Genomic DNA, 72,089 nt, shown 5'->3' with positions numbered 1-72,089 from the left:
TCAACAGGTGTGCCAAAAGAATTTTTAAAACATGCAGTACCTGACTATTTAGTCAGGGCACTGACCTCTTTTCCCTTAGACTGTCAAATTAAAAATAACAGCCAATACCATAGCCATCTAGTATGAATGTCCTGTCTTGAACCATAAATATATAGGTCTTGTAATAGATATGTTATTGGTCATGTTGCATAATAAGATTGTGTCTGATTAATTGTTGGTACCAGAAATCCTTATATACAACTATAGGTACCTGATTTTTTAAAAAAGGTAGGTAATTACTATTATTATTTTTTGTATATCAATCAATATTATACCTATTTTTTTGGTCAGATTGGCAAACAATATATTTCTTGGTGGGTAGCATAATGTTGGTAATTAGTTTATCTGTGCCATGAGATGAAAAAGGTTGAAAATCACTGATGCAGATCAACACATAGTTGCAATAACCATCCTCAAGAGAGCACATAATCTTGTTAATTATGCTGTAATTCAATTCCTGCTTTGCTTCCCCCCACCTCCACATAATTTTCCTTAGTTCCCTCCTTAATTTCTTGTTTTTATAAAGATTTTATTTATTTTTCAGAGAGGGGAAAGGAGGAAGAAAGATAGGAAGAGAGAAACATCTATGTGTGAGAGAAACATCAATTGGTTGCTTCTCGCTTGTCCCTGACTGGGGACCCGCAATGCAATCAAACCAGTAACCTTTTGGTTTGCAGGCAGGTGCTCAATCCACTGAGCTACACCAGCCAGGGCCCCCTTCTTAATTTCAAATGCATAAAAGAAACTGCAGAACTGCTCTTTTCTAGAGTATCTGAGATCTTGCTCTCTGGCATGTGCTGTCAGTTTGGTTCAAATAAACTGAGAAACATTCTCTACAGATTTGGATGTTTTCTTATATTGACAGATGATACTGAAGACACTTGGCGTCACCTTTAACCGCTTCACTCACCAAGCTTTACTTTGTCTTTATCTCTATTAAATAGTATCGTATTCCTGAGCTCAAAATCTCAGCCATATTTTTCCCTATTAAGCTCTGACTCATGTCAAGAGTCTAGCTTCATGTTTTTTAAGTCTATTTCTTGCTCTAGCTGAGTGGCTCAGTTAGTTGGAGGGTCATCCTACGCACAAAAAAGTTGTGGGGTCAGCGAGCTTAAGGTAGGCAACCTATTGCTGTTTCTCTCTCACATTGATGTATTTTCCTCTCTCTAAAAAAAATCAATGAACATAACCTTGGGTGAGGATTTAAAAATATAACTTAATTAAAAAGAAATCTCTCTCTTCATTTTTCAATTCCTGTAACACCACTTAGTTCAAGTTCTCCATGCCTTTGAGCTTTATTAAATGTTATCACTATTAATTAGTTTGTCTTCAAGGTATCATGGTGGTGTGGGACAGAACAGGAAAAAAGATGATTATTATTGACTACTGTATGCCAAACAAGAGATAATTCTTTCCATCTTGTACCTCTGCAAGGTAACTGGAATTTCCTATATTTTGAAGATTAAGACATCAGGATTCAAAGAAAATAGCTTGCCATGTGTGTTAAATGATAGGGATAGATCTTAAACTTTGGTTTATCTTGACTCTTTCCATTATATATACATGGCTGTTTCACATATCAGGAATTACAAATAAGAGAACAAGACAATTCGTAATATCAAAGAATTTACAATTTTGTAAAAATGATATGCAAAGAACTATAATGCAGGACAAAAATGTCCGTAAGACATAGGAAGGTTCCTCTTGCTGAGGGATTTGGGAAAGGCTTTGTGGAGAATGGACTTGGACTGACCCTGAGGAGATGGATAAAATTTAAAGAAACCATGAGTAAAGAAAAGGTATTCTGGAGGACAGAAGGACATTAGAAAAGGCTTATCTGCTTTAGCTAAAATATAATATGCATGAAGATAGTGAAAGACTGCTGTACAGGTAGAATGGGGCCCGATCCTATTAGGTTTCACTTGGGCACTTGAATTTAATTTTGCAGTCAATAGGGGAACAAAGGAGACTCAAAATGGGGATAATGGTAAGGAGGGCGTTGCAGGCAAGAGATTATTGGGCTGAACCATAATTGTGGTAGTGAGAACAGAAAAGGGAAGAATTTGAGACATTCTACAGGTTAAATCAAAGGAATTTTTGATAGCTGGTGACAGAGAAGGTAGAAGAGTGGAGAAGCGTAATTCTAAGGCTTTCATCCCAGTGAATTCAGAATAACAGAGGAAGAAAAGTTATTATTGCTTTTGTAATTATTCCCCAGAAGAATGGAAGCAGGGAGTACAGAAGCATAGCATTCAAAAAGATGAGTCTGATTTTGAAATAAACTCGATTTATCAATATTGTTAACATCTGTCCTTCCTTTTCCTGTGTTCCATTCCTCCATGTGTTCAATTCCTCTATGTTTAAGTGTTTAAATAGCTTGCAGGTGTTCTATATACCCTGGAATTCCTTACAAATTAACATAGTTGGGCATTTGAACTAACTGTATATGTACCAAACTTCTGTGAACATGGTGGGTGATAGGAGCCATTAGAAGAAAAAGAGAAGGCATACTAGTAAATTCTGAGTGTTGCAGAAATCTTTCCTCAGAATATTTTGATGCTACCGCTTTTTTTTTTTATAGTACTCTGCATAGTTTTATTTACTCATTACAAAGATTGTAGCATTCTACAGTTTGAAGAACAGTGATTATTGTGGACACTATTTTCATTACCATTTCATTTAACTTCGCTTGCTTTTTTTTTTTTTAGATCTCACATTTAGATTTCTTTGATCTTTGTAATTGCTATAATCCTGAAAGAATCTTCTAACAGAGAATGTGTGGTTTTTTTTAATCCTCACCCGAGGACATTTTTTCATTGCTTTCAGAGAGAGAGGGAGACACAAAAGCATCTAGGCAAGAGAGAGAAGCATCGATTGGTTGCCTTCCGTATGTGCCTGGACTGGGGATTGAACGCTCAACCTAAGAATGGAACCTGCAATCTTTTGGTTACTTGCTTGTTCATGTACTCTTAATGAGCAATTATTTAAGGCTTTTATAAATATCTAAACTAAAAATAAATTTAGTCTCACTAGTGTTTTAAGCAGTATATCAAATATTTATCATTTGTTAAGTAACAGTTACCAGTTACTGAAATAAATTATATTTTTTCAAATCCTTGTGAAGAGTCTCAATCCTATGTCAACAGAGGTTTCACTACTCTCTAAATGTCATTGGATGGCCATTCTAGGTCAAAGTTTCATGTTTTATGAATTGCCATTCTAGTATACAGCCAATACGTGGAATGATTATCAACACAAAACTGTAAATCAGCCCACAATTTTAAAGTTGTCCAGGACCTCAGAATTTGGTTAAGTGCAGAGTTCCTCAACCTCAATACTTCTGACATTCTGGGTAGAAGAATCCTGGTGTGTGCGCGCGCGTGTGTGTCTATCCTGTGCATTTTAGGATGTTCACAGCATCTCTGGCCTATACCAAACAGACGCCAGCAGACCCTGCTCTCACTGTGCCCTTCCTTGACAGGAGGTGAAAAACCAAAAATGTCTCTAGAGGTTGCCAAATGTCCTCAGGGGTCGGGGTTGGGGGCAAACTTACCCCTAGTTGAAAATTACTCAATTGGGTTAATCCAGTTACACACTCCTCCCCACCCCCCCAACCCTTTTGACAAAATTCAAAGAGAAGTTTGAGACTTTGAAAGTTTAAGAAAAGTTTGGGACTTAGGGTCATAGAGCTAGTGGAGACCAGAACTAGAACCTATTACTAATCAAGATTCCTATTCCAGTATTCTCATTATACCACCCAGAAGTGGCAAAAATTGTGTGAACTGACATCATGAAGTCTTTAGTAATTTTGTACACATTCAATCATCACAAAAATCCCAGAAAGTGCCAAGTCAGGCAAAAAGCTTCCCCGAGAAACTGTTTGCAAATCTTCCTGTGATCTGGTTATGACAGCTAAATACAACTATAGTCTTGACACCTAAACTGCTCAGGCTTACTTGTTGGTGAGAGGCAGGATGTTTGTTAGAAAACAAAAAACCCAGATTTTGCTTTTTTATCTCAGAAAATGATACTAACACAGGCTGACTTAAGACACTAAATCTAGTCTTCCAAATTACCCTCACTGACTTAATGGAACTTCATCTAGTTGCAATGAATTTCTAATTTCCACTTTTAGTGAATGAAATTTATATAAAGTGCTTACAAAATGTTTTAAGAAATTTGTATTTTATTACTTTGCTATTCCTCCAAAGTGAAAGGTGTAAAAGATTATGGAAAAACACACAGAATTAGACCCATGAAAGAATTTTTACCCATGGAAGAGGGTAAAAACAAAATTGTTTTTATGAGCTGCTTCTATTTATTGGTGTCCCTCCAGAAGAAAGGAATTATTTTAAGATATTCTGGCTTCCAGCATCTTTCACTCTGGAGACAAAAAGCAACATAAGGCAGTGCAGTAAATACTCTAAGTTAATTATTAAAATGAAGCTGGCGAAATGTTTTACTGAGATCTTCTGCAGTGGGATCAAACTCCATCTAAAATCATTTGCAAACTGCCTTATATCCTCATCTCAATTTGGAAAAAGTGGGCTGTTTGCAGATATAATCTTACAAGAATTTAAAAATCTCTTAGATTGAAACGATCAAGAAATAGCTTTTTGTGTTAGGGGAAATGTGTTGGTGAGAACTGTAAAACTTTTGGCAGGGTCCCTCCTTCCAAAGCCCTCCGTAAAGAAACTTGACCAAATTTTAACCATGGCCTCTAGCAGCCTAAGGATGAAATCCCTGCGATGACCTTTTGAGCCCGTTAGGGTAAGCTCAGGGCTGTCCAAAGAAATTTACGGTTTGTTCCAGCCAACACCTGACGATAGGTTTCTTATCTCTTTTTAGGAGTACTTACTAAAAAGGGCCTTCAATTATGAATCCTTCCTCTGACCCTGGAAGATGTACGGTTTCTCCTGTAGCTCAGGGTTGTTTTTCCTGAGGACCCGAGAGTCATTCCTTTGAACTGCAACCACCCGGGAGTACAGGCCCCAGTCCCCCAGTCACGGTAGGAGGAAGGCATCCTCGTTTCCCAATGCCAGCAAGCACACACAGCTAGCCGCATTCGCACTGACGAACCCTTTGTCACTGTCGCTTCCCTGAGTGTGCTTGAACCCCACTCGGCCCCCATCCCTTCCTTTTCCCTTTCACACGCCCAGTCACGTCTGCGCAAACGGAAAGGAGCTCGGCGCTTTCCCCCGTCAGTCGCTGAATAAAATGTTTTCACCGCTCTAATGTCCGGCTTTGCTTTATTTGACATTGGTAGGTGCACACTACAGCTCTTAAGCTTTAGGTAGGCCTGTAATCTTAGAAGCTTGTTTTAACAGGGTGTTATCCTCAAAAAGCCAAGGAAACCTCTCCAAAGTGATCCCTCAAAAACCTCAGGCCCTTTCCCTCTCCCAGATGCTACTTCCTACTCTCCCCAAATTCCTAACTACACTTCTCCCTAATTATCCTACTGTGAAGTTTCTATTTTCCCGGGGTTGGATTCCACCCAACGGAGGTGTGCTCCCTTCCACGTCTCGGGCCGCTCATCTCCTTCTCTCTGTCCCCTCAATCTTGAGTTTCCTCACCAATGCCCCTTCCTCCCTGACACTCCAGATCGAGCGGCCTCTGCCTGGCCGCCTCTTTCCCACTCACACCTCGGCTTCCTCAGCACGCTGAGGCGTCCCTTTTGCCTCCACACTCCACTTGGGGGCCCAGGCACCCCTTTCGGGGGCGGCGGGTGACGAGGACAGCGAAGGAAGTCCGGCCACGACCGGGTCGGCCATTTTGCACACTCGGGGCGCGGCAGGCGGGCTAGATGCGCAGGGCCTTCTACTCGGCCGCGGGGTGGAGGGGCTGAAGGCGGGGCCGCCCCCGCCGCCGGGGCGGGAACTCACCTTCTTTGAGGCAAGGGCGGGCGTCTACAACTACTGTCCCCCTCCCCGCCAACGCCGCCGGCCGGGGGATAGGCCGAGGTGGAGATGGCGGAGAGGCAAGGACAACCGCTGCCGCCACCGCCGCCTCCGCCGCTGAGCAGGCGGGGTGTGAGGAGGAGGCGGAGACCGGGACTCCTGAGGGGAAGTCGCCGCCACCACCGGCGGCTGAGTGGCCGGCGCTAGCGCCATGACGGAAAGGCGGCCTAATGCGCGTGCGCTGGTCGCCGCCCCCGAAAGCTGCCTTAGCTCCGCCTTCCTTCTTGCTCCGCCCCTTCGCCCGCCATTGCCGGGGCTCCCCTCGAATCTGGCTCTCCTCTCTCTTTCCCTAGCTCACTCCCCGCCCACCTATTGGAGGGAAGGAAAAGCACGTGGGGGCCTTTCACCTTTCTGAGAGTGAATCTGAAGCCAACTAAGAAAAAAGAGAAGTATGAAATCTACAGATTTTACCTCCACAGCATCTGAAAAATACTTTGTCTTCTGCTTTATCTTTCTTTCCTTTGGTAGAACTTTTAGTACACAGAGTAGATTAAACAAAATTCTTGGGCATGATAACGCTGTCATCATTGGTCCATAAATGACCTCCCTTTCTGCTCTGGACCTCCCGGTCCTTCCTCCTCTCCCTCTTTCTCTTCCTCTCTGTTAAATAATGTGTATATATCCATGTATGCACATATACACACAAATCTCATCATCTTATTCTCTACCGCCCCCCAAAATCACTACCCTGGTTTGTAGTCATCATTTCCTTATGTATATATATACATATACATGTATCTTTAAAAAGTTTAGATTGTTTTTGAATTAAATAAGATTTATATCTTCCCCTATGCGGTTCTGGGACTTGCTTCACTCAACATTTTGAGGTTCATTCCATCTGTAGTATATGAGTGTTATTCGTTTCATTTCTCTACAATATTCTGCTCATTTTCTTGTTTAGAGGCCTGTCTGCTGGTGCACTGTGCAACTTACTCTTACGTATCGTTTCCTGTCACACTGCCACTGTCTAATTTCAGCTCCTCTTTTGTTAGAACCATGGCAGTGGCTGCCTAATATCTGGCCTCAGACTTCACCACTCCAATCTACTGCCCATATTGTTGCCAAAGGATTATACCTAGGAGTCACTACTGGCTCCCATTCTCTGTAGAAAAGTCAAAAGTGAATACTGCCAGGCTTCTGTGCACCTTCCTGATCTCATTACCTTCCTATAGCCTTTACTTCCCCACCCTGCTTTCACTTTATGATCCAGCGACGTTAAACCTTTATTGATTCCTGTAAATACCAAGCTATTGCACAGACTCAACGTATTGTACGTCCTGGTCCTTCTTCCTGGAGTGTTCTTTTCCTACCTTTTTTTCTTAATTAATTTTTTGAGAGGAGAGAGAGAGGCAGGGGGTAGGGGGCGGAGGAAGAAATATAAAATTGTTGTTCCCCTTATTTATGAGTCCATTGGTCTGATCGGGGCCTCTTCCTTGCTTTCTAATGAACTCCGTCCCTCAGAAGTAAATACTATCCTGAATTTAGCATTTCTCATTCCCATACATCTCTTTAAACTTTTACTACATATCCCTAAGTAAAATGAAGTATTGCTTTGCATGATTTAAAACCTTACATAAATGTTATTATACATACTGTTTATTCCTTTGCAATTTGCTTTTATCACTTTTTTTATATTAATGTATGCTGAGATGTGAGTTTCTAATTCATTCACTTTTACAGCTCTATAACATTCCACTGTATGAATACAATGAGCTATCCACTTTTGTATCAATAGACTTAGCTTGTTTCCCATTTTTGCTTTTACAGACAGTGCTACTCTAATGATCTTGTGGCGTCTCCTTGCACATGTATGTGAAAGTTTTTCTGGGGTTTATAGTTATGAGATTTTTTTTTTTTTTTAATTAGGAGGGCTTGATAATACCTACATCAAAGGGTGTTGTGAAAACATATAAAATATTGCAAGGAAAGGACAATTTTAAGCATTCAAATGGTAATTGTTGCTGTTGGAATAGCTTTAAGATGTATATGAAACACTAAGACATAAAAGGCCCAGAATGGTAAACAGAAGTATAATATGTGTGCTTCTGTAGCTCCATCCATACCTAATAGATTATAGTTGTCTGCACATGTCGTTCTGTTTCTTTACCTCCACATTTCTCCTCATGCTGCTGTATCCTTGAACCTGAAATAGTCTCCTCTGGTTCTGGTTCTCCCCTCCCTACTTACCTTTGTTGGCCTCTTCTTGAAACCTTCCCTGGATACACTTTCCTCTTTGCCTCCGATATCTCTCATTATCTTTATGCTCTTCCACAATCCTCTCTAAATGGTCGATGTCTTGAAGACAGGGGCTTCAATTTATTCCTCTTTGTATCAAGGCATTCACTGAGCATAGTGCTTAATATGTGTGTGGGATGAATGAATTTAGGAATTCATGGGAGGAAAGCAATTGGTAGCTAAGAATTTCTTGGAGCCAAAGGAAGAAAGATGGAAGCAAGCACAGTATTTTAGTAAGAACACAGAGACCAGAGAGAGTGTAAAGTTTTGTGAATGATGTAATTATACAAATAACAGTGGACCATTAAGGAGGGAACCTTCCCCTGTCATCTTGGAATGTGAGTGCTAGATGATGAGCAGTACTTTTTCTTTGATCTTGTTACTCACAGTGATTTTGAAATGAATGGATGAATCAGCCAGTCGATGCACTTGGAGCAGTGGGCTACTCCTGGCCTATTTAACACTGTCAGGCATTAAGCTATTATTATTATTATTATAAAGCAGGGTTTGGCAAATATTTTCTGTAAAAGGCCAGATAGTAAATATTTACATATTTGTGGGCCCTATGGTCTTTGTTGCAAATATTTAAATCTGCTGTTGTATTGTGAAGGAAGCCATAGAAAATATATAAACAAGTGATTATGGCCATTTTCTAATAACATTTTATTCATGGTAATTGAATTTTTAATTTCATATAATTTTTCATGTGTCACAAAATAATCTCTTGATTCCCCTCCCCCCCATAATCATTAAAGAAGGTACAAACCATATTTAGTTCATGGGTCCAAAGGAAACTTGTTGACTCCTGGCATAAATGAACCTGCTCCAGGTACAAATGTGGTCATAAGCAGTGATAAAGGGCAGTTCTTTTACTAAGTCAGGCCTTAGAAAATAATTAAAATCTTGCAGCTCCCTTGATAAGTCACTTGATGGTGGTGCCTGCAGGTGTGGGGATCACAGTGGGCCTTTCAAGAGAGGGGGTGATTGGACTTTTTTCCAGGATATGATAGATCAGCTGCCACCACAGCATTAATAGGCACACAAATGGTCCTAGTGATGCAAAATTTATCACAAACCATTACTCTGGACTTCATTTATGTTTATACCTTCACATTTATTTGTGCATATTCCCTGAATTGCAACATATCCAACTGAAGAGAATGCAATCACTCTCTCAAGCCCCCTGAGATGATTTTTTTCCATAGGCTCAGGACAATAATAATATGAATACAGTTATGGTTAAAGATGTGGAAGCATATTGTGAGAGGACACTTGAAGCCCATGTCTAATCCTGTGATGACAACTCTCTCTGAACAGCCCCAGTCTTGGTCTTTTTATGTCATTTCCTTTTACCCTTGAGGTGCATGACTGGGGACCTAGAATTACTCTTGCATGTCCTGCAACAGTTGCCTCACACCTTCTTTAGGATGTGGGAGTACTCAGTAGCCTCAGTAACTTTCTTGGCAGGTGTGTACGGGCTCAGGTGGGAGGAAAGTTCAGCTGAAATAGAGGTAGTTAGAACCATAATGGTCATTCTTGTCATCTCCTTGCTTGGAATCTCCCAGGTCAGCCTTCTTTCCTGGACCAGGGGTCCATTGGCTTGAGCAATCTCATTTCTCCCCTTTCTCACTACCCTTCCTTATTCAGACATGCAAAAGAAGGAGATGGGATGGCTATTAGAACCATTAATAATGGAAAAAGTTCCCATTTTCCTGGAGAGAAAAAGGGCTTAACAGAAACACGTTATGGAGGTCTGTGAAGCTCAAGTCTACGTCACAAGGTTATGTCTATTCTGGCAACCTACTTTCATCTCTTAGGAAATGCAAAATAAACCTATTTCTTGCCTACTTCAATGTGACATTGAAGAAAGTGCTCATGTTTTTCCCACATCTTTTCTTCTCTGGTTAAACATCTCCAGTAGTGCAGTAAGAAATCCTTTCAAAACTCTAGATGTGCTTTTCCTGCTGACCAAGATCAGCAATTCTCAATGGAGGCAAGCTGTACCACTTATGGGGCATTTTAGAAATGTGAAGGGCCCTGGCTGAGTAGCCCAGTTGGTTAGAGCTTCATCCCAATACACCAAGGCTGCAGCTGCAACTCTTGGTCAGGGCATGTACAAAAATCAACCAATGAATGCGTAATTATGTGGAACCACAAATTGATGTTTCCTCCTCTCTCCCTCTCTAACATTAATAAAAATAAATAAATGAGATGCTACAAATGATGTTACCATTCGAAAAACATGAGAGAAACTTTTGCTTGTCACAATCATTGCAAAGTGTGACTGGAATATTGTGGGGAGGGCCAGGGCCACTAAGAAAGGTTTGGATTTCTGTGAGGTGAAAAACTGGAGTGGAGGGACAAAGAGGGCAGATGGACAAAAAAGGCCTTATATAGGATTTGTGTTAACATGCAACGTAGGAGGACCCTGTGTCCCCTTCCCTACTGCCAGTTAACATCCTGATGACTAGTGCCAACACACTTTGTCTCATTGATCTTGGGCAAACATGCTAGGTTCTTGGGAATCAAGGGACACTCTAAGATAGTAGAAAATCTTTGCCCACCCTGAACAACCTCAAAGATCCAGGTGCTCATTTCAGGTAGGCGAAAACCCTGTTTATAATTATCTCAGTCTAGGACTTTATTTTATATTTAATTATAGAGTAGCTTTTGTAAAGTTTTAAAATACACAAAATTTTTCAGGAATGCACCTTCTTGTTAACTAAAGGAAGATTATGGTTTTGTTTTTTTTTTTCATCCAGAACTTGACTAAGAGTGATTTGCCATTCAGAAAATCACATCACACACAACTATCACAGTGATTCTATTCAGGAGTAAACATCTGACTTTATCATGTTTTCCAGTGTAGTTGTACCCAAGCATATGAGTGCATTGACATTTTAATTTGTAATGAATCTATATTATTTTATTATAAGATAACTTTCATTATGTTTCTCCCTCATTAGGTTATGTTAGGGTCTTTGTTCATTTGCGTGACAATATTAAGTTATCACAGACTGGGTGGTATAAACGACAGAAAGTTATTTCTCACACTTCTGGAAGCCGGATGCCCTAGATCAGGGTGCCATCGTGGTCTGGTGAGGGCCGCTCTAGTGAAAGAAGATTAGTTTCTTTGGAGCCTCTTTTATAAGACACTGATCCATTTCACAAGAGTTCCTCATAGTTGGAGCACCTTCCAAAGGCCTCACCTACTAAACTTTGGAGGGGAGGATTTCAACATATGAACTCAGGGGTCCCAAATATTCAGATCATTTGAGTTAGTAATTTGTGGTTTTTAGCTATAAGCTAGTAAATTATATTATGTATGAATTTCATTTGGGAGTAGCAAAAGAGATGCTATGTAATATTTACTATAATGAGAGATACATATAATACTTTATGTGTTAATGTCCTGCCGTGGCTGTAACACACTACTACAAACTTCGTGGCTTAAAATAACACAAATTTATTATCTTACAGCTGGTTGCTTCCTCCATCTTCAAAGTCAGCAATTTAGCATCTTCAAATGTCTCTGCCTCTGACCCTCTTGCTTCCATTGCTACATCTCTTTCTCTGACTCCAACATCCCTGCCTCCCTCTAATACAGATTCTTGTGATTCCAGGGCCCACTAAAATAATCCAGGATAACTCCCCTCTCTCAATATTTATAAATTAATCACATTTGCAAAGTCTCTTTTGCCTTGTAAGGTAGCATATTCACTGATCCGGGGATTTGGACCGACACGTCCTTGGGGGGCCATTATCCTGTCTACCACACTTTAATAATATAATACTTGTTCTGACAAGGTTGAGACTCACAGATATAACTAAAGCACTGGGCTTGATGCTCCCTTTCTTTCTCTTTAAAAAATTTTTAAATTGACTTTATTGGGGACGACATTGGTTAATATCTCTCTGTTTTTAGAGCAGTTGTGTATGTCCGTGACCTTGGCTTGGGCTGAACCTGTTCTGGGGAACAACTGGATCCTGCCAAGCTGAGGGAAGGCTCTGGTTTTTGCAGGGCCCTGAGTTGCCAGCTAATGGGTGCAGGCATTCATTTAAAGCTAACCTGAATCGAAGAGCTCCTTTTCAACTTTTTTTTTTTTCCTTGAAAGCATTTGCTGTTTACTTTTTGAGGTACCCGGCTTTAAATGTCTTAAGTTGTTTTGCTCCTCTGGGTACATCAAAAGTCACTGAGGTATTCTCTGGCTCCCAGGGCTATGTGTTCTGACCTATAAATAAGAATATATGGTCTGTCAAAAGATTTTTGACCTGCTTCCAAGAGTCAAAGAAGTTTCAAGGTATGCAATTTGGTTGAAGACACATTAGAATTTTTAGTACATCTTGATAGTTTTGGGAAGATAACGTGACAGAAAATATAAAATATCACTTAGTGAGTTCTTTATTAAGTACCAAGTGCTGTTATATCCATTATCCACATTTAACATTCATAACAATCCAGAGAGATAGAAATTATTATTCTTGTTCTATGGGTTCTATCTCAAAGTCACAGTAGTAAGTTCAGAATTCAAATGCAAATCTGACTCAGAAGCTAGTGCTTGAGAATTACCACACTCACTGAGATTTACCACAGACAAAGACCAGGGTTCCCAGAAATAGATGCATCCCAGAAACTAAAAATATTACATGGGAGATGAACCTTAGCTCTAGATCTGCAAGTGTCTTTCTTTTCAACCTGAGTGGGAGTTGGTATTTATTTCACCGCAAATTTTAGAATTTTCTCTCCAGTGTCTTCAGTGCTGGGTAAGAAGCACAGAGCACATTGCTATTTTCCTGGCAGTAAACACCTGTTAAAAAAGATTTGCTAGAAAGATAAAAATAAAGGTTTTTATTTTCAAGACTTGCCTCCTTTCCTATAGCCTAAGCACATCTGCATTATCAGGGAGTTTCCAGACTTCTGTGCCCTGCTGGGGCTACTGTGACACCTCCAAGTAATATTGGAGAAGAGGGAAGCCCCTTGGAGCCTAAATAGTACCGTTAGGTGTATGCCAGAGGGGTGACTGCCACCCATCTTTAGTCTTCTGAAAACAGTCCACCATCGGGGAGGGAATAGGAGGATAAAGGGACACCTCTCTTGAGGAAGTGTAAGCCTGACTGATGACGAGTCCCAGAGCAGCAGGCATCGCTTCTTCTCGTGGACCATTTCAGCTGTCTACTTTGGATTGACAGAGGCATCTGGATGCTAAAAATACCTCACTGAACAAGTGTTCCCAATTCCAACTGAAGCTGAACATGATTGCTAACCAAGACAGCCTTTTCTCGCAAAGGAACTTTCTAAGGTTACATACTCAGTTCCAGAGCCACACCAGCCCAAGGTCATTCTCTGCTCTATCAGCTTTGCTGGCGAATGAATGAGACCCTTCCCACACCACTGTCCTCTTGTCTGCCTCATCCCTGCCTCCAGGAAAAGTGGCAGAGGGGGAGGTGAGGGCCCAGTGACCAGAGGGGGTGGGGAAAGGGAGGTGGCTTGTCCATTTATAGGCCTGCTCTTTGGGATGCTGAAGGTGCTAAAATAGCAGCAACGACAAGAGCCTTGGCTCAGCGTTGAATATCTGTGGTTCTGCCTGAAAGACCGTGAGATGACAATAGAGAAAATGGAGAACGTGGAGGTCTTCACTTCTGAAGGCAAAGGCAGGGGTCTGAAGGCTGCTAAGGAGTTCTGGGCTGCGGATGTCATCTTTGCTGAGAGGGCTTATTCTGCAGTGGTTTTTGACAGGTATGAAATGTGGGGAGGTGTCTTATTTTCTCCAGCTGGGCTGGTGCCAAACTCCAAAATACTTTGCTCTTAAAATCATCAGGAAAAGGATAACATTCACGGGATCATTTTGAAGAAAATGACATTTCCACCGCCTGTGTTCTGATATAACTTTTTCTGTGAAGACTCATTCATTGTTGATGTGATTTGCTCTGGGCCCTAGGAGAGTTGTAAAAGTGAGCAACGGCTTTGGGGCGCTTTCTCCCAACACCGGTGAATTTGGCTGAGTGGGTGTCCTGGGTGTGGTGAGTGTGGAGGGAAAGGGGTGGAAAGGCGGGTGTGGTGCTGCAGGAGACACTTTCTTACTGAAGGATCCTAATTGATGAGACTTTTGAAAAGGAGTTGTATATATACAAGTAACACTGGAAGGCATTTACCTTTGAAAAATTAGAATATCCCTAACAAGCTGGAATCTCTTTTTACCTTTCCCACTCTAATCCCAGTCTCATCTATCTTCCCCAGAGGTAATCCCTGTTATGATTTTAAAGTGTTACCTTTTAGAATGTTCTTGTACAATTACATACGTATATCTGCACTTACCAAAATGCACAGCTGTAGTTTGTCTATTATTTATTTAATTAGTTTATTTTTAATGCTCACTTGAGAATATGTTTAGAGAAAGTGGAAGAGTGGAAGGGAGGGGGGTAGGGGGGAGAGAGAGGGAAACATTGATTGGTTGTCTTTTGTATGCACTGTGGGATTGAACCCGCATCCTAGGTTTGTGCCCTGACCAGGGACTGAACTGCAACCTTTGGTGTATGCGATGATGCTCCAATCAACTGAACTACCAGGCCAGGGCTATTGTTAATATTATTTACAGAAATGGTATCATTCTTCAGATGTCATTCTAAAACTCGCTCTTTTCCCTAAACGTGTTTTTGATATTTATTCTTATGGGAACTATAAGTCTATAGATACTTCTTTTAAATCCTCAAAGATCTATTTCTTATATCCACATGTAGCTATATCCATGTTGACTCATGTGCTATCTGGATCACCAGTTTTACAGCAGTTTAACTGCTGTAAAAATTCCACCCTATAAACTTTATTCATTCCCCCATCGAAAGATATTTGTGGTTTCCAATTTCACATAAAAACTAACCTTTCTGTAATTAAAATCCTTGAATGTCTACTTGTACATGTGTGATGATTCTCAGGATATATGACTAGAACAGGAATCCCTGTGCTATCGGTGTGCTGTTGTCAGGTGTAGTGAACCCTCCACAGTGGCTCTGTTGAATTTACATTCCCATTTCCCCACAATCCTGTCGATGTTCAATTACCACACTTCCGAGTCTCATGCTCTACCAACTGAGCTTGCCAGGTGACACCTCATTTTTAAAGTTGTACTAAATCTTTATTTTTGAAAAAACTACACTGTGATTAAATGTGACAAAATTCTCAAAGCCCAAAGATGGGGTGACCTGCCTGACTTTCACGTGGTCCGAGTCATGATGACATCTGATTATCTAGGCTTTGTGGTTGGCTTCACTGTAGTGGTCATCCTGAGAATGGGCATTGCTTTCAGAGATAATTTGATTATGAAGAAATTCTCCTTTCTTCCCACCTACCAAGAGCTTCAGGGAAAAGGCAGTGAATAGTGCATACAGTTGATTACTGTTGAAGAATATAAGGGAGTTTAGGTAACAGTAACAGCTCTTTAGAGAAAGTTTGTCTGACTTCATTAATTTATGTGTGTGTGTGTGTGTGTGTATTGGGGTGGGGGTGAGTGCAGTTAAAGAGTTAGCTGGATTCAGAGTTAAGATACAAAAATCTAGAAACACAAAAACTCTGAGCAATGATTTAGGTCTTGTACAGAGCACATTTTGCCTTGTACAGAACACCTCCATTGGTGCCTCCAATTTCCCAAAGGAAATATAACCAATCAGTTTCCCTTTCAAGAATGTTTGGAGTTGAGTGAGTTTTCCTTCCAGTAAAAGTAAAACTTAGGACGAAAACATATATCTTCACATGAAGATAACTATTCTCAACATTGTTGTCTATTTCCTTTCAGCTTATTTTAAAACAGAGGTTTCATTTGTTTGTATGTCACAGCTGGAATCTTACTTCACAAAATATGTTTTTTCCCCACATAATAATTTAATTATCTTCTGTATTACTATACACTCTTCATAAACATAGTATTTAATGGCTGCATATTACAATTCTTTTATGACTGGTCATTTACATTGTTTACATGTTTCTGTTACCATAAATAACATCATTCATTTGAAGTAATAACTACAAAAACAACCTTGGTATACATTACAGATAAATTGCTACATAAAATATTATTATTATAAGAGTAATAAAAATGAGAATGATTAGGGTAGATGATCTTTAAAATGATTTTAAAAAATATCTAAAAGAGATACTTTTTATCAGCGATCTGGCCAAATTTATCTCTGCAAAGATGAGAGTATGCTCTTTCTTTAAGTACAAAGACAGCCTGGAGAGGAGTCAAAGGATAACTGTGTTCATCCTGTCTTCCTTCTCATTTTGGGCTCCAGGTGGGACTCTGTTCCAGTAGATGAGAAACCTGACTTAGTCACCAACAAAAGTCATTCTATAAAAGAGGCATGCTCTAATTCATGTGTTAACCTAAAAATAAAAGGCCAAAGTTAGAAGCAACAAGCATTTATTTAAGATTTTAAAAAATGCTGTTTGGGACACACTGATTCATACAGAAGCCCAAACAGTGTTCCAGTTGGGAGACAAAAGCAACGGAATTTATGAGAAAGGGAAGGGGAACAATTACATAAATAGAAGGAAGTCATTTGTATTGGTGTAGATAAACTAACATAGTGACACTAATTCTAAAGAATGTTTTTAATTTTCAGTTTGGTAGTCATATCTGCTTTCTTGTCATCTCGGCAAACAGTTTTTCAAGATATATTGTTGCTATTGGCCCAGTCCATATGTTATTTCACCCTCTTTCCAAAAGTTTGAGACATAAGATGTGCAAGGCAGTTTCTCTGAGATGTCAGCACTGACTCCATTTTAGAGTGGCCCCATTTATATTATTTTTTACGCATGTTATTGCAAGCCAGGCATGTTTAGTTCATCCTATGTCAAATGGAATGAGAAGATAAATGGTTTTAGTCTAAAGAGTGCAAGGACTTTAGCAAGGATATTAAATCTTTATCTTTTCTCTTCTTGGTCTTAGAAGGGCCCTTCTAGCCTTCTGAAGTAGAACCTCCATCTTTCCCAAGCTGTAAAATCAATTAGTTGGTTAACATTGTTGACCCACAGACTAAGACCTATGGGGCAAAATTTTTCATTTTTCACCATATAAATAAAATCACATCATCACCATCACCATAATTGTCATTATCTTCAAACAATAGCTACAACCAATAGGTACATGGCCAAACTGGAATAGATTCACTGACCAGGTGAAGGAATTTGCAGCATGTTTTACAGTAACATCAGATAACTGCTCCTAATAGCCATCTACAAATAATAACTGTCATTTGTAAGAAAGAGGGTTCCCCTCAATTTTTTTAATTGACAAAAGGGTAAGTGAGAACTAGGCATCTTAGGCATAAGTTAGAGAGTCATATTTCAGGTGAAAATGGGGGTGGGACGGCGGGGGGAATGCTGGTCAGAGCTCAAGCCATTTTAGAATTAAGCGGATCCTGGAGCCCTGGCTGGTGTGACTCAGTGGGTCAAATGCCAGCCTGCAAACCAAAGGGTGGCTGTTTCAATTCCCAGTCAGGGCACATGCCTGGGTTGCGGGCCAAGTCCCCAGTTGGGGGTGTGCGAGAGGTAAACCGATCGATGTGTCCCTCACACGTCAATGTTTCTCTCCTTTCCTTCCTCCTTCCCTTCTCCTCTCTTTAAAAATAAATAAATAAAATCTAAAAAAAAAGAATTCAGTAGACCCTGGACACCCTTACCTTTAGAAGAATCACCTCAATAAATCAAAATGTAGTTTCTGTTTATCACTTCTGAATGGGTTTTTACAACTTTGTTTTTAAATGAGTTATTTCCATTTTGAACTTTTGGTTTTTGTCTTAAAAATTTTTTTTTGGAACCATTGAAATGTATCAGTCTTAAACTTTTTTCCTGGATTACTTACAAGCTTTTAGTACCTTGACACTGAGCCCCTATTGGCTAAAGACCAAAACGAGTCTGTTAGTGCTCTCTGGAGATGGAACAGTTTATTTCTAAGGTTGTGCATTTCCTCATGACAACTGGCAAAGGTGATGTATGCAGAGAGTCAGACAATATAGAGGACTTGGATCATATGATTCTTAAGATTTCTTCCAGCCTGAGGTGCTATAGGTTGCAAGATATCCTCTATGTGCAAAGGATTCCAGTGCAGCAAGAGGAGTGCTAGGCTAAAAATAGGAATGGAGCTTGTTCTGATTACATTATTTTATTTTAGCATTAAATACAAGAAATGGCATAGGTATGGTGCTTGTGAGCTGTTCTAGGAGCCAAAATTACTGTTTGATTATTCTTTTTAACAGTCCCAGATGTCTTGAATTTTGAGGGTATCTAGCCTGTATGTTCCTAAGCTGGGTCCATGGATCCTTAGTTAGAGAAACACCTATAATTGGAGGATCAAAATTTTATGTAGATATGCATGCATGTTTTTTGTTTTTGTGGAAAAAGTCCATAGCTTTCATCAGTTTCATTTTATTTTATTTTTCTATCCTCATCTGAGGACTTTTTTTCCATTGCTTTCAGAGACAGAGGAAGGGAGAGAGAGAGAGAAGTGTTGATGTGAGAGAGAAACATCAATTGGTTGCCTTCTTGCATGCGTCCGGACCATGGACTGAACCCACAGTCTGGGTGTATGCTGACTGAGAATCAAACCCACAACCATTTGGTCCATGGGATGACGTTCTAACCAACTGAGGCACACCAACTTTCAGGCACTTTCATCACTTTCAAAATCACTTTTGACCCAGAAGAAGGTTGAGCCCCACTGAATTTATTTGATATTTTCTTACAGATGGGAAACTGAGGCTTAGTGAGGTGAAGGGTCTTCCCCAGGTCACACAGGGGTGAGTTATAAGGCAAGACTGAGTTTTCTGGGATCTCATCCCGGCATCATCTCTCAGTACTCATCTCCTGCAAATGGACTCAGAGCTGCCTACTCATTTTTCTTTTGTTCTTGTCAGTCCAATTAAGAATATTTAAGCTTAATAAAAGAGAGAGTATCTATGCATCAATTTCAAAAGAATCAAAATCTGGGGCCTGAGAATGGTTATATCCAGAAATTCACAGGTAAACAACAGGAATATACATATGATTACATAGCAAAAAAGGTGCTTATAATAACAAACCAATGTATTGGTTTCCTGCTGTTGCTTTAAAAATTACCACAAATTTTAGGCTTAAACAACAAATTTTATTACCTTAGACTTCTAGAGGTCAGAGATCTAAAATGGGTCCACAAGGCTAGGTTTCCTTGACTTTTCTAGCTTCTATGGACTGCCTGCTCTGATATTGTGATGTATCTAAAAATATATATGTATATGTAGATGTGTTGCTTGAAGTTGGAGGAGCTTGAGAGGGTAGACTTATGGGACTAAGACCTTAATCTGCAGGAGCTGATGCTATCTCCAGGTAGACAGCATAAGAACTGAGTTGAACTATAAGATGCCCAGCTGGTGTCAGAAAATTGTTTGGGTGGTTAAGAAACCACTCTCACACACATTGGAATTGGGTGCAGAATTGAATCTGCATTCCTGGGCTCCATCTTCAAAGTCAGCTGGCTTCACCACCTCTGAGCTCCTGCCCACTTCTTATAAGGACCATTGTGATTACATTAGGCCATCCGATGATTCAAGATTATCTCCCCATCTCAAGGATCTTAACCTTAATTGCATCTTCAAAGTTCCCTGTGCCATAGAAGGTAATATATCACAGTTTCCGGGGGTAAGGACGCTGACATTTTGGGGAGGGCTATTCGGCCTATCCCAGCCAATAATATTAATTTCCTATTAATCCAATTCATCACAAAAGATGTCACAAAGTAAAGAAGGAGCAAGAACAGTAAATTCCTAAAAAAGTTTTTTAGATAAAAATTAACCACTTACTGAATAACCTGTTTAAGGAGTTGAAAGTGCCCAAAGATTATGTAAATGTGTACATGTGTAGAGAAAAACAAAGATGAGAACATGAAAAAAAAGTAGAGTAGTTTAAAAGAAAGTACTGCCAACAGGCTTTTTCTGAAAAGCAAGCAGTTATGAGCTTCTTCAGGGCCAGTGAAGACAGCTGGGTTTTTAGCCAGTGTAATTCTATGCGGGCCTGTGGGAACAGCAGGGTTAGCCGTGGCATATGCACAAACACTCCTGTTGCCTTTAATCTGGCAACAGCTGGTGGATGGGTGGTAGGGGATAAATGATGCTGTAAATGGAAATAATTTAATAAAGGATTAGAGAAATTCCTGAACAGTTAGTTCAGACAATGGATGAATAACTGTTAAAGTATTTAAGTTATAATATTAAACGTTTGTACCTAATGATGAGGATAGCCACAGTAGATTTAGAACTATGCCCTTAATTTTGCACTTGAAGCTGTGAAGGTAAGACATATATCACATGATATATCACATGACCTGTTATGAGCTGTATTGCTGAAGTTTACTAAATAATCCTTAAAAGCAGAAGTTTGGGAATAATTTCCTTTTAAACATACATTAGATCAAATGGCTGCTTGTCCCCATAACATTGTCACCCTACTCAGTTGCATTTGAACATGTGTTTTAAGCATGAGAAGTGGGATTTGGTTGCAGCTAAGCTGTGGGAAATGCATGCAGGTTTGAGTACGTTGTGTGAACCCAGTCATGAGTTGTGGCAGGGACACTTTAAGACTTGCTATTTTAATAAAAGAGATTTTAAAAATAAATAGGCAACTTTTCAGAACTAGAACAAATGACACTAAATTTATATAAAACCACGAAGGACCCTGAGTAATCAAATCAATCTTGAGGGGAAAAACTCCTGAAATTGGAAATATCATGCTTCCTGATTTCAAACTATAGTACAAGGCATAACGATAAAAAAGGAGCCAAGAATATACAATGGAGAAATGATAGGGTGGTCAAAAAGTTGGAAAAATTGGTCAGATACATGTGAAAAAAATGAAACTAGACCACTTTCTTACACCATATACAAGAATAAACTCAAAATGAATTAAAGACTTAAATGTAAGGCCTGAAAACATTACACTTCTAAAAGAAAACATTGGCAGTAAACTCTCTGACACTGTTCTTAGTAATTTTTTTTTTAAATATTTTTCCTTGGTCAAAGGAAACAAAAGCAAAAATGAACAAATGAGACTGTATCAAACTAAGAAACTTCTGTACAGCAAAGGTAACCATCAACAAAACAAAAAGACAATCTACTGAATGGAGTAAGATATTCACCAATGATAAGGGGTTAATATTCAAGATATATAAAGAATTCATACAACTTAACACCAAAAAAAATGAACAATTCAATTAAAAAATAGGCGAAGGACCTGAATAGATGGCCAATAGACATATGAAAAGATGCTCAACATCACTAATCATCAGAGAAATGCAAATTAAAACCACAGTAAGTTATTACCTCACACCTCTCAGAATGGCTATCATCAAGAAATCAACAAAGAGTGCTGGCAAGGATGTGGAGAAAAGAGAACCCTCATGCACTGTTGGTGGGACTGTAAATTGGTGCAGCCACTGTGGAAAACAGTATGGGGTTCCTCACAAAATTAAAAATAGAACTATTATATGACCCAGCAATTCTCCTTTTGGGTACTTATCTGAAGAAATCCAAAGCACTAATTGTAAAAGACATATGCACCCCCCTACATTTTTGCAACATTATTTACAATAGTCAAGATATGGAAGCAACCTCGGTGTCCACTGATAGATGAATGAATAAAGAAAATGTGGTGCATGTATACAGTGGAATATTACTCAGTAATAAAAAAGAATGAATCTTGCTACTTGTGACAACTTGGCTGGACCTAGAGAGCGTTATGCTAAGTGAAATGTTATACAGAGAAAGACAAATACCATAAGATTTCACTTATATGTGAAATCTAAAAAAACCCCAACAAAACAAATCAACAAAAAACAGAAAAAAAACCCTCATAGCTACAGAGAACATTTTGATGGTTGTCAGATGGTAGGAGGGTTGTGGGAATGGGTGGAAAAGTGGGGGTGGGATTTAGAGGTACAAATTTCCAGTTATAAAAGCAGTCACAGGAATGTGAGGTACAGCATGGAGAATACGGTCAATAATACTGTAGTAACTATGTACGCTGTCAGATGGGTACTAGACTTATTAGGGTGATCATTTCATAAGTTATATAAATGTCTGATCACTACGTTGCACACCTGAACCTATATAATGTTGTATATAAATGATAATTAAAAAATTTTTTAAATGTTTAAAAAGTGGTAATTATATGCAATGGACTATTACTTGGTCATACAACGAGTGAAACCTTACCATTTGTGACAACATGGGTGGACCTGGAATGTGTTATGCTAAGTGAAATAAGTCATACACGGAAAGACATACCGTATGATTTCACTTGTGTGGAATCTAAAAAACAAAATAAGTCAACGGACAAAACAGGAACAAACTCATAGATGCAGAGAACAAACTGATGGTTGGTTGCCAGATGGGAGTGAGTTTGCAGGGCTTGATGACAAAGGTGAAGGGATTTAGAAGTACAAACTGGCAGTTACAAAATAGTCCTGGGGGATGGGAAGGACAGCACAGGGAATACAGTCAATAATATTATAATAACTGTGTATGGTGTTAGGTGGGTACTGGTTTTATCAGGGAGATCACCTTGTAAATTATAGAAATGTCTGGCAACTATGCTGTGCACCTGAAAGTATAATATTGATTTTCAACTGTAATTGAAACATAATTATTTCATTTTTTTGCCAACCTTTGTCCCATGACATACTTTTTACTGGGTCCATAGTGTTTCTTTAAGTGGCTAAATAAATAAATAAATAAATAAATAAATGCCAATCCCTACACTGATGTAAGGGAACACCATCACCAAACTTCTTATGCTAAAATATAATAATAGTGCAAACAAGAAGCCATCGATGCCTCTCAAGTGTTACATGAACCATTTAAAAACGATAATAGGTAGATGCTATGGGGAAAGGAAACCAGCTCTGATCGTGTTTCTCCTCTCTGCAAAAGCCTTCAATGGCTCCCATTTGCCTGCAGAATAAGGTTATACTTCTGAGAGTTGCATTCCATGTTCCCCATTGTCTAGTCATCTTTCCAACATTATTTCCCAATGCAGTGCATCCTGTGATCTCATCAAATAGCTTGTCTTCTATACATGCCTGCTTTCCCCCACCTGGAAGCCTTTGACTAATACCAGTGGCTCTCCGTGGAAGAACCTGACATTCTCTGAGCACAAACTAGCCCAGCTCCAGAGGAGCAGAACAATGTCTCTTCCTCTCCTGGGTGATTGCCTTCCCAGGTTCCTCACCTCCTCCACTTCAGTGGGAGTCAGGCTTTCTTCCTTGATCCCTACAGCAAGTTACCAGCACTCCTGGACGGCATGCCTCACCTTGCTTACCTGTGTTTATGTCCCAGCCCAAATTGGAGACTGCTTGCAGGCATGGTTTGTGTCTTGTTTATCTTTAAGGTCCTCTGTCAACTAGCTAGATGAACCACATAGCAGATGACCAGTACATACTTAGGAAAGGAAGGAAGAGTGGAAGGAACAAGAAAGGTAGGAGAGAAGGAATTTAAAATATTGTAAACTTCTCTGGGTACTTGAAGGATGGGTTGTTTTTTAAGACATGCTTCCCAGCCCTGGCCGGATGGCTCAGTTGGTTGGACTGTCATCCCATACACCAAAATTTTGTGGGGTTGATTCCCATTTAGGGCACATATCTAGGTTGTAGGTTCCATCTCTGGAAGGCAACAGAGCAATGTTTCTCTCACATTGATGTTTCTTTCTCTCTCTCTCTCTCTCTTTCCCTTCCTTTCTCTTTCTTTAAAATCAAATGTATCTTTGGGTGAGGTTTAAAAAATTTAGGAAAAAAATAAATTCCCTCTTGCGTTTTTCAGGGAGGCCTCCTGGCTGGCTGAGCACTTTTAAGCAGCCCAGAAAGCCAGAACTGTTGGTCCAGTTCTCTCAGGCTGCAGGTCTTGTCCAGCCTGCAGTCACCTTCTCTTTGTGTTTTTCCTGTCCAGTAATTGGTTATTTCCATACAAGGAGCTGAGCAGCAGGTGACCTCCATCCCTCTTGACTCTGACAGATGATATAACCCAGCGCTTGCAGAGCAAGCAAGCCACAGTGTATGTGGGGACCCACTGGCTGGGGCAAGGCACAATCAGGGCTACAGGCAAACCAGGTGGGCTTGGTGGCTCCCTTTGCCTTTTGTGCCAGGGCAGTGTCCGGCCTCAGGAAGCCCTATGAGAATAACAGCCCTGTGAGGATACTGATCATTCCTACTTTAAAGGGTGGTTGTGAAGATTTAACAACAAGAATTGCTAAAAATATCTTTGCAAAGTGTTGTGTAAATGAGACTCTTGTGGGGACTGGAAAAATGAGAGTAGGAGGAGAGAAACTTGCTAAAGATCAGCCAGCTAAGCTGTCTGGATGAAGCACTCTTTCTCCTGGAATCCAAAGAGTGGTTTTAGGACTTCACGCTTTTTGGATTTTCTTTCTCGCGTGGGAAGTAAAGAAAGGGATATATTTCTGTTGAAGAAGCACCCTTTTTCCCCTACAGGGATTCTCCTCTGGCCTAGAGGTAGGTTTTCCTCTCTGATGGCTGCCTGAGAAACACTGGAGGATGAAGGAGAGCAGAAGCTCACTAGTCACTTGGCCCGACATCCCCATGTGACAGCTGGGTGGGTATACCAGGCTGAGGTCTGCTAAACACTAATCCTGTACCAGGCTCTGAGCTATTTTACTTGCTATTTCATTTAACTTCAAGAGTTAACTTCAAGAGAAATATATATATATTCCTCACCTGAGGTAGAGAGGGTTTAGAGAGAGGAAAAGGGAGGGAGAGTGGGAGCTGAACATCAATGTGAGTGGAAATGTCTATTGGTTGCTTTTTGTACATGCCCTGACCAGGGACTGAACCCACAACCTAGGCATGTGCTCTGACCAGAAATTGAACCCCCAACCCTTCGGTTTGTGGCACAATGCACAACCAACTGAGCCACACTGGCCAGGGTAAGAGAAAAATCACAAAGAGTAGTGATTTTCTCCTTACTTGAATTTTAAAAACAGTATGTTTCATTAAAAAGTAATAGCCATTATCAAGATCTAGGTATTGCTATTCCCATATTCACAGAAAGAGACCAAGGCTCAGCAAGGTTCGAGTACTTGCTTGAGGTCACACAGCCAGTAGATACTAGAATCAGGAATTGAACCCAGCTCTGACTGACGCTAGGTCTGACTCTATGTAGTACGCATCCTGCTACCAGTGGAAGGGGATGGAGGCCAGAAGGGCATGCTTATGTTTTTTTGAAAATTTCATTCCTGCCTACCTGACATTTGCCTGCATACCCCACCAGAAGGAGCAGGATTTAAGTTTTCTCTCATCTCTATATTCTTGCTACTCACAGCCGTAGCATCACCATCACCCGGAGCTTGTTAGAAATGCAGAATTTCAGGCCCTCCCCCAGACCTACTGAATTAGAATCTGGTTGTTAACAAGACCTCTGGCGATAGGATGCCCACTAAAGACTGAGAAGCCCGGCTCTGCATCAAACCATCCCTCTCCCTTCTCATTTAAGCCTTAATAGCAGGTGAGGTAATGGAGAGAAAGGTCAGCCTCATTCTAAGGAGGTCTAAATTAGGAGATTACTCACAATGCTTCCTGGGTTTCGCCAACGTCTAAAACTTGACTCTAGGCCCTAGGAGAATTGTGGAATGGAATCTGAAAGAGGTGCATGAGCCTGTAGACAATAATTTGGTAGTTAACAGTTGGAACCCACTGTAAGTTCACCGTGAGAAAAAGAATCATTCCAAATTGTTCACATTTTCTTTCTATGAAAAGTAAGTAAAAGTTTATTATAGCAAAGTGATTGTAAAGAATCTCATGAGCAAATATGAAGGTGAGTTGTTATTGAACAGTTTCAAGACCTGGTAAGTAATTATATACATGGTTGTAAAGGTCTTTCACCAAGTCTGGTGTGACGTTTAGATTGCATCACTTCAGGGCTTGTCTCCAGCCTCAAAGGGGTTATTAGTGACTTTGAAGACATGAGGAGCATTCCACTGGAATTTCTTCTGGATGTAATTGTAATTCATGGCGGATAGATTATTATAATCAGGCCCTGTTTGAAGTGATTTAAGTCTGTTCATGGGGACCTGGAGGCAGGTGTATTCTCTCCCTTTGTGCCAGGCTAGGAAAATTTGTCCTGATGAGACTCACAGATAGTGTCGACCAAAGAGAGGGCCGTGCAAGAGGCCCATCCGCAGTGCAGGCAATAAGGGGACTATTGACAGCACAGAATTTAAAAACACCAGGCAGAACGTGCCCACACCTTTCTCTCCCGTCTCTTGTTCCCCCACAGGCATGCATCTCCTAAACTCTGAGGGACCACACAAGACTTGCGACCAGGGGATCAATGGGCAGTCTCAGCTCATCCCAGGCTGACCCCCTCAACCTGTCTCCAAGGCCCCCTTTTCTCTGACTCTCCAGTGAGCTGACAGGAGCCCCACCTTAGCTCTCTTCTTTTCCATAATGTTCCTAGGAAGTCAAAGCAGCCCTGCCTAGGCTCCCTCCTGTTGCTTCTTCCACCCTAACTAAGCCCTTCTTTGTTTCACTGTCCCCTGCTTTAACAAACGTACTCTCAAGGGAAGGGGAAAGTCAAGGAACATATAGCAAGGTAGGGGAGAGGAGGGAGGGAGGTGGGGGGGGAGGGAGAGGGGGGGAAGGCAGAGACAAATGTATTTAAAAAGTAAATTAAAAAAAATTAAAAACAAACAAACAACAACAACAACAACAAAAAACGTACTCTCAAAATCATCTGGAGTCGTACCGTGAAATCTTTTCTGCAGGAAGTCAAGAAGTCACACACAGGCCAGCCTGAGGCAGACCTGCTCCAGGCCAGTGACAAATTTAACACACACACACACAACTAGTAAAAAAAATTTTTTTTAATCACCACGCACCAGCAATTCTAAACAATGTCAGGGATAAAATACTCTTTCTTGGGAAAAAAACCCTGTTATTAGTCTAAGTTCTAAATGATTGCTGTTAAGTAAACTTCAAATTATCATATTTAAAAGTTACTTATCCTTGAATAAACATTGCATTCTGCCTGGAAGTTAATTCAGAAGACTCTCAGTTGGATAGCCAACCCCTAACACTGGTGTGCTTGGCTGCAGGTGTTTGCTGCGTGGTAAGTTTTAAGGTTCAGAGTTGTTCGAACTTACAATGACTACAGTAAGGTCTCCCATCCCTGAGACACTACATCTTCCTGCAGTTTATGTAGGTTAGAAATAAGCAGTGACTGTAAATCATAAAGAAGCAGAACTTCTATTATTCCAGGTGACCAGTTAGAGTGTTTATTAGCATTTAAAATTTAATGCAGTGCAATAGTGTAAGCACTGTAAAGTATAATATATGTTTACACATCAACTGTGTCTGTGAATATGAATATATACATATGAATAAAAATATAAAAACATATGCCCTGGCTGGTGTGGCTCAGTGGATTGAGTGCTAGCCTGTGAAACAAAGGGCCACCAGTTCGATTCCCAGTCAGGACTATGCCTGGGTTGAGGGCCAGGTCCTCGGTAGGGGGCACGTGAGAGGCAATCACACATTGATGTTTCTCTCTGTCTCTTTCTCCCTCCCTTCCCTTCTCTCTAAAAATAAACAAATAAAAAATATAAAAATATAATACTATAATATTCTAAAAATATCATATTGGTGTAAATTATTACAGCAGTCCCAGTGTGGGGTTTTTCTCTGATGGGTGCCCCTGTTGCAGATAGGCATGGAGTTCCAAATGATAAGTTACATATAACAGCCAGCATAACTGTGCTTGCTTCTAACTCTTTCTCTCTAGCCCATTTCCTGGGTGTCCCTCCTTTCTTTCCTGCCTTTGTTTGTATTCCTGGTCTGGGTACTGATATCCTAAAGGTGGGTATCTGCTCCCCCTTTCCCTTCCTAGCCTAAGATGTGCTCTCTGCTTTGCAGATAACTAAAAGCTTAGCATAGTTATCTAAGGATGACAGAATTAAAATTCAAAGTGATCTGGACAGCTTGGAATGCTACACTGAAGGAAATCAGGTAGGGACGAAGGTGAAGACCCCACTTCAGGTTAATAAATTCAGTGTCATGGGAAAATATTGGGGGGTGATGGATATATTGACTTGATTGTGAGATGGTTTCATGGGTATATGTGTATGTTAAGTTGCACGTTTTAAATATGTGCAGTTTATGTATGTCAGTTATATCCCAATAAAGCTGTTTTTTAAAAGATAATAACAAATGGACAAACAGAGGGAAGCTCTGGCTTGCCTGCAGCACCTTTTAAGAAAACTTGGGAGGTTCTAGTGACTATATTTGTAATTTGACCTTAAATAAATGTGAATGTTTTGCTAAAGAAGTTAATGGAATCACGATGTCCAGATCCAGGAAGTGGAAACAGCACCACACCTGGATACTACACTCTGTTCTGGGGACCATAATTTAAGGTGTTGTCACCCAGGGTCTCACCCTTGAGTGACCAGGAGATAAAATTTGGAGCCTTCTTGGGATCCAGATTTCTGGGTTCTTCAGCGCCTCAGTCCCTGCTAACAAACTTCACATTCCTTCCAGAGAATGTAATCCTGACTTGAGACAGATGTGAGAAATTCATAGCTCCCCTTCCCCAGAGGTTTGGAGATTCCACTAAGTGGTCAGGGCCCCATGTGAGTCCCCTGTATTTTATTCTCAACCTTCTCAAGCAGGGTACCCCTGTGTGGCATAGTTATGATGGGCTGTGGATTCTTTGCAACTCACTAGATACGCCAGTGTAATTCTACTCTCCCTCCTTTGTTAGGAAAGCTTAAGGAATGCAAGGCGGTGAGGAAGACATTATCATGGGAATAACCTTCAATCTGCTCTAATTTATAAATAAGTACTAACCTTTCATGCCCTTGAATACTTTATGATCATTAACCAATTACTAGCAATGCACCTTGCAGCAGATGAGGAAACGACAGTGTGTTGAATTGACCACCCAGAAGCTGAAAACTGTCTGGACTCTAGGAAGCCCAGAATCTAGCTTAGAGCAGTAGCCCATGCAGTGCCCTTAGCTTGGCTCTGTTCCTGTCTCTCCATCTCTTGATGCTATGTTGGAAACAGTGGGCCTAGCCTTTGGGATAGTCCTTGAGCCTGATACCCTAGCATTAGCTGCTGGATTTTGCTTGATTGCCCTGTTATGCTGACTTTCCTTTGGCCACAGGAATGTGCTGTAGGCACATCAGAGAACACCAGAACAGTGTGAGATTTTCAGAAACTTGTATAGGGAACTGTTGGAGGAGCTGAGAATATTTAACTTGGAGAAGGGAAATGAAGAGGAAGCATGGCAGTAGTCTTCTAATTCTCGAAGGGCTGACATGACCCGGCCTGTTCCATTAGACAAGGATCCAGAGGGCCAAGTTACATTACAGAGGTATGTTTTTCTGGAAGGCAAACTCACGCTTAACATGAGGAAGAAGCTGGAAGTAATTAGGACTGGCCAATGATGGACTAATAGTTCTTGGAAGCAGCAAACTCTTTTTCACTACAAGAATTAGAAAATGTGTGGTCAGGGATGGACACAAGGGATTTCTGTGCTTGTATATTTTATTAGAGATTCTTTCTTTAGGCTCTAGAATTTCTTATTTCTAATATCCCTTGTTTTCTTAAACTTCTGAGATGCCTGTTTAGACCATTAGCTCCAACCTGAGTTTTTATACCCACCTTCTCCTGGGGAGCTCAACTCTTCCCTGCAGTATTGCCAAACTTCTTTTCATCATTTCTCTGCTTCAGTGGCCAGCATTCCTCTTTCCCACATTGCAGGAGTATGCATTTGGGGACTAGAGATACTGTGCTTCACATCAGATTTCACTCATTCGGGCGGTAGGTTATATCTTGAGATAGGTTTCCTTCACACTAGCCCATGACCTTGCCTGTTTGAATCACAGCTTTAACATGGGGAGATATGGGACTCTAATGGGAACATTGGGAAGCCAGAAGCAGGAGGTAAGGAGCCTAATTTTCCTATGTGTCTCTCCTTCACCCACAGAATGGGTATGCATTGTTCTTTATCACTTTCACTGTCTCTGAGCCAAGAGATACATCAGATAACATCAGTGATGTCAGTAACCTTTTGATTCTTCTTCTTTCTTAAAAATATTCACACCAGAGGATATGTTTTTATTGATTTTAGAGAGAGAGAGGAAGAGAGAGAAAGGAAGAGAGAGAGATAAACACTGATGTGAGAGAGAAACATTGATTTGTTGCCTCTTGTATGCACACTGACCAGGGATCGAACCCATAACATAGGTATGTGCCCTGACCAGGGATCGAATCCACAACATTTTAGTGTATGGGATGATGCTCCAACCAACCAAGACTCCTGGTCATGGCTAACCTTGTAATTCTTAATGTTGCAAAACACAGAACTATGACATAATATGTATACCTCATTTTGTGTAAAATACATCAAGTTTCATGTTGCATCATATTGTGTGTAGTTATGATATTTTATTCTTTGGGAAAAGGGACAGTATATTTCAACAATGATAAGAACATGTCATACAGACCACCCCATCCATGCCATGGTGCCAATAACCTGTGACTTTTGGCAACAGGACCATAAGGAATTTCCACTCATACCCTTGGCCTAGAAGACCTCCTGGGGTTCCTCAAGCATCTTCTCCAATGTGTTCCAGGAACACTCTATTATAGTGCTCCTCATGCTGTATGGCAATTGCAAGTTCAACTCTTCCTTTGGCAACTTGTGGTAATCCCAGTGCCCGTAGGTCATACATATACTTGCCAAATTAAATTGAAAGGTTTTTATGCAGAGCTCAACAGTGTTCCCATTTTGTTCACTTTAAAATATCTGCTAAAAGGATAGCTATAGTTAGAAATGGTTTGGAAGCCCAAGTCTCTCATTTTGAAAAGTAGGAGTTTGAAGCTTAGAAAGACAAGGATTGACCACTGAGCAAGTATCAAACCCCTAGTCTTTCAAAGGCCAACATACTTCCTTTCCATGGTGCCCCCCGAACTCAATCATGTTTTCTCTATTTCTAGCCTCGTTAATGTTGTGTGCCACACCTGCTTCAAGAGGCAGGAGAAGCTCCATCACTGTGGGCAGTGCAAGTTTGCCCATTACTGTGACCGCACCTGCCAGAAGGATGCTTGGCTGAACCACAAAAAAGAGTGTTTGGCCATCAAGAGATACAGGAAGGCACCCAACGAAAACATCAGGTCAGAGCTGGGCCCTGGGGTGATGTCCGGGATTTCCAAATGTCTGACGGGGGTGGTGGCGGTCACAGCATTCCCAGGCCCAAGGAAGCTGGCTGAGGGCGAATCAGGAGAGAGCCTCAAAGAGACTGAGTATGGTCACTTGCATGAATTCTCTTCAGGTCTCGGAGAACATTTAAGAGGGAGAATGTGTTAGCAGATCCAAACCGTAGACACTGGTTGGAGCTGACCACAGACTCATTCTGTATGGCTCTCTAATATTTAATGAAAAATTATTGATCTGCCAATGTTCAAAAATTGAAAACTTTCACATTTAAAAAAATTAGGTTTTCTGGCCTCTCTTGAAAAAAAATCTGAAGATTTGGCAAAATGAGCTACAGCTTAATAGCATCTGCTCCCTTTACAAAATACTGAGTTTCCAAGTAATGACGGGCCCGCTGGTTGCAGAGGTTGTACACGCAGCCCTCTGCACCTACTCCACCTGAAGGCACTTGCATTTGCAACAATTAGTGACCTCCCCTTGTGGCCATCACCAGAAATCTCAGGGCTAACTAACATCCGGAGAGCCCTGGTTCAAGAGCTCCCAAGTCCTGGAGCTCTGCTAGGGCAGGGCCTGAAGCTAGGCTGCAGGTACGTGCTTATGAATAACCGGCGGTGGAGAGCAGAGGAGATGGCAAAGGTGAAGATGGGGTCATTTTCACCATGTGTGTAGAATGCGAAGTTAAAGCACTGACTGAAATCATCATGTGCTGGTAATTTTTAGGAAACTGCAAAATGAAATGGCTCCATTAGCCTCTCCATCCCCCTTAGTTCCATCTGTTGAAGTTCTACTTCTTTTTTCCCTTTTTTTGTAGTTTCACATGCAGTTGTATGCGTGTATGCATGTACGTATTTATTTATTTTTAATTTCAGCTTTATTGAGTTATAATGGATATAAAATTGTAAGGTATTTAAAGTGTGCATTGTGGTGATTTGGTATAAGTGTACAGTGTGAAAGGATTTCCCCCCCGTCTAGGTAACTAACGCATCTATCACCTCACATATTTATCTTTGTGTGTGTGTGTGGGAACATTTAAGTTCTCTTTTAGCAAATTTTAATTATACAGTACAGTGTTATCAATATAGTCATCATGCTTTACAGTAGATTCTCAGAGCTTATCATCTTAAAGTTTGTACCATTTTACCAACTTTTTCCTATTTTCCCCAACCACCAGTCCCTGGCAAACACTTTTCCATTCTCTGATTTTACAAATTTGACTTAAAAAAAATTTCAGATATAAGTGACACTATGCAGTATTTGTCTTTCTATGTCTAGTTTGTTTCACTTAGCACAATGCCCTTAAGTTCCATCCATGTTGTCCCAAATGGCAGAATTTCCTTCTTTTTCATGATTGAATATATAAAATGTCACATCTTCTCCCATTCATCTGCTGATGACCCTTTGGTTATTTCCGTGTCTTGGCTATTGTGAGTAGTGCAGCGGTGAACATGGGCATGCAGGTGTCCCTTTGACATCTTACTTGGTCTTTAAGGCCCAAAGCAAAGGTTACCTCCTATGATGAGGAGGTCACTCCTTCCAGTTGCACAGTCCCAGTTGGTAATTTCTTCTGATACTGGGTTGAAATCTGTCATCCATTTGTCCCTACTCTCTGAGCTTTGTGACATTCTTCCTAATATTTGGAGGTAACAGACACCCCAACCCAAGTCTTATTTTCCCCAGTTCTGTCCTGGGCTCCATTTGGGGACATCTTGGTTCTTAGGTACCAGGGGTGCCCAGCAGGGCAACTCTGTATAAATAACCCTGTGACCCAGATGAGTGGAAAGCAAGGTAGTGCTTTGTCAAGGCGGTTTCTCTTCAGAGGCAGGGCCTGCCCTAGTCCACCTGTCCCTCCCTGGTGCCTGGCCAGCCTGCAGTCAGTGAATGGCAGAGAGTTGCCAAAGTGTCCCTTGGTTACAAGCTTCATCTTGTGGGTATGGGCTGTTTAATAGTCAAGAGGGTGGTCCTCTATGCCCTCTGGATTAAATGTATCCCTCTGTCTCATACTCAGCCCTGTGCTCTTCTGAGCCCTCAGCTCCAGCCAGGCCTGATTCCTTCCCTGCTTCCTGCTTATGCCATGCTCTGGGCTGCATCCGGGCCTTTACTTATACTGTTTCCCCACCTAGATGTCTTCTTCACCTTCTCTTTACCTAATCATTAAGAATATAAGTAAGTTCACACATGATGTGGACATCTGTTACTTCCTTTTGTCTTCCAAATACCTTTGGATGTTAGCGTGGCAGGGAAGATGTATTATCTTTATTTTACTGGTCATTAGATAGGTTCATGGAAGTCACACAATAAGAAGTGGAAACAGACTTGAACTCAGGCCATTAGACTCCTCCAGTGCTCACCTCAGTTAGTCATACTACCAGGAATGTGGTGAGGCTGCCATATCTCAAAGTGCCCCAGACCTCTTTCATGGTCTCCTAAGCTCCATATGACCTGGCTTTTGCCCACCTCTTCACTCTTATTTGCTTTCTATTCCCCACTCCTTGTGTTCCAGCTTCCTTGGTCTCTTGCTGTTTCTCCTTCTTGTACTCGCTGCTCTTTCCCCATCGGCACAGAGCTGGCTCCTGTTCATCCCACTTTCAGCTTGAGTGTACCTCTCGCATGCCTCCTCCCTTGATCCCCTTGGCTCCTCCTCCACATCCTGCCACTTTCTATCATGTTACCCTATTCTATTTTCTGCATAGCATTTAACCCTATTTTAAATGATCTTTAATAATTTTTTGTCTCCCCAATATAAGAAACTTCATGATAGAAGAAATTCTGTCTAGTTCAGAACCGTATCTTGAGCCCGACGCTGTGGTGCGTATTAAGCAGTCAATACGTGTTTGTTGAATGAATGAATGCAGTGGGATCTCCCTAACCCTGCCCCTCTCCACAGGCTGGCTGCACGCATCATGTGGCGGGTGGAGAGAGAGGGCACTGGTCTCACAGAGGGCTGCCTGGTCTCCGTGGATAACCTGCAGAACCATGTGGAGAACTTTGGGGAGGAGGAGCAGAAGCAGCTGCGGGTGGACGTGGACACTTTCTTGCAGTACTGGCTGCCCCAGAGCCAGCAGTTCAGCATGCAGTACATTTCGCACATCTTTGGTGTGGTATGATTTCTCATGAAGTGGGGGGAGGCGGTGACAACCAGGATTATCCAGCAAAGAAGTATTCAGATGCTTCCAGGCCAGAGTGGGGAGGAGGGGCCAAGGGCTGCAGGGAGACAGAGCCCTAAAATGAAGAGCTGTCATCCAGTCCTCTATCTTTCTGGTTTTTCTTACTATGAGGTCATTCCTGCCCTATCTGGATTTGGCACCCCAACACAAACGTTCTATTATCTCTGAATGGTAGATTTGGATGGTATTTTACCTTCTTGTTGATCTGCACTTCCTGAATTTCCTCCCTTCCACATTAGAAACAAAGACCCAATACCATCCCTTCCTGCCTATTAGTAGGTTTGAAAATAAAAGGTCCTTCCTTTTCCCAGATCTGATGGGCTGGATAATGGAGAGCCTAGAGTGGTAGGTGTGGAAGCCAGAGAAAGGAGAATAATGGCCTTTTGGAGTGTGCTGTCTTGTAGCAACAAAGCAAGGCCTCTTGGAGTAATGAGAGTCCAGGATATGGGGATGCGAATCCTGAGGATCAGCAGGCCTTGGACTGTGGGGATAGATGTCTTCTATTTGGCAGGTCCAGCACCTTCTGTGGTGTTGGTGAACTGGCTGAAGGGGGGTGTTATCGTAATAACAACAACAGCGTGATCACAACAATTATCTCTTGAGTCCTTACCATGTGCTGGTGCTTCTGTAATAGTTTTCCAGAGAAGTAGAACTGTCTGTCTATCTGTCTGTCTATCTTTCTATCTATCTATCTATCAATTATCTATCTATCTTTTTATCTATCTATCATCTATCTATCTTTTATCGATCTATCTATCTATAATCTATCTGTCTATCATCTATCTATCTATTTAGAGAAGGAGATTTATTTTAATAAATTAGCTCTTGAGATTGTAGAGGCTGGTTAAATTAAATCTGCCAATAAGCCAGTAGGCAGGACACCTAAAAAAAAGTTGTGGTTTGAGTCCAAAGGCTGAGTGCTAGCTGAATTGCTTCTTGATTGGGGAAGTCAGTCTGTGTTCTACTAAGTTTGTTAACTGAGTGCATGAGGCCACCGACACTGTGCAGGGTAATTTGCTTTACTCAAAATCTACTGATTTAAATGTTAATCTATCCAAAAGCACCTTCACAGAAACATAGAAAAAAAATGTTTGACCAAGTATGTAGACACCACAGCCCAGCCCAAATTGATGCATAAAACTAACCATCACATCTTCCCATGTGTTATTTTATTCAATCTTTACAATATGAGTTTATGCTTTTAACATTCCTATTTTGTAAACAGAAAGCCTAAGCCCAGAAGTGTTATATGACTGCCAAAAGCTACACAGTGAGCTGGTGTCCATGGAAGGGCTAGAAGCAGTTTACCTGGTGCCAGAGTTGCTCATCTTAGCTGTTAGTCACCATAGGCTTGGGGTGAATGAGTGTCATAGATTTTTCTGGGTATCCCTAAGTGGCATGGTGAATATAGCCACAGAATGGCATAATTGCCAAAGTGTGGAGCTGAAAGGATGATAGAAATCATATAATCCAAACTACAGATAGGAAAACCAGGACTCAGAGAAAAAAGAAATTTGACTGAGGTAATATAGCTTATTAGTGGTATTGACAGGCTTAACTTAACCTACTTGCTGAATGACCAATGAGACTGAATGGAGAAAGTGACAGTCCTCCAATATCAATAACAAATAGTCACGTGCTATACATATGAATATACATATATAAATGTATATAATATTATATATAGTACATATTTATATTATATATAGATTAAGCAGACATTTCTGTGCAGTTGTTAGTGTATTTTAGGTTGTATTTATTCTTAAGCATTTTTCATACTCTGATAGCAGATATTTGGAACATGTTTCTGTAAAGAGCTACTTACTTTTAAGGAAAAGGAAATAAACTGAGTGCCATAAATAACCAACTTGATTTGCCTTGAATTCAGAGATAAATGTTGCACTCATCAGAGTTTAAATTTGTGAACAGGAGTATAAAATATTCAGCAGACACAAATAATAAAAAATAGATGTCAATTTTATCTTATGAGCAGCTATAGGAGTTGAGGGTGGGTAGACAAAGAAAGCAGAAAGCAGGGGAGACACCCCCCCGCCCCAACACACACATAGGCACACCCAGTAAGGCAGAATAGTGCATGGAGGAAAAACCAGGCAGATACTGGGGAAGAACCATGTGACACCCTGATATAGGAAAGGGAGAGACTTTCAAAGCCAACGTTTCTACTTTTGGCCTTTTTAGAATATAGCTACCAAAAACTTTCAAGATGGTGTTATATTTTAGCAAATGTGGGACCTGCCCATGGTACTAATCTTGAGGGTCATTCGGAATCACACAGAGAACAAGAGACCATTTTATTTATAGACTCTCTAAGCGTTTCTAGGATCAGATCAGTTTTTGATTTTTTTATTATTTTTAAAAAACTTTCAATAGCTAGGATGGTGTTCTGTCCCTAGTCTATGTCTATTAGCTGACTCTTTTATCTTTTCCTCTGGGTAGATTAACTGCAATGGCTTCACGCTCAGTGATCAGAGAGGCCTGCAGGCAGTAGGCGTGGGCATCTTCCCCAACTTGGGTCTGGTGAACCATGACTGTTGGCCCAACTGCACCGTCATATTTAACAATGGCAAGTGAGTATGTCTTTCACTGGGGTGGTGTAATGGGGATGGAGAGGCCTTATGGTGTTTTCCCTACTTGACTTAAGCCAAAGGTAAACTGTTGAACCTGAACTAGCTTGGGTTTCTAATGGGGAGAAAATAGAAATTTCATTCTAGAATAATTGTGGCTAGAAGGCAGGTAATGAGGGGGATAGCAAAGAATTCTACATGGGTAATTTCTGAGTCTTTGTATGGTTCTTGAGCTTGCCTAGATATGTCAGATAAACCTCTAACTACTATTTTAAAACTTGATGCCTTGAATTACCTATCTAGATGTCATTACAAAACATTACCAATGAAGAAAATACTTGGCAGAAGCATATATTAGTCAAGGTCCCAGCAGAAGGCACACTCAAAGTCTACCTGAAGAGAATTTAATAAAAGGACAATTTATAGAAGTATGGGTAACATTTAAGCAACTAACAAAGAGTGGTGAGGTATCCAGGGTCTAGCAGTGGCATGAAACCATTATTACCTCTAGACCTGGAAGCAGAAGACATACTGTTGTGGTTGGTGTGAGCCACAGCCATGGAGAGGCCCTTTCTCCCCTTTCCCCACATAGTTGGCTGTTCCTGTAGAGAAACCAGCCACTGCTGGAACCACAGGAGGCAGGGAGGGAGCCAGGAGAATAAACACCCCAACTCTCTCTCCTCCCATTGGCCAACCCCAACCAGAAATGAGTGTGCAAAGGAAACTGGGTGATGAAGTCCTCAGTTGGCTAACCCCCGACCCCACCCCCAAGAAAGCCCAGAGGGGACAGATGGGTAAAGAATGGAGTTTGAGGGTGGAGCACAAATGGAGAGGAATCAGCAAACAAGATGAGCCCCCATTGCCCATGGCTCAGGCTGGGGGGACTTGGGGGAATGAGGCCTAAGCAATATTGTTTTTGCTGTTAGAGACAAGCTCTTATGACAGATGTACGGTGACTCTGAGCCATCTACATTGAGCAGATTTCTCTCCCAAAGTTCATGGAAACCAAAGACAATGGCTTCTGGTTCTTAACTAAGAATCAGTCCTAAGCCCCGATATAACAGGGACTCTGGTTTCCCTTTTCTTTCCTATTTCTGGAAGCAAAGGCCCACATGACATCAGGCTCTTAAGCAACTGAGAAAGTCACTCAAGACAGGGAAGTTTATTTTGCATCCAGATGATAATCTTTTCACAGAATTTGTGTTTCCCTTCCTAAGCCTCTTGGGGTCATTGGTCTAGACTTCATGGAATCTTCCCAGAGGGGCTGTTGTCCAAGATTAACCTGGTTGGCAGAGAGGATCAAATTCTGCTGTATAGAGCTGGCCTTCCTGGATACCTCTCTACTAAGCAATGGTGACTCGGGACTCTTCTTGTCACTACATGTAACAGCAACAGGAACCTCGGAACCTATTTTTCAGATTATCTCCAGGATCTGCTTTGGTTTCTATGTACCCACTAATTGTGAGCAGCTACATTTTACCTGGGCTTCTTGGTTATTGTTCAAGAGGAGGTGACTTTTCAGTCCCTGTCTAGCTGCCTGCCATAGTGGAAAGAACACTGGTCATGATGTAAGGGGCCCAATTCTAACCCCAATTTTTACCTACTACCTGTGTGACCAAACCAGTCTCCCTATACATTTCAAACTCTCTGTGAGGTAGACATTAAAAGAGACAACACTTATTTGTCTAAGATACTTGTTAGTGGGATAATAACAGCTTTCCATACTTTTTTCTCTTTTTCTTTTCCTTTTTTTTTTTTAGCATTCTACTTTAAAATGCATTGTCTCATGGGTCTTACTGCCAGGTTGTAGATAAGAATACTGAGGCCTGGGGAAGGAAAGTCACTTGTCCAGTGCTGCATACTTTTGAACCCAGAACCTCTCATTTCAAATCCAGTGAACTTCCCACTATACCAGGCTACGTCTTGTCAAGTGAGCCCAGCTATAGGGGCTGGGATAGAGGTGGTTGTTACAGCCAAAGCTTTGATTGCATAACTTAAAGTATAGTGCATCCTTGCTAGTTGTGCAGGATCAGTCAATGGTAATGATTTCTATTTGGGTGTCTGTTTTGTCTTTCAGTCATGAGGCAGTGAAATCCATGTTTCACACCCAGATGAGGTGGGTCAGTTCTTGGAAACTTCCCTGCTCCTCTGACCCACCTCCCCCACTTGCCTGATTTGCTGGGGCCACCCCTTCCCAAGATTCTGTGGCTGCTGTTTGTCCGAAATGTCCTTCTGCACCCCACAGTCTTGTCTTTTTTGAGTGCTGTATTCTTAAGCATTGAAATTAATCATTTTGTTCTTCACCCACCTACCACCTGATGTGCCTTTTTAGTACTTTGCTTCCTCTTTTCCTCTTCATTCACTCCTTACTTCTCTTCTTCTTCCAACACCTAAGTGTGATAATCCTTTCTGGTCCACCTCAACTTGGGAAAAATCCACATTGTCCCTCTAAAACCTGCTTATCATGAAATGAGGACTGCTGATATTACTGACCTACTAAAGGACTACATGTTTGTTTATAACCCCCAACTTCTCACCCAGACTGGTTTCTGAAAATCACATCCATAGCTGTGATATTTTGATAAATATTTATTCATAGTATTCTGTTTACTGCTTCTGGCCAACTATGAGTTAGTGGTTTGGGTTGCATTTTACTTTTGACTTTTCTTAATCACAAGCAAATGGCCCCAGCTGGGTCTTTTTTCTCAAGCTTGGCTTGAAAATACTTGGAATGCTCTTCGGATTTAGAACAAAATGCTGCATGGGAGTTTGGACTTTGGGAGTCTGGCAGGGGAGAATGGTTTGTGCACCTGAGCCTGTGTTGTCATGCGTTGCATGTGACTTTGAATGATTCATATCATCTCCTGGGCATTTTGTTCCACGTCTGTAGAGCGAAAGTCAAGAGGAGAGTGTCTCTAGGGTCCTTCCCAGTCTCTACAAGAAATACTTAAATTGATTGTCTACTTGTCACTCAATTGGCTGAACTATACAATTGCAGAGCATTAGAGGTAGAAGGAGTCTGGGGTCCAGGGTGGAGTGGTAATCGTTATTCATTCCCTGATCCCCAATTCCAAGTTAGGTAAATGGGGTGTACATATATGCATTTTTTCACGTTTAAGTGACATTAATTTAGTTTTGAAAATTCTCTAATATTATTGAAAAAATTGAGACACTCAGAGACCTTGTACAAACTGGCTTAACCATGATGGGAAGTAAAGCTACTGGAAATCCTAACTTACCGGCCAATGAATCACTATTGAATGGAGATAAGTTACTATGATGAACTGTCTCTGGAAAAGGGGCTGGTGAGGTTAGCATGCTTATTTACCCTACCATGACCAAATGTCAGGAAACCACACTCAACACTGACTCAGAAATGGCCCACATGGAAGTATTTAGGACATTAGTAGAGCCTTAAAACCAAAGGCTTTGGTGCATCTCACTTCCCATGCATTTCAGACTCAAGAGGCAGGCTGAAAACAATCAGGTGAGGCCAATATGATGTGGCGAGCTGTGAATGGCACTTGAGTTCTAATCTTGACTGTGTTGCCAAAGTGCTATGGGACCCTTGGGGAAGTTACTTCACCTCTCTGGGCATCAGTACCCTCATTTGTGAAATGAAGAGGTTGATTCCCTGCAGCTCAAACATACTAGGATTCCAAGCAGAACTGTAAGTAGAATCACTGGGCCTCCACTCCCTCTTGCCTTTTATCACTTCATTAAGAGCTGCTGCCAAAAATTGGGGTCGGAAGAAAGGAAAGAAGGAACAATAGATGAATGGGAACTTAGATTTTGCCAGGTGCCATATGAATTGTTTTTATGTATATTATCACATTTATCTGGCATGTCAGAGAATTCCACTTTGGGAGAAGGCATTTTAACCTTAAGTGGTCACCTCTAATGCCTGGACATGCATGTCATTGCCATTCAGTAGTTTCTTACTCAATTGTTACTTCAGAGCATTTGGAAGGGGATGCCTTGAACTGGTATGCTTCTGTGGTGCTGAAATCTTGTCCTGCCTTTCACACGGTATCTGACAGCCTCTCTGGGAGGTAGAAGAAATGACCACGGACCTCTCTGCAGAAGTTCTGTCCAGCCTCTGCATCTTGCTGCTCACTCTCTGAGGAATGGTTTTCCCCTGGGTAGTGAGGCTCTAGAATTTGGGGAGATGTAGGAGCACAGTTTAGAGTCCAGCTTGCAGGGTTCACCACTTGTTTTCTGCAGTTTCTGGCCTGTGTGTGGCTGAGAGGCCCACAGACTGTTCTCTGTTTGTTTGGCTTACCTGGATGCTAGTTTATGGTAGGCTTTTGTCTTTAGCACATTCTACATCTATTAGATGGCAAAGTGGGTTGTGCTGTAGGTCATTGGAAAGTCAGGTCTAGGCTGGAAGGGGATGGAAATGCCATCTGCTCTTGCTAATTACCTTTGACTAAAAAGCCCTATCCCTAATAAATACAAAAGTGAACAATGCAGCAGACTAACAGAGCCAGGCTTTGTTTGCTGTCAAGGGCCTCCTAAATCAGTCTCCTCACATAATGTGGGCCTGAACCACTGGCTGAGGTAAGAAGGGACTTATAGTTAGACACAGAATAGGCCAAGATTGTGGGTAACTGAATGTGTGTTTCTGAGGGAGCAGTTCCCAAACTAAGTAGAAATGATTATTGAGTCTTCTCTCATCTGAGTTTTCACTTTATTATTATTTCTCCTCTCCTTTGTTAACAATCAGTAGCTGAATGCACAGGGATAATTGCAGGCATGGTAACTCCGTCCGGTTTTAAGACCAAGACCAGTCCTCTACTGGGGATCTATCTGAACAGATTTCAGAGCAATTGACAGAATGGAGAAGATTTGATTGTCATAATGAGTAGGGCAGACTTGTCCAGAAAACCATTCATTAGGCCACATCTCCTCTCTTTGGAAGAAATGTGAACTTTCTTCCTTCCTTTTTAAAAAAATTTTTTGTATTGAATTTATTGGAGTGACACTCGTTTGCAAAACCATACAGGTTTCAAGTGTACAACTCAATAAAACGTCATCAGCACATTGCATTGTGTGCGCATTGCGTGCGCATTGCCCCAAGCAAAGTCCACCCCATTCCCCTTGCCTTTGCCCCCCTCTACTGTCTTCCACCCATCTTTTCCCTCCGGCTATCACCACACTGTTGTCTGTGTCTGTGTGTTTGTACATGTGTTTTTTGGTTAATCCCTTCACCTTCTTTTATCCAGAATGAGAATGGGAGTTTTCTTAAGGGCTAGTAAAGTTATTGTCTTTGAGACTCAACTCCTTGAAACTTGAATAGCACAAATGCCACTTGGATAGCCCTGGATTTTATTTACTCTTTTTCTTTGCCCTGCTTCAGAATTGAGCTCCGGGCCCTGGGCAAGATCTCAGAAGGAGAAGAGCTGACAGTATCCTATATTGACTTCCTAAATATCAGCGAAGAACGCAAGAAGCAGCTGAAGAAACAGTACTACTTTGACTGCACATGTGAACACTGCCAGAAAGGGCTGAAGGACGACCTCTTCCTGGGGGTGAAAGATGACCCAAAGGTACACACAGCCTTACTATGAGGGTGTTAATGGCCAACTACACAGGAGCCAGGCATGGGTGAATTCCACAGCAAATCAATGTACCCCTGCACATTAGTTCCCAGAAGATCAGCCTGTAAGCCCTGGAAAGACTGTATGGGGTGATAAACAGCACTGCAGACAGGTCCTAGCTAGTGTCTGGGCACCACCACTTGCTGGGTGTTTGAGTTTGGGGATATTACTCAGTTTTCTCATCTGTAAAATAGGAATGATGGCAACCACTACAGGGGTTGTTATGAGTATTAAACAAAATGATACAAGTAAACGGTGTGGCATATAGAATAGACACTTGGTAAATTTTAGTCCTCTCCTTGCCCCTTTGCATTTTAATGCTGAGAACTTCACATATTGAGACCAGATAGGCAAAAAGGTTCAATGTTTGGTTATCACAAAGGTATTCCTAGTCCCATGGAAATGGGCAACGTGGAGATGGGGCGATGTTTAGTTGGGTTAATTTGCTTAAGAACTGTGTAGCTATTGCCTAATTGGTGGTGAGACCCCCGAGCAGGAGGAAGGCTTACTGAGGGGTATGTCAGGAGCTCAGCTGAGCTGGGAGAAAGTGGAGCTACCAGGTATTGGAATAGCTAATTAAAACAGCATGCCCTTAATCACTTCCTGCAGTGGGATAAGCAAGAGGCCAAACTGGGGCGGGTGGGCTCCCCCTATTTCATTTGCTCTCAAGGAAAGGTACACTGATGGAGGGTCAGGTGGATCAGCATGGATGTGGGGCTTGTCTCTGTGCTGAGGGGCCCAGAACAAGAAGCTCCTGCAGTTTTATGGACCCTGAGGTGACGGGTAGGGGGAGAGGAAATGGGGGAAGCACTAGGAGAGGAAAAGTACTGGGTACTGAGTCAGAGTTAGGGAAAGTATCTGTCTGCAATCTCACTCCATTCCCAATAAGGAGGCCTCCGTAGAAGGGTCTAAAGAAGGCCGCAGCCCAGGGCCTCAGGTAAAGAGATCTAGGAAGAGAGGCACCTGGGCTGGGAATGCAAATATTCTAAGAGCTTGACCAGCCAGGGGGCCCTGAGGGCTTGATTGCAACACCCCTTAAGGATTGTACACCAAATCTGGTATGGGGGAGTGGGGACAGTTCCCCTATCCCCCTCCTCCATGAGACCTGCCAGAAGCATAACAAAATAGAAAACAGAGAGGAATAGAGGGGGAGGAGCCAGAGCAGGAGAGGAGACACAGGAAGAGGAGTCAGAAGGGAAATTAGAGGGAGAAAGAGAGATATTGATTCCCCAACCTTGAAAAATTGCCACGTTCTTGCTGAGAACCATAGACGTCGGCTGGTGAGAGAGAAACAGAAAGACTTAAGGAGACTAAATGAAGAAAGTGAAAAGCTACAACTGAAGAGTATATCATCAATTTTGGTTTTATTTTCTAAATATTTGGTTTTCATTTTTATCTAGGTTTGCACATAAATACATTAAGAAGTCGGGAATGATTTTGATGTCAATTGAAAGTTTAGGGATGGGTCACAATGGCTGGTGTACTGAGGGGGGCTTTTCAGGCTGGGATGAAGAATTATAAGCAAAAGAAAGAAAGGCAACTGTGATGCCAACATAGATAAAACAGCTTGAAGGAACTGTTAATAAGTTAGTCCAACTTGTCATTTATGGATGAGGAAACTGAGGCCCAAAAGGCAGAGAGCTGCCCAAGCAATTTATAGATTCAATACAATTCATATCAAAATACCAATGGCACATTGGTAGTTCACAGAACTAGAACAAATAATCCTAAAATTTATATGGAACCACAAAAGACCCCAAACAGCCACAGCAATCTTGAGAAAGAAAAATAAAGTTGAAGGTATCACATTACCTGATATCAAACTATACTACAAGGCTACTATAATCAAAACAGCATGGTGCTGGCATAAAAACAGACGTAGAGATCAACAGAACAGAATAGAGAGCCTAGAAATACGCCCATATCTATATGGTCAATATTTGAAAAAGGAGTCAAGAGCATACAAAGGGATAAAGATAGTATATTCAATAAATGGCATTGGGAAAATTTGACAGGTACATGCAAAAAAATGAAACTAGACTATTTTCTTAAATGTAAGACTCAAAACCATAAAACTCCTAGGAGAAAACATAGGCATTAAACTCTCTGACATTTATCTTAGCAATGTTTCCTCCCCCCCCCCGATAAATCTACTTGGGCAAGGGAAACAAAAGAAAAAATAAACAAATGGGGGACATCAAACTAACATTTATTGTCACAGCTAAAGAAACCATCAACAAAATAAAAAGACGACGCATTGAATAGGAGAACATATTCACCAATGATACATGTAATGAGGGGTTAACATTATAAATTTATAAAGAACACATACAACTCAACACCAAAATAATAGACAATCCAATGAAAAAAATGGGCAGAGGAACTAAATAAACACTTCTCCAAAGAAGAGATACAGATGGCCAATAGGCATAAAAAGATGCTAAACTTCACTAATCATCAGAGAAATGCAAGTTAAAACCACCATGAGATATCACCTCATACTTGTCAGAATAGCTATCCTCAATAAATCAGTAAACAAGCCAAGTGTTGGCAAGGATGTGGAGAAAAGGGAGCCCTTGTACAATGTTGGTGGGAATACAGATTGGGGCAGCCTATGGAAAACAGTATGGAGGTTCCTCAAAAGATTAAAAATGAAACTGGCTTATGACCCAGCAATTCCACTTCTGGATAGGTATTCAAAGAAACCCAAAACACTAATTCAAAAATATATATGGACTCCTATCTTCATTGTAGTATTATTTGCAATAGCCAAGATATGAAAGCAACCCAAATGCTCATCAATAGACAAGTGGAGAAAAAAGAATTGGGAGATTATATATATATATATATATATATATATATATATATAATGGAATATTACTCAGCCATAAAAAAGAATGAAATCTTATCATTTGAGTCAGCACAGATGGATCTAGAGGATATCATGCTGAGTGAAATAAGTCAGAGAAAGACAAATATCACATGTGGAATCTAATCAACAAACTAGTTCAACAAACAAAATAGAAACAGAAGAATAGACACATAGAAGAGACTGACAGTTGTCAGAGGATAGAGGGGTTGAGGAGCTGGGTGAAAAAAAGTGATGGGATTAAGCAAAAAAATATATATATATATATATATATATATATATATATATATATATATATATATGAGAGACACATAGACACAGACAACAGTATGGTGATAGCCAGAGGGAAAGGGGGAAAGGGGGATGGAGGAGGTGGAGGTGGGCAAAGAAGGGACAAATAAGGAAGGAAAAAGACTTGACTTTGGGGTGGTGAGTGTACAATGCATTGTGCGGATGATGTTTTATGGAGTCATGCACTTGAAACCTGGATGGTTTTATTAATCAATGTCACCCCAATAAACTCAGTATTTAGGAAGCCTTTATTTCAGCTCTGACTTTGACCCTGAATGTAAATTGTTATTGGAAAATAAAATAAAAAAACAGAGTAAACAGAAAAAATATTTGATTCTATTAGCATATATACACACATATATGTGTGCACATACAGGACTGTAATTCAGCCAAACACAGTGAAAAGCCCATATAGGGATACTCACTATCTATGGTTAGTGTCTGTTCTAATTTGTTAGTGCCTTTATTGTACCAGTTGTTAAATATTTTAAATATTATTCATATATATATGGTAAAATATTCTTCAAAATGCTGGGTCCATCTTTGGGGTGAGTTTGGGGGATCTCTACTTTTTTCTCCATACTTTTTTATATATTTTAATTTTATAGTCAACATAAACAATAAACTGATTTTCATTTTGGAAAAAACTTTGTCATATTTGCTTAAGCAAAAAAAAAAAATCAGGAAAGAGCTTTTAATATGGATAAGCACAACAAATACACTTTTCCTTTGGACTACGAAAAAATTGACACTTTTTCTTTGAAATCATGGTGCTCTCACAGACTCCTTAATTATGGTACCCCCTTCCCTCAAATATAAAAACCACGTGTTTATTTTTATTTTTTTTAAATTTATTTTTTCAAATACATTTGTCTCTGCCTACCCCCCACCCCTTTCCCTTGCCCCCTTCCTCATTCCCTCCCTCAGCTCTTCCCCTTTGGTTTTGTCCATGAGTCTTTGCTATATGTTCCTTGACTTTCCCCTTCCCTTCCTTTCCCCCCCGCTCCTTCCCTCTTGTCTCTGTTGATTTCTTTTCCTTTCAGTGTTGCTGTAAAAACCACGTTTTTAAAAATAATATCATTAGATTCTTCAAGTAAATGCAGTAAACCTAATGAGTCTAGATGTCACAGAGACAGCTGACAAAATCTCTCATAATACGCTTTTGGTGAAGACAAGGAAATATGAACTGGATGCTAAGACACTTGGAAGGGTTTGGATATGCATAGCCTCAAGGGCTCTTTCATGAACTCCAGTGGAAAACTGGAGTACAAATTTTCAGTCAAGTCCTTAGCCTCTGTCCTCAGCCCTGTGCTGGCCAGTGTTTAAAATCAATGACTTGGGCAAAGACAAAACAGCAAGGGCATATCTGTAGTATCATTGTATATGGTTGACTTGAAGTACAGAGGGAAAATGGAAAGTATTTTGGGTGATTGAATGAGAATCCAAAATGTCAGAGAAAATACAATAGGAGTCAATGTCAGATTCTGTAGAGTCCAAAAGCCAAGGCATGAGTACAGGGTAAGGATGATTGGTTGGCAGTAAGGCTCTGGGCCTTGGTCCATGGCAACCACAACATGAGTCAGCAGTGTGATGAGGGAGCCGGAAAAACTATAGGGATCTTGTGCAGCATTTATAGAAATGAAGCTTTCAGAATGAGAAAGGCATCAGTTTTGTACCACATTGAACATCAAAGATGGCAACTATGCAAAGATGTAACTCAGTGTCCCTCCCTTTCCCAGCCCTCACAGGATGTGGTAAAGGAGATGATACAATGCTCCAAGGATACACTAGAAAAAATTGACAAGGCTCGCTCTGAGGGCTTGTACCATGAGGTAAGAATTCATTTTTATGGTGGATAAGGGTGGAAAGGAGGGCAGAAAGTTTCTCTAGTCAGGGAGGGAAATGGGGTGGAGTGAAGATGGAGAGGCTACCAAGCAGGCTGTTTTTCTGGAAGATATTTCTTTGTTGAGACCAGGGCTCCTCTTGCCCTTAAGCATTTTAGCACTTCTTAGGGGTGTGTTCTCAGTGACTATTCAACCCACTGAAACTGGGCCTGAGAACACAGGCAGCCTGACAAGTGTCCCTGGGAGATTTGTGATAGCTCAAGTTGGCATCTGGAACGGACAAATAGAGATGACAGTGGGTTGCTTGCTTTCCTATAATTAAATTCATATCCTGGCTACAGTTTCCAGTCTCTACTGACTGAGCATTTAACCCTGGCTCTCAAAGCACCAGGAGTTCTCAGCTGACTATATGCTGGAGTCATTGAAAAATCCTACTGCTTAGATCGTAACCCAGGAAAATTTTACCAGGATCTCTTGGGGTGGGACCCAGATATCAGGATTTTTGAAGCTCACAAGCGATTTCAATGTGATCCAAATTGGTGACTCCATGACCTACAGAGCACTTGTACTGAATTCACCTAAACAAACAGAAAATGAAGACCCTTCTTAATTTTCATTCTTTGCTCATTCATTCTTTGCACATTTTTGAGCCCTTACTGGGGAGATCAATACAAGACATGCTCCTTGACTCCCAGAATTCTTTTAGGTGAGGGAGACAGTCACATGAACAAAGTGTTAATTGAAGGCACGAGATAGGAGCTGGAGCAATCAGGAGGGTCCTACTCATTCCATTCCTCTGGCTTCTCCCCTCCTCTTCATTTCTCCTTTTCTCCACTCAAGATCGCCAGGAGCAGGTGTAGGGCTGCACACTGCCCCATGGATTAAGAGAACTAACTGCCTTTAGGATGGGTTGATTGCCAGCCTATAATTGTCACACCCTCACATGGTGCTTCATGAACCTCTGGTCTCAGAGCAAAATTAGTTTCCATTCATTTAAAATGGAAAGAATTCTGTGACATTTCTCCCATAACAGTGGCAAGGGAAAAAGAAGAGAATCATGAACAACAAAATTTAAGGACAATCTGACTTTGTAGAGTGCAACCTGAGCCTATGCTACACACGAATCAGATGGAAAAGCCTGATTCCAGGCTGATCGGAGTCAAACCCATCTTGTTTCTCAGCAGGACCCATATGGTGTTCTCCTGATGGCTCTGCCAGCTTCCCAGGGACCTCCCTCTTTGCCAGTCCATCTTGTATACTTCAAGCAGGACCAACCTCATTGTTCAACCTCACTGTGCATAAGGACCACCCTGGGGCTTATACAAACTACAGATGCCACGGTCCCTTCCCCAGATACTCTATTTGGTTTCAGTTGGTCTGAGGGTAAGGCCCAGACATAGGTGTTTTTAAAAATGTCTCCAGGTGATTCCAGAGAATAGCCAAGGTGGAGAATCATAAGAAAGGTGGTTAAGATAAAGCTTGATTGCTTGGTTTGCTCCATTGCACACTACCTGTGTGACTTACCCTCTCAGTACTTCAGCTTCTTTTCTGGTATAATGGGAATATTAGTGCTACCTCTCTCGTTGCATGACTGTGAGTGTAAAAAAATATATGTCTAAAATGATGTAAAGCTATATCTATGTTTTTCATAATTCCCTGCTATCAGTTGATTTATATATGAAAACTCCTCGTTTTGCTGTTCAGTTGTGACTCCAGTTACCCTTCCCATCCCAACACCTTACCCAGATAGGACCATTTTGCTATTCAAATCACAAACTGTTGCTTTCCTATTTCTGTCAGCAATTTCCTCAAAGAAGGAGTGTCCAATGTCATTGTGAGGCCCCCGTACGTAAACTAAACATGTGCTATGTATGGTGCATTGGTAATGGATAGGGCCTATGTCTCTTCTAGGTTGTGAAATTGTGCCGGGAGTGCCTGCAGAAGCAGGAGTCAGTGTTTTCTGACACCAATATCTACACGCTGAGGATGCTGAGCATTGTTTCAGAGGTCCTCTCTTACCTCCAGGCATTTGAGGAGGCTTCACACTACGCCAGCAGGATGGTGGATGGCTATATGTAGGTGACAATCCTGGGTCTTACATAGTCTCCTGGAAATGTGTCTGTTCCAAGCAGGACAAATAGGTGGCACACATGTTGCTACCTCTCCCTCCTGTACTCACAGAAGGCATCAGTAATCGGGACTCTTTAAAATGGAGCCTTTTATTCTTTTTAATCATGGTGCTTTTAGTGGTCATGACCAGATAATCAGAGTTGGCACCTGAGATGAAATCTATTTGTCATCCCTGATGACTCCCAAACCCTCCAGCTCATCTATCAGTATTACTTAGTGGTGTCTTCTGCTTTTGATTTCTTTAAGACTATGTCCAGCTTGATTTTAAATGCTTAGAAAGGGTTTTTTTTTTTTTTCTCTAACAATCAATACAGAAAATCCTGTGAGCTTTCTTTTATTAAAAAAAAGAAGTGTCAGCCACTCTTATAAATTACAAAACACAATGCCCTTGCCTTCGTTCTGCCAATGTCCTCCCTGTCCACATTGGCATGTGAATTTGCATTTCTGGACAAGTGAGTGTTTTGGCACAAGAAAGTTCATTTTGTGGGGAGGATGTTACTCATAAATAAAATGTGGGAAAACTATATAACATGTGAAAAGGAAGCTCTGTTAATAAGGTGTCAAGTAAGGAAAAATACAATTCTGTCCCAAGAGGACATTCAAGTTGTAGTATTTTCCTTTGAGCTTCCTACTGCTTTCTGGGGAGAGGGCTGGGGTGCACCCGAGAGTTCCCAGCTTCCTGCAGTAAAGTTCAGAGTACAATCCTGATTCCTTTCTCTCAAGAGAATGTGGCCCAGTGGCTCAGGTCAGAGTTTCAGCTCTTAAAGCTTCTCTGTGTGGGGTTTTTGGCAATTCACCTACCTCTCTGGGCCTCAGTCTCCTCCCAACAGGCTGTAGATGCTCCATGGCACTGGTGGGAAAGCAGATGGATTTCAATGAGAGTATTTTATAAGTTGTCAGATGATCTGCAGACATAAGAAAGATGGGGATTATGTGTTATGATTATTTCATATGCCCCTACAGGAAGCTCTACCACCCCAACAATGCTCAACTGGGCATGGCCGTGATGCGGGCAGGGCTGACCAACTGGCATGCTGGTAATATTGAGGTGGGGCACGGTATGATCTGCAAAGCCTATGCCATTCTCCTGGTGACACATGGACCCACCCACCCAATTACCAAGGACTTAGAGGCAAGTAGCATCTCGACACTGGGTCCCCTGCCTGCTCTTAGCTCTCTGATGATGAGGGCTGAGTTCTGGACTCTGCTTTTGGAAAGTCCCTAGATTTCCAGCTAGACCTGAAGGGAACTCAGAAAGGCTTTAGCTCACTCCTCTTGTTTTACATATGAGGAAACTGAGGCCCAGAGAAGGGGAGTAGTTGGTCCATAGTCATATAGCTAGTGGATGACAAATGTGAGACTTGAACACTGAGATGCTCCAAGCTTGGACTGAGAAAACCTAAACAATGGTGCCCATGGGTGAATGTGTGTGCATGTGCAGTCATGTACATTAAAAAATGTGCTATACAGAGTAGACTTGGGGATCAGAGGCTCTGGAATCAGACTGCTGGAATTGAGTTCAGCTTTACCACTGTCTAGCTATGTGACAGCAAACATTGAATGTGTGGGCCTCAGTCTCCTCATCAATGAAATGGAGAAAAAGGATAGGGTTGTAACAAGGGTTCAATGAGTTAATGTGTGAATGCTTAGAACCATGTCTGGCAAATGGCATGCTCTCAATTGCTGCTGGTTTCCTTTGTGTTTTGAGTGGCTGGTTTATTTGAGAGTTACAGAGTTCAAATACCTGCCCTCAGCTAGTATAGTGTAGGGAAAGATGACAGACTTTGGTGTCATAAAAGGTGTGAGAAGACAAACTTTATGCCCAATGTATTAAGTTTGTCAAAGTCAGAGTCTTTGTCAGTCTTATTCACTGCTGTAATCTCAGCCCCTAAGTGACGCCTGGCCCTTGATAAATATTTCTTGAATGAACATATAGGAAATTGAGGGCTTTTTGGTATGTGTCACATACTGTAATTTTCCTGGCCTATTAGAAAGTATGAAGGAATCTTACCCATTTCACATATGAGGGAACTGAGGGCTGAAAAGATTCAATCACTTGCATAAGGTCCCACAATCTTAGGTGAGACCCAAATGCAGGGGCAAGGGTTCAAACTCAGGTCCCCACTTGATTGTTCCTGAGAACAAGCACTCTCCCCTGGGAACAATCCCTCAGCTACTCTCTCAGCGGTCTGACTTCCTCTCCCCAGCAAACTGAGCCCGCTGCCAGGACATTAGGCCCCCAGTGGATGGATGTATCCTCTGAGGGGAGAGAGTGGAATCTTGGTGACTGGGAGTCATTTACCCCTTTCCAAAAGTGCTAAGGTAGGTCAGAGACCAACATGTCCTGGGGGCTTTTAATCACTGTTCATGGTGTATCTGCATCCCACAGGCCATGCGAGTGCAGACGGAGATGGAGCTGCGCCTGTTCCGCCAGAATGAGTTCATATACCACAAGATGCGCGAGGCTGCCCTGAACAACCAGCCCATGCAGGTCATGGCTGAGCCGAGCAGTGAGCCAGCGCCATCTCTGTTCCATAAGAAGCAATGAGGACCTGCCTGGTGGAGGGGGGCACCCTAGCTGGGGGACTGGGGAGACATTTTGGAGGTAGTGGGTTTCTAGGGAGACCCTTGATGAGAAGTCAGGGTAATGCTCAACCTTGTTACTATGGGAATGCACTGCTTTGTGTTCCCCAGTGTCATTTTGGTTCATTTCAACTCAGTTTAATTCAATTCAACTCATCTTATAGCTCAACTCATCCTACAAATATTTATTGGACAGTGGGCCTGAGAGATAAAGAAGCTCCAAAAATAGTTGGGGAGGCAAAGTGTAAACAAACAAAACACTGTGTCATAATAAATGCAATGGTAAATGATATGGAGAGAAGGGATGCAGTAGAAGGCATGTCTGGTGTGTGTGTGTGTGTGTGTGTGTGTGTGTGTGTGTGTGTGTGTGAATGCGGTGTGGTGTATCATGGAGGGGATGGCATCTGAGCTGAGGGGGGCAGGCACTTGGAGTCTCAGTGGGCCGCTCACCCTCCTGTGTAGGTGTCTCTGGGGCTGCTTGTCTTACCCATGGTCTGGAATATCTGGGACTTGGCAGAGTAGGACAGGTGATGTCAGATCTTTAAGTTAGTGTGGAGTTACGAGAAATGGCTGTGTTTTGGGCCATTTAGGTTCTACTCAGAGTACTGGAACCTCTTCAGAATAGTGCATATTCAGGAAGAGGTAGGAGTGTTGCCCAAACTACTTGAGGCCTCTGTTTAAAGTCTGGTTTTCAAGTATTCTGAAACATTTTCTGAAACAGAGAGAGGGAATATCTCCTTTCCCCAACCTCACTGCCAAACCCTGTGATTCCTTGGGATGTGAGGGCTACCTGGACAAGATCTGAGATTTTTCTGGCTATTGGCCTGTTAGGATTGAAGAAGTCTTTTCAGGGTGAAGTTGAGGGAGAAACTTGGAACACATATATATATAATGATCACAGGTCCAACAGAATTGGCCTTTGTGGGTTTTATTTGATTACATATTTACCAGCTTAAACTTCATCATTGCCCCTCCCCACCCCAGTAAATCTCTATTCTTAGTAATGAATAATTATGGATTGCCTTGCTTAATTTATTTTACTGTCCATGCACTGGGACCCCTGCTCTTCTCACAAGAGGGAACATCTAATCTAGGCTCTGCATATCTGGGGGTGGATCTCTTTGGGGGTGTGACCAACTTGCCTTCATTTTCTGGGACACTGCTTGATTTTCACCCAAGAACGAGGGTCTCAAGAATCAATGAATCTAGTTTTCCTGTTACTTTCAGGGATCCCAAACTTCTCACCACTGTTTTGGGGGATCCTGGAGCAGAGCCCTTCATTTGGGGATATCACTAAGTCTCCTCCACCACCTGGGGCCTCCTTTGACCCCACTACTCTAGCTATCAAGTGATTCCTCTAGGCCCAATATTGTCATCTCTTCCTCAAGTGTTAGTTTCTCCACTCCCACCCTTTCATCTTCAAAATGACCCACTGCCTCCCTCTGCCCCCGTCCAAATGGCTCTGCAAGGGTGCCACCTTTTTGTAGAATACTTGTCTTGGCATTTGGCTCTTCTTTGAGGATACCCGTTCTCTAGAAGCTTTCACAGGACGTCTGTCAGTTCTGCCAAGCCCCCGTGCTCCAGGCCTGGAGGTGACACCAGCATTCTCCCAGGGACAAAACTGGCACAGTCAACTAGCAACGCTTCTACTCTCATAGAAAACCTCCCCTAAGCTGTCTTTCTCTCTCCTTTTGTCACTGTTGTCTGGTCACTCCCTATACCACGGTCCCGTTTTCTGTCCCCTCTTTCTCAAACTTAGTGTATTCTGTGTCCACCTCACAAAGCAAGCTTCGCAGATTTTTTAATTTACTCAATTCCATTTTTTCCATTGATACTCTCTTCTGACCACACCCTGGGCGCTGTCATCACCCATCATTTCTCCATTTTTGACATCTGACTTTCTGGTTATTGCTTCCTACCTTTGCTTCTCTTTCTGTCTCTTTTCTCCAGCCCAGATTACTCTATGATGTCATGTGTTTCACCCTCCTTCTGTCTTCATTTCCTTCCAGATCAGTCAGTTCTCTAACCCTGCTTCCTTTTTGCACATTCTCTCTTCCTGCCTGACAGAGTCCCAACCCTGGATTAATGCAACTGTCTTGTTTTTCCTCGGCTGTCCCTGGGGATGCTGAGCTCAGCCAGGGAAAAGAGCATAGCTTTTGAGCACAGGTGCCTCTGTGGATGCCTCCTCTCCAACTTCAGCTGGCCTTGGGTACAGTCCAGAAGTGTTTCATGTGCTGCTCATTGGATCTCTTTCCCTTTTGTCTGAAAGCTATTTCAGGCTTTCATAACCTGCTCTCAAGTCCGCTGCTTTCAGCTTCTCACCTCCTGCTTCATGGAGAAAATGGAGGCCAGAACATGGGATTCCCTCCGTTTCCTCTCCCTACATTCACGCACATCATGTCTGCACCCATCCTTCCCTCCCCTCCTTCTCCACCTGTGCTCTGGACTCCTTCCTCCCATATGTCCTTGGGGTCTTGCTTTACCTATTACTCTTTCTTCACCCTGGGTCCTTGACATATCACTGTTTTCTGGCTTCTTCAGTGCAGTCGACAAACATGCTGGGGATCATTTTCAGTTATAACCTTCACAGCAGGGTATTATTTTACAGGATTTGTCTCCCATACTTATTATCTTCTTTTCTTCACTTTTCATTTCTTCTGAAACCACTGCAGGCTGGCTTCCTGAACTCCACTAAGATAGATTTTACCAAGGTCACCTCTAGTGAGTACGTTTCAGTCCTTACATTACTTGGCAGCTCTGCATCAGCTGACACTCCCAGCACTTGATTTCTGCAGTACTACTCCCTTGTGATGTCCTCTGATGTGGTTTCTCAGCCTTCTCTGTCCCTGTTCTCTGCATGCGCTGATATGTGGGTATTTCCTGTAGTTGGTTTTGTTTATTCTGGTTACTCTTAGTTTATTTTCATCTCAGTCAGCACACACTCTCTGCTTGAGCTCAGCGGACCCTTGGTTTGTTTACCACCTTGAGTCTGATATTCCTGAATCAGTATTTCCCAACCTTGTCCAAGAGCTCAGCCCCACACACCCCCTTGAACATTCTGCAGGCACATCAAACCCATCACATCCAAAATAAAACTTTCTCTTTCTTTTACTCCCAATTCTTCCTCCTCAGCACATCACCTTAGAACACCTGACTTCCGCTTCTATTGCATCTTAGATTTCTGTTAAATCCACTCACTTATAGGTCTCTGAGTGACCCATGTTCTCTGAGCCTTTCTTAGAGTTTTCTACCTAAAATACCTAAACCTGCCAACTTTTATTCATCTTTCAGCATTCAGTTTGGAAATCACCCCCTCTGTGAAGTCTTCCTGAATGCCTTTGATTCAGCTGGTTGCCTGGCTGAGCTTCTCATATTACCCTTGAATCTCCCATCGTAACTCTCTCCTTATGGCATTACAATTGCCTTTTTACTTTTCTGCTTCCTCTATTAGATTGTGATCTCCTGGAGGACAGGAGCTGTGTCCCTCTATTCATCTTTCTATCCCCAGAACCTAGCACAGGTCCTGAAACATAGTAGGTGCTCAGTGAATGAGTGAATGAGTAAGTGAATGAATTTGTTTATTTCAGAGCAAAAGAGACATGAACTATGTATTTTGAGTTTTTATGTTACAGCCATCAACAAAGGCCATTAAATCCATTGTTTCCAAGCAAACGTGTGGCTTCTTTCTTTCTGACCATTGATTCAGAGCAGGACTGTCTCACAGAGCTTCCTGTGATGATGGAAATGTATTATACCTGTGTTGTCCAGTACAGCAGCTACTAGTGGCATGCAACTAACAAGCACTTGAAATGTGTCTGGTATGAGTGAATTTTTTACTTTATTTAATTTCAATTAAAATAGCCAATATGGCTAGTGGCTACTGTATTAGACAGTGCAGTTTTAGAGAAGACCTTACTGTAGTTTTTAAGATTATGGGCACTGAGACAAATTGAGTTTATATCACAAGCTACTAGCTTGGACTGGTTATTTCACCCATACCTCAGTTTCCTCATTTCTACCTACCACAGAAAGTTGCCTTGAAAATTAGATTTTTTAAATGCAAAGTCCTTAAAATAGTGTCTGGTCTGTTATAAGTGCCCCATGAGCATTCCAACCATGCTACCACTGGGGCCTCCCTTCTCCTAATCAGAAAGTGAAGGTAAAGGGTGGAGATAAAGAGTGATATGTTAGAACAAGCTCCTACCAGCTTGTGAGAGCTGACTGTGCATATTTCTTTCCAACTCCACATTCATCAATGTCACATTGATACCTTGAAATTGGTCATAGTGGGAATTGGCTTAACTTTAGAAGAACACATTAATTGGTAGTGTTGTCAGTCTGTGATGGGATTTGCTATATGGAGATAACAAGATAGATAGCTAGAGACCATTAAGGAAATATTTACTTAAACTAGGGTGACATCTGTATTCTGAAATCTCTATCCCCAGGGTCATAGCAAATTAGTGTAAAACCTCTGATTACTACAGACTAAGCAGCCTGCCCACTGCACCACCAATGTATTGACAGACGCATGTATTAAAGTCAAGATACTGCTTTGGGAATTGCTCAAGGTTTATTTCTCTAAAGGGTGCAGAAGGGACTTCATATAGTTGAGGCACAGCAGAGAGAATAGCAATGTCTCTGAGGGCAGAGGTGCCACAGTGGGCACAGTTGTGAATGATAACATTCCGTGTGTGAAAGGTAAACAGCTCTTCTGGGAGCTCCCTTGTCCCCTCATGGCCCAGCATTACATATAAACCACCCAATCTCACATTGTCCAGGAGTACCTCATCAGTCTCAGACAAGCACAACATGCAGCATGACCACAGGCCAACACATGGGTTCACTAACTCTGGCTTGAACTTAGTCCTCATTATCACCTTGGCCTCCCCACCTTACAGGGCTTGGTCTGAGAACATTCTGGTCCAGGCACAGTTTCTCAGATGTCCTCGGGAGTTGTATTTGTTGCCTCTTGCTATAGCAAATTACTACAAACTTAGTGACTTAAAACAATACTGATTGCTTTGACCTGGTAGGTCAGTTGGTAGGAGTGTCACCTCATACACCAAGGTTGGGAGTTGGATCCCTGGTCAGGTCACATACAAGAATCAACCAGTGAATATACTGAAAAGTAGAACAAGAAATCAATGTGTGTCTCTCTCTCTCTCAAATCAATACATAAATTCTTTTAAAAAATGTAGATTTATTATCTTATAGTCCTAAAGGCCGGTAGTCCAAAATTGGTCTCATAGGGCTAAAATCTAGGTGTCAGCAAAGCTGGGTTCCTTCTGGAGGCTCTAGCAGAGGGGTCTATTTCTGGCTTTTTTTCAGCTTCTAAAAGCTTCACTAGAATGCCTACATTCCTCTGTTTGTGGCCCCCACAGTCCGCAACTGCTCCTTCTCTGATCCTCCCGCCTTCCACTTTTACCTACAAGAACACTTGTGATTACATTGGGCTGACTGGGATCATCCAGGACAATCTCTTGCTCTCAAAATCCTTCCTGTAATCATATCTGTAAAAACCTCTTTTGCCATGTAAGGGCACACATTCACAGGCCCAGAAGTTGGCATATAGACATCTCTGGAGGACATCCTCCTGCTTGCCCAGAAGTCTTGCTGTCAAGCCCTCAGGCCAGTCATGCAGGCACAGCTGCAAGCCTCTGAGCAGAAGACGTAGGACTTGAATCCTGATTTCCAGGCTCCAGGAGAATGAATATTCCTTTCTTTTTGTCACATTGACAGCTATGTCCAATTTGCCTTCTTTTTCTTCCTCATTCACCAAGATGGGGTTTCTAAATTCTGATTTAGCACACCACAGACCTGTCTCACTGCTTTCCTTCTGTCCACAAGTCCTGGGCAGGTGTGGCACATGTGGAATCCCTTTGTCGATTCTGTACCATCCTGGGTTTGAGAAAGAGCTGGGGCAGTGCAGGGAACCACAATTTGAAGCAGCAGATAGAATTCCCGCTATGTGGTTTATGTCCTTTGCGGGCACTTGTATTTGGCTTTGTAAGACAGTCCTTTGCATTTTATTCACAACCTGTCTTGTTAGAGTATTTCTTTCTAGAGCAGAAGAATGTTTCCTTCCTTGTGATAGTAGGTGTTTAGGCAATTCATACACAACTTATTTATACCTGAACTTACTCATTGTTTCCCTCCAGATCTCTACTTACCACCTCACCATCCACCTAGTACCTCAAGATCTGGGATATCATCTTAGATGTTTCCCTCTCCTCTGCCTGCGATGAGCTTCTACAGTTTGTCTTTTCCGTCTAACTCCTCCTCCCCACTTCTGATAACAGTATCAATTCTTCCTCCAGAAACATTCCTCTACATCATGAGATTCTTAGGGGGCTGTTCAGGCCAGGTTGGCTCAGGACCCAGCCTGAACCTATCATGGCACAACATTTCGTGACATACAATTATGGCCCAAGAGTCAGTGGTGGGCTGGTAAATGTTTGGAACATTTGTTGATTTTCATGTTGTAAATACTCCCACCATGGCTAATGTTACACTGTCAAGCTGGGAGCTGCTACTGTTACCAGAGAGGCACCAGCCTGGAGCAGGTGTGCCTCAGGCTGGCCTGTAGTCTGTAGGTTCTTGACTTTGTGTAGGAAAGTTTTCACAATACGAGTCCAGATGATTTTGAAAATACGTTTTTTAAGGCTGGGTACAGTGAAATAAAGGATAGACTTAGGGTATAAGAGGTAGTAAGAGAGAGCCTAGGCAGGCTGCTTTGGCTCCCTAGAAAAGTTATAGGAAAGGAGTAAACCAAGGTGGGACTGCTGTTAACTCACCTGGAAGTCAGAGAAAAAGGGGGCCCTGGGGACAGGATCAGAGGGTAAGGCTGGGTCAAGCTGCTGCTGCCCACTGTTCCCCTGGCTGCAAGTCTCCTTGGGACCCTTAGAGTTTAGGAGGAAATAAAAAGTTCATACTCAGGGAGGGCTATGGGCGTGCTCTAGAGTGAGCCTGTGCTGCGTCTTCTTTCTGAGGGCTTTTTATATTTTTTTCTTCTGGTGAGACTCTTAGGGGAGGGTTTTAGTAGAATACTCATTAGTTTTCTAGTTGCATTTTTTAAGTATGCTGATGCTTCAGAAGGAACACACAGAGGGTTTTGGGAATATTCTTTTGTTCACTATTTTGTTTTACTTTTACCTTGAGTCTGTCTGGCTTTTAATGGTATTTTTGTTACTTGTTTCTCTGACTTCATTTTGTCTTTGGGTTTAGCTGACATTAATTGGGTCTTTTTTCTTTATTTCCCAGGCCAGGGAGACTTAGGCTGTGTATTCCTTGGTTTCAAGTGTCCTTGTTTAGGGGAGGTAAGTTCTTGCTGGCTGCAAGTTGCTCAAACTGTTTGACCCAGTTTGATTTTCATGTCTCAGTTTCCCCTTCCACTTACCTAGGAATTTTCCTAGCCTTTTACTGTCCTGCTTTAGTGCTCTCCAGCTCCAGCACACCACTGCATGTGACTTAGGTCAGGCAGGCAGACCCTTGCCAAGGCCCGCTTCAGTCGGAGATGGAGGAGTCCCAGCACTTCTCTGGGAATGCAAGCTCTCAGTTCGTCACCCTGGAGGTGCTGGTTGTCATGCTTACTGCTGTTGGAAAGTTCAAGGAGAAGGTAGCTGGCATTGAGGGAGAAAAGGGAGTTGATAGAGAGAAAAGTATTGATAACATTGTTGTTAACGCTTTGGATTTACCTAGTCTTTCCAGTTACATGAGTCAGTGGACCACCTCTTCCCCTGAACCCCGCTCTCGTTTTGGTCTAAGCCATTGAAGTGGCTTTCTTTCACTTGTAACTAAAGGAGTTCTCATCATGCTGGTTTGTCTCCATTTGTCCCTGCATCCCTTTTCCGTCCTTCTCTGCCCTGCTCTCTGCCTAGAAAGGCTGACCTCTGCCTTCTCAGCCAATACGAGGCACCAGTAGGAGAAAGGAGGTAAAAAGAGTGAGAAGTGGGGTGTTACTCCCCACCATACTCTATCTTCCCTGGCCCCTCCCTGCCCAGCCAATGCTCAGCTCCTACCGGGCGGCTGTCTCACAGCTCCAGCTCTCACTGAGCTCCAGTATCGCTGACCCCCATGTTGCCCCGCAGGCCTATAGGTGGTGACGGCTCCCATGGTTGCTAGTCCCCGGACACCTCACTTACCTTCTTGGCTTTCTTTACTCTAACTACACCTTTATAAATGAGGCTTGCGTTAAATTTTCGTCATGAGAACACTTTTGAGTGTGCCTTATTTCTTGTAGTTACAGCCCTGACATATCTTTCTAACACACTTCTCATACCTAATTACTAGGGCCCATTAATTACAGTTCCTAAATGCCTTTGAGCCTTTCTGCTTTGCTCCCTTCTCCCAGGCACTCCCTTCGTTGGGTTTTCAACATCTCTTGCCTGGACCATTGTTGCCATCCCTTAATGGTCTCTTTGTATTCATCCTTGGCCTTTCTCATTACCCTCAATTCTACGGTCAGAATCATTTTTCTACAATACCTTTGGTACCATGCTATTCTTGTAGCTGAAAATCCTTCAATGATACCTCGTGATCTCCAGGATCAAGTTCAAACTCATTAGCAGAGTCAAGGATATTCACGTCAGAGATTCTGTCCTCTGCCTCATCTGTTGCCAAGCCCTCATTTATGCCACACCTCCCTGCCTAAAGATATCTTTGGATGCTTTGCGAGTCAAGGGTAATGTCACCTCCTCTGAGACATTTTCTTAGGTAGCCAGGGTCTGGAGCTTGTACACACCAGCATCATGGCACACATCTTACTGTTGCCATCTGGATTATGGGTTGATTTCCCTGGTAGACTGCAAGTCTCCTAAGGATCATTGTCACCTCAGGGCTTAGTGCTGCCCAGCCCTGGTTTGGTTGGATGAAGCCAGGTTATAAAGATAAATAAGTTCTATGTCTCCATATTTTTCTCATAAGAAATACTAGAAAATCATGGGATAATCAATATGCTTCTAGTCTGTTTAGAAAAAAAATGCTCTCAAGATTAAGTAGGGACTAAGTTAGAGCCCCCTTTTCATTAAAAAAATAAGAAAAACAATCACTTTCTTTACTTTAATGGTAATCAGTTAAAAAAGAAAAAAAAATACGACCCCTCCCCCTGAAACAGAAATGTCTACTTTTGTGTGGACATAGACACCAAAACTGTCTCTTCCCAAATCAAATAGCTTTCGGGGGAAGAAGCACTCTCGGTTGGTGGGATGCCCACAGGACATTTGGAGTGAAGGCAGAAAGGTCAGGAGGGAAAAGAGAGGTCAAGGTAAAAATAGCTGATACAACCAACAGCTGTTTATTCATTTTAGTTAAAGCAGGCTTCAGACCCAAAGTTCTTTGGGCACCTGTACAAAATCTATATTCAGTATCTAAAATTTATTCTCCTTTTTAGGTGAAAGCATACAAATAATCTTCCTCTAAACCCAGCATTGTTCCCAGTTAGGAGGAAATTTTGGGAATTTTTTCCAGTTCCCCAGAGGCCTTGCTGAGAAGACCTCACTTCTACTACTTCCCTCCTCCTGTGTCTTGAGAGCCAAAAGACTCAGTGCCCCCAGGTATCAGCTGGGCAGTCCTAGCAAACTGCTTTTCCTCTTTGTGCCTGTTCATCACTGATGTTTCTCTGGGCATAACCGAGTTTCTGCTAATGGTCTGAACATCAAACCCAGTTCCCTGAGGAATCCAAGTGGCAATAATAACATGCTTCATTTGGATGGCACTTGCATTGCTTTCTAGGTGCCTTATAAAAGCCACGAGAGAAGGTATTGTATTGCCCATTTTACAAATGAGAAAACTGAGGTCAAAATTACAGATTAGTTGAGCTATATGTTCAAGCCCAATATTTTTACTTTACATCATCTGTTCTTTAAAAATTCATTCCTTACTTTAAAAATAGTTCCACAAAACAATTTCCTCTTGTAAGATTCAAACAATATAAATAATGCAAAAGGCTCTCTTGACCTCCCACCCAATTCCTGTCCCCACTGTAGGATAATAACTATTATACAACCATCCATGTTCACATACATATATGTATATCTATATAAACAGATAATTTTGTGTCTTATTTTAATAACATTTACATGAATGATATTGTTCTGAAACTTGTTTTATTTTTTTAAATCCTCACCTGAGGATATGTTTATTGATTTTAGAAAGAGAGGAAGGGAGGGAGCTAGAGGGATAGAAGCAATGATGTGAGAAGAAATATCTATCAACTGCTTCCCACTTCCCACACATGCATAGACTGGGGTTTGAAGCTACAACCTAGGTATGTGTCCTGAACAAGAATCGAACCTACAACATTTTGGTGTATAGGAAAATGCTCCAACAAACTGAGACACCTTGTCTTTTTTTTTAAATTAAACTTTGTCTTAGAGCTAGTTCTATGACAGTACATATAGATTTGCCTTGTTTGTTTAATCTACTATTGGTTATTTCAGTGTATGGCTGTACGAGAGTTTATCTAACCTTTTTTACTGATGGGCATTTGTTTTCAGTTTTTGGCTGTTCCAGTTTTATATGCTTCTTTGTGCATATGTTTATTTTTTCTGGGAGATATGTAAGAGTGTCATTGCTAGGTGTTAGGGAAGTCATGCTGAAAAAAATTAATGAATACTGTTAAATGGCACTCCATATGGGCTGTATGAATTTACATTCCTACCACTTTGTGAAACACTGGATGTCACCAATCTCTTTACTTTTTACTAGTTTGTTTTGCAAAATGATATCTCATCTTACAGTCCTCCTTCCTGATCATTATGAGAATAAACATATTTCATATTGTGAATTCCTTATTGATGTCCTCAACCCATCTTGCCATTGACTTGTTGGTCTTATTAATTTGGGGGAGGGGTTTAAATTCAGTCTCTATTCACTTCTGTTATGTAAGCTACAAGTATTTTCTCCCACATTGTTGCTTTTTTTGAAACTGTGTTTACAGAGTCTTTTTTTGTGTAAAGTTAATTTTTTTGAGGTAATAAAATGAATTAATCTTTTTCTTCATCATTTTTATACCATGTTCTATCATTGAAGTTATTTACCTATCATCATATCTATTTCTAATAGTTCACATTTATTCATTCAACTCTAGTTTATCTGGAATTTATTTTTGTCAATGGTATATCGTAATATGCCAACGGTTTGTTGTTTTTTTTTTTTTTTTGTATCTCCCAACTCTGAGTTCTTATTGAAGCACAGAAGCTCTTTCCTTAAGTCTACCTTAGTTCATGAAATAATGCTTTGCCCTTTTTCCAAGACCCTGATCTATGTGGGAGAAGGTAGGCAAATGTATGGAGAACATTATAGTGCAAAGCAGGAAGAACCTCATTCCAAAAGACTGGTGCTGATAACATGCCAGAGAAGGGGAGAGATTATTTTAGCTGTGTAGTTTAGGAAGCTTTATAAAAGACTTAAATCACTAGGGGAATGAGAGGTTGTTTAGTTTCACCGGTGAGTATATTGGGTTGGCCAAAAAGTTCATTTGTTTTTTTCTGTAAGATGGCTCTAATAGCCCTTCACTGTCTTTAACTTCATTTGAAACAATGTTGTTAGACTGTATTGAGACAGCTTTCATATCAGCATGTATTAAGAAAAACATAAAAATTGGTGAATTTTTGTGTAGACATTTTAATATTGAAGATGGGAGAAAATACACAACATTTTCAGCTTATTGCATTTTATTATTTCAGGAAAGGTAAAAACACAACTAAAATGCATAAAAAGATTTGTGCAGTGTTTGGAGAAGGTGCTGTGACTGATCAAACGTGTCAAAAGTGGTTTGCAAAGTTCCATGCTGGAGATTTCTTGTTGGATGATGTCCCGCGGTTGGGTAGAGCAGTTTCAGTTGATAACAATCAAATTGAGACATTAATTGAGAACAGTCAGTATTATACCATGTGAGAGGTAGCCGACATACCCAAAATATCCAAATAAATAAAGTTATTGGTGAAAATGAAAAATGTGTCTTTTATTTAATGGAAAAAAACCACAAGAACTTTTTGGCCAACCCAATATTATAGGAAGAGTGTGAGACTAGCTAAGGTGGGGAAGACTATGATCGAGCAAGGGTAGGCGCACTACTGTCCACAGGTCGGCTCAGGCTGCCACTTGTCTCTGCACAACATGTGAGCTAAGAATGATTTTCATGTGTTTAAATGATTAAAAATAACAAAAGAAGACTATTATTTTATAACATATAAAAATGATATGAAATTCAAATTCCAGTGTCCATAAGTAAATTTCTGCTGAAACATTGCTATGCCCATTTGTGTGTTGTCTGTGGCTGCTTCTATGCTATAACAGTGTCATCGAGGCGTGTGACAGAGACTCTATGGACCACAAAGCTGAAAATATTTAATCTCTAGCTTTTTACAAAAAAAGTTGACTGACCCATGATATAGATATTTTAATGCATGTTTAAGAGTATGACTAGTGCTAAGCAATGAACAAGGAAGCATTATGATCAGCACTGTTTATGGAGGAGAGGACTATTAACAGGGTGGTAAGAGAGGGAGGCAGGTAAGAGAGGGAGTCAGGGAGAGGCCTTAGGTTGACTGTGAAATAACCTAGGTAACAGGTAATTGGGTTTCAATTCTAGAAGTTGGAAGGCGGGGGGGATGTGACAAATTCATTTATTTTTTAGTTATTAATTAATTCACTTATTTATAAGATACTGTAATTTAAAATAATAAATATATATTTGATCTTCATCTCCAGTCCTTGAAACAAGGCTCCTAAAACCCTTGTAAATTTCTGAATGATAAGATCACTGGGAGCATCTTTTGTTCCAATGAGGTGACTGACTCTGTGTGGGCTCCTGGGTGGCTCCTGGGTGGGGGGGGGGGGGGCTGGTCACAAGAAAGAGAAAACAATAAGAAAGACCAAGGTTGTAATTTTCAGCTCCACCTCTCACTTCTTCAGAGAGGGTAAAGGGGCTAGATATGTAGTTAATAATTGATCATGCCTACATGAGGCAGCCTCCATAAATTCCCCAAAATATGGGGTTCAGGGAGCTTCCAGGTTGGAAGTACGTTTATGTACTGGGAGGGTGGCACACTCCAACTCCACAGCATGTGCTTGGGACCCTCCCAGACCTCACCCTATGTGTTTCTTCATCTGTATTTTTTTATTGTGTCTCTTAATAAAATGATAAATGAAGTGTTTCCCTGAGTTCTGTAAGCTATTCTAGCAAATAATCAGATCGAAGGTAGAGGAGGTCATGGGAACCTCTGATATGCAACCAAATTGGACTGAAGTGGTGGGTAACCTGGGGCCTACTACTTGTGATTGGCATCTAAAGCATGTGAGAGGGCCTTGGCAGGATGGTTCAGTTGGTTGGAATATTGTCCATGCACCAAAGTGTTGTGGGTTTGATTCCTGGTTGGGGCACAGACACGAGGCAAACAATTGATGTTTCTCACATCAATTTCTCTCTCTCTGAAATCAATAAATATAAATATATCCTGGGGTGAGGATTAAAAAAATAATGAAGTGTGTGGGAGGGTGGTGGCTTCACAAGACTGAGCCCTTGCTCTTTGGGATCTGACACTATTTCTGGGTACATAGTCAGAATTGACTTAAATTGTAGCACACCCAGCTAGGGTTCTAAAATTGCTTAGTGTGGTGAAAAACCCTATGTATCTGGTGACCAAAAATGTCAGAATGAAATGTTCTATGTGGAAGTAAAGGAGGAAAACTAGGTTTTCCCAAAATAGCATCTTACTTGAGAGCTTTCTGTGAGCTGGGCACAGTTCTGGGACCTGAGAGATATTATAAAGGTGGAAATGTCAGAGGTTGACAGCTCCTTGGAGTTGGGGGATGAACACTATTTTTGCTAGGGCTGCCGTAAGGAAATACTACAGACTGGGTGGCTCAGGCTGTATTATGTTACAGCCTGGAGGTCAAAAATATGAGTAAGGTGCTGGCAAAGCCATGCTCCCTCTGAGGCAATGATGTGTTCCAGGCCCCTCTCCCAGCTTCTGGTAGTTCCTTGGCTCATGGCAGCACAACTCCAATCTTCACATGGTATATTCATCTTGGAGGTATCTCTGTCCAAATTTCCCCTTTAATAAGGAGACCACCATATTGGATTAGGGGCCCACTCTACTCCAGTATGACCTCATTTTAACTTAACTAGACGCATCTGCAATGACCCTATTTTGAAATCAGGTCATTCTGAGGTAATGAGGGTGTGGACTTCAACGTGTAAATTTTGGGGAGATTCAACTTAATCAGTAACAACTCCCAGTGCTTGGTATAAGGTACTTGTCAAAGAAATCATTCTTCTCCCACATTCTGCCTCTGCTCATAACATGGAGAGAATTTCCTTTTGAGCTTCCTCTGTTTACTTGTGGCATATCTTGCTAAGCTTCTCACTCAACCCTTCTGTAGGAGGGATGATCCTTCATGTGGTGGGTCAGTGCCTGGCTCTTTTTATTCATGTCCATTGGTGGGTGAGACTTCTGTGACCACACTCATGGGCATAGCCCTCCTTTGTCTGTCCAGCATTCCTGCTCTCTGTCTCCATGGGGAGCCAGTGTTTGGGCCAGCATACTGAACCCTCTTGTTCCAACTCTAGGAAAGGTCATTCCAGGGCTGTTCTACAGATCCAGCCACATTTTATATTCCTTGTAGGGTCACCTGAGCGACCAGCTTGGGATCTGCTTCAGACTGGATTATCAAAGTTTATGAAAACAGGTTATCAATAACACCGTTGATGATAGGCCACCAAGAAGAAAAGACTTGTTTTTTTAAAACTAAGTTTACTTTATTACATTAATTTTACACAGTAAAAGAATATGAAATGCAGAGTTGTCTAAATTCTCTTGCTGATCCTCTTGAAGACAATGTCACCCAACGTCATGGTCTGAAAGTAAGAAAAGAAATCATGCACAGTCCATCTGAGGTTGAATTGTAAAAGATAACAAAGCCATGACAATGGCTTTAAATAACTACCCAAAGGTTCCTCTGCTTTTTATAGGATGAGAGAAAGTGTTGGCAATTTTTTCTAAAATCCCATGCCAAGTTTTTGTCCCTTTACTTCCTCATGTGGAGAGTGGTCCTGACTCTTACTGAATTCCTTTCTACATTAATGGCTGTGAGAGCAAGGCCATCAAAACTAGTCTTGCCCAATCCAATTTCCCAAAGTGTCATTGAGTGCCTGCTATGTACCAAATGTTTGTTATATAGCAAGGACACATGTACGTGGAAACACTTAGGTACGAGCCTGGAACATAGTGAGTAAGGGACAATTTTCCTCCCCAATCTGTGAAACATATAAAAACATTGGATTTCTTGCACTCATCAGTTTTTAAGTTTTTGAGGCATGTTCTTTTCTCCTCCTGCCCGTCCCTCGCACTGATTCTCTTGAACAAGACTGCGACAATGATGTGGGGTAAGGTCATCAGAGTTAAAAAGGAGTCTCCTAGCTTCAGTAGCAATGGAATGGGATAGAAAGATTTGGGTTTGAACCTTGGTTCTACACCTTATTGTAGATGACATTGGACAAGTCAACTTGTCTATTAAATCCTTCATCCTGCCTCCCTCACAGGAGATGTGAAGATTAGAGGAGGAGGAGAATATTAAATGACATTGGTCAGGGCTAAGTCAAAGACAGATCATTGCCTTCTTGAACCTCCTGCTCTGCTGTGAATGTACTGGGGTGGGGTGCTGGGACCATGTGTTTCATGGTTGACTCTCATACTCTCCCTACTTGAGGGATTTGTCCACTTGAACTGAGTGATGACAGACTATTTGGGCACCATTCTGCATTCTGTTACTGCCTAAAACACAGCATGGGAGCAGGGAAGAGCCAGGGAGACATAACTGATGGAGAAACACTGTACTGAATCAGAGACAGACATGGCCAGCAGCCAGGCACTAAGGATGATGTGGCAGACAAAATGGGAGTGTGTCAGAGTCATAAGCTGCAATAAAATTGCCATGAGGATGATTCTCCTTATAAATGCCAAAAGGACAAAGGCCCTGGGCCTTTGAGTGCCCTGGGCTTGTAGGACACATAGAGGTCTCTGTGGCTTCCTGGTTAGTGCTGAGGCAGAAGAGAAGAGTTACAGCTAATAATTATTACAATATCATAAAATAGAAAAAACAATGAAAAGTCCCAACTTTTGGCCAAAGCCTTTCTAAAATGTGAGTTCTGTGTCAATGGGAAGGGTTATGCCATGAATCAGAGGGTCACAGAAGGAGGTGAATGGATTTCTGTCCTCAAGCCTATGAGGTGTCCTGTGGCTACACCACCGTGGAGACTGAAGAGGGTGGGCTGTGCATGACCCTGTGTCTCCTTCTGCCAATCACCTCTCTTCCCCATCTTATTTAGGTTTGGTGAAGGAAGAGTATGGCAATGAGGAAGAAGGAAGTGGGGAGGCTGGAGTTGGGAATCCTGACCAGGAAAGTGGTGGTGAAAGGACAGCCTGAGGGAACCAGGAGAAGTGAGGAAGTACCAGCTGGGGCCACTGCCAGCATATGTGTCTTCAGTGAATTTAAAAAGGGTGCCCTTTCCTCAAGACACTGTTCTTTTAACTGCTGGAAAGTGACCCTAATGCACTGTACTGGTTTTGTTTTTTTTTTTGTTAGGAACTTGATGGATTTTTTTTATTTTATTTACTTTTTAAATACATTTGTATTTAAATACATTTGTATTTTAAATACATTTGTACTGGTTTTGTTAGACTAATATTACTTACTAGGAGACGCTGCAAAATTATAATAAGTATGCAAATCTAATCTGCCTATAATGGGAGTGGCTCCCGCTAAGGTTGTGCAATGGAATGACAACCCTGTGAGGCAAACCCAATTCGGAGGAATCCTAGCTCTGCCATTCTCTGGCTATTTGTTGTCTCAGTTTCCCCATTTAGAAAACTCAGGGAAGATTGGAGAGAATGTGTATTAACTGCTTGGTATGTAACAGGTCCTCAGTTAGTGGTAGCAGAGACTGACAACAGGAAAGGTGGTGGGGAATGCTACTCCTCACTCTTGACCTTTTTTCTACCCTCAAGCACTGGGAGCAACAACCTCAGAGCATCAACTTACATTGATGATTGTGTCTCCGTTGAGTTCGGTCAAGGACTGGATGCCTTTGAAAGTTGTCACCAGTTTATTCTCACCTTCCTTCTGAATCACTGCCTGCAGGGGACAGAAGTGATGGCCTGTGAGGAATGGTCTGGGCAGGGGCAAGATCCTTGCTAATGAGACTGGTTCCCCTGCGTGGGTCCCTGCTTACAACAATCACACCATTCATTTTTATCTAAGACCAGACTCCCAGCTCTCTGGCTTTAAACAGAAGTGAGGTGCATTTAAGAACTAAAGAATATGTCAGGATTTCTTTTGTCAGACTTTTAATTTATGGTATGTAATTTAAAAATCAACATAAGGCACCTGTGTGGCTCAAATGCAAACACTAAAGTAAAATTGAGTAAAATCTCAATTCTCCAAGATAATGGAGGGGGGTAGTAGCAAAATTCAAAAACTGGCCAGCTGGGAGAACACATATTTTCCTTTGGTATGCATCATTCCTTCCAGCATGTTTACATTTCTTACTGTGGTATCCTTTTCAAGCTTTATGCATCCAGAGAGATAAGAGAAACATAGGAAGAAGTAACTGGGGGCAGAAGATACTGGCCAAGGTTAAAAATTTGTCTCAAAATGGACAATTGGAAAAGGTCTGTTGTAAAACCCTTGACCACCTGCCTCTTCCTATGGGCATATCAAAAGAATTTTTCTCCTAAATTTTATCACAGATTCTTGACCTGTAATGTTATATTTGGAGAAGTAGAAATAAAGCCTGGTTAGAAGAGATAAGAATACCAATGTACTGAGTCCAACACACAGGGTTGTCTGGAGGGGAGAAGTGAAGATGGCTGCTCACTGGTGTTGGCTGTGCTGGGGTTTGTGGAGTTTCTCAGGGAGGAAGAAAGATTCCGGGTGACAGGCACCCCAGTGCCTGGATCTCCCTGCCATCTCCCGCTGACCACTCGCACAGCGCACACCCAGCACTCATTACACACCTAAACCACAGCTTAGTGGAAGTGATGGTGCCCTGCTCAGTCTGGAGAGGGAGACTATGCCTATTTTACAGAGGAAGTAGCTGAGGCCAGGGGCTCTGTGATCACCATTGAAGGTCTGGCCTGAGTGTCTGCCTGAGGCCCTGGTATTCTGGTATTGCCAGCATGTCCTCCAGGAAGCCTCTCCCCATGACCACCAGCTCTATGCCTGGCAAAGCCCAATTTACTCTCTTTTGGACTCAAGAATGACCTGAGGGCTCTGTTAAGGTTTTTTTTTACTAACCCTCCTCTTGTCCACTGTTGGGCCTGGGGGAACCCAAGACTTACGTTCTTGCTTTGTGCCTTGTTCCCCATATCCTCCATATTGGGAGAGCTTGGATTCTTGGGCCAGAGCACCCATAGACAAAGACAGCTCTTAGGAAAGAAGCTCTTTGCATCTCCACTTCTCACTCCAGAAGTGAGTTCAAAGATATGGTATCCATTGTGGGAATTGTGAGGTGGGACCCTTGAGTGAGGAAGCCCTGGGACTGGGCTCCAAGGAAAGTCTGGAAACAGAGTGTGGCTTAAGGGACACCTCCTACCTTGACCTTCTCCCCAGTCATGGTCTCCAGCTCACATTCCTCCCCCAAGGTGAACTCATTGTGGATCACTTTGGACCCAGTGGTGATGGTGACCTTGAAGTGGTTCCCATTTTGCACGATTTCTGACACTCCCTTGATGTCCTTCCCCTTCTGGATGAGGTCATCAGGAAGACCTGGTGGGAACCATTTGAGATTTAGAGATGGGAAGAAGTGGGAGTCACAAGGTGATGGTCACAAGAAAAACTCTGTGGTATGGAGGGGGAGAGGGAGATGCTCCTCTTCCTGGAAGCCACAGTCATGTACTGGAGTCCTGTGGGCAACATGGGCTTTGACTTTTGAAAGGAAAGGCCAGGGGCCTGATTTGACCTGCCCTGGCCAGCTTGCTATGTTGCTAGTTGTTTTATAAAAAAGATACCCTTCTGGCCTGAAGAAGATCTCCCCTAGTGAACACCCTGGTTCTTGCTCATTTTCTTTTCTCACTCCTCCTCCTTTAACTCTCAGAAACTTTGCTTTTTGAGTATGAGTGTTTCATCCTGCACATCCAAGTTGATCAATACTGTTTCTTTTCCAAGCCAGGTCAGTCCTGAGAGTGAGATGGCAGGACAGAGGTCAAGAGGGGGAGTTATTAAAAATTATGCCAGAGCAACACACACACAGGCACTATCTTGGTAAACATCTGTCCACCTTGCCCTATTTTGACCTCTGCTGTCAAGTTTCTCAAGAAAGAGTTATCAGGAATCCCTTGTCCTGAGACAGAGCTTTACAAATTTCAGAGCATGCCTATGCTGTTACATTAATTGAGGTTGACAAAATCATGAGTGTTGATAATGTTGGGAGGGGTCTTGATCCACAGGTGAGGGATGTGAGACACAAAGGTGGCATAAATTGCCTTACCAGAGAAGATTCAAGCTCTCTGTTGGCTCCAAAGGTCCTCCTCTCTCTTTATCTGT

At 41.8% G+C, this 72,089-nt stretch overlaps 3 protein-coding genes across 6 annotated transcripts in view; 1 reads left to right on the top strand and 2 right to left on the bottom strand.

The window, feature by feature from the left end:
• KRCC1 (lysine rich coiled-coil 1) overlaps positions 1-6,152 on the bottom strand; it is a 16,373-nt gene extending 10,221 nt beyond the window's left edge. For 2 of the 3 annotated variants that reach the window (XM_054575572.1, XM_054575570.1), the window contains exon 1: positions 5,922-6,152. The gene's annotated coding sequence lies outside the window, so the exon portion shown is untranslated. Of the gene's footprint in view, positions 1-5,681; positions 5,899-5,921 lie in introns of those variants that run through there. The other variant, XM_054575573.1, reaches the window with a different exon arrangement.
• A 7,487-nt stretch (positions 6,153-13,639) lies between these two features.
• Positions 13,640-52,891, top strand: SMYD1 (SET and MYND domain containing 1). 2 transcript variants are annotated; one of them, XM_054575568.1, is made up of 10 exons: positions 13,640-13,968; positions 31,259-31,435; positions 34,360-34,573; positions 37,097-37,227; positions 39,302-39,340; positions 42,584-42,773; positions 47,724-47,816; positions 49,740-49,903; positions 50,922-51,090; positions 52,348-52,891. In XM_054575568.1, the coding sequence occupies exons 1-10, from the start codon at positions 13,832-13,834 to the stop codon at positions 52,504-52,506; spliced, it is 1,473 nt and encodes a 490-aa protein (XP_054431543.1). In that variant the 5' UTR covers positions 13,640-13,831; the 3' UTR covers positions 52,507-52,891. The 2 variants fall into 2 exon arrangements, with proteins under 2 accessions (XP_054431543.1, XP_054431544.1); XM_054575569.1 differs by lacking the exon at positions 39,302-39,340.
• A 14,462-nt stretch (positions 52,892-67,353) lies between these two features.
• Positions 67,354-72,089, bottom strand: part of FABP1 (fatty acid binding protein 1) — a 5,801-nt gene continuing 1,065 nt past the window's right edge. The window contains exons 2-4 of the mRNA XM_054575543.1: positions 71,140-71,312; positions 69,588-69,680; positions 67,354-67,404 (exon numbers count right to left, since the gene is read on the bottom strand). Of these exons, the coding sequence (XP_054431518.1) occupies positions 67,354-67,404; positions 69,588-69,680; positions 71,140-71,312 (317 nt within the window). The remainder of the gene's footprint in view (positions 67,405-69,587; positions 69,681-71,139; positions 71,313-72,089) is intronic.

The sequence above is a fragment of the Pteronotus mesoamericanus genome, unplaced genomic scaffold, assembly GCF_021234165.1.
Source record: "Pteronotus mesoamericanus isolate MK-2021 breed Mesoamerican mustached bat unplaced genomic scaffold, CSHL_Meso_final contig_311, whole genome shotgun sequence".
Lineage (NCBI taxonomy): Eukaryota > Metazoa > Chordata > Mammalia > Chiroptera > Mormoopidae > Pteronotus > Pteronotus mesoamericanus.
This window is presented reverse-complemented; position numbering and strand designations above follow the sequence as displayed.

Coding starts and splice junctions, on each gene's coding strand:
- SMYD1 (XM_054575568.1), top strand. CDS start 13,832: ATGACAATAGAGAAAATGGAGAACGTGGAGGTCTTCACTTCTGAAGGC. Junction 47,817..49,739: donor CTGAGGGCTTGTACCATGAG/GTAAGAATTCAT, acceptor TGTCTCTTCTAG/GTTGTGAAATTGTGCCGGGA. Junction 51,091..52,347: donor CAATTACCAAGGACTTAGAG/GCAAGTAGCATC, acceptor TGCATCCCACAG/GCCATGCGAGTGCAGACGGA.